This window comes from Setaria viridis, chromosome 4 (assembly GCF_005286985.2).
Source record: "Setaria viridis chromosome 4, Setaria_viridis_v4.0, whole genome shotgun sequence".
Lineage (NCBI taxonomy): Eukaryota > Viridiplantae > Streptophyta > Magnoliopsida > Poales > Poaceae > Setaria > Setaria viridis.
Genome location: NC_048266.2, coordinates 7370100 through 7440160, shown reverse-complemented (window position 1 = coordinate 7440160; position 70061 = coordinate 7370100). Strand labels below are relative to the sequence as shown.

Sequence of the window (70061 nt, the reverse complement as noted above, 5' to 3'; positions counted from 1 at the left end):
GAACACGTCCACGGTCGCAGCACAGGATCACATCACGGCAACACCACTATAAACACGGGCGCATCACAGTTTAAGAAACAATGCAAGAGTGTTCCCACTGTAAGTCTCATACAGCCATATACTCATATCGATAAATTACTTGTAATTGCAAAGTTAAAATGATGCCAAACAAATTTGCAGTATGTGGATTATATCATGGAGATGTATTAAGTACTAGTGGTACACAGCTACTATAGTTGAGGATACGCAGCAAAAATGAAGAATGAGACATGTTTTATTACAGTTAGTATTCATTTTGGGAGCTTTCTGTTTCGAGCTCTGATGGGCCGCCATGTTCCCGTAGGTCGCCTCTCAGAATGTTTCGGCCCGGTCGGAACAAAACAAATCCTTGGACCTTGGTCCTCGTCGTCCACCGTTGGGCCTTGCGTGCCGTCGGGACGGTTTCGATGTTCTTTTTCCTTTTTGCGAGGGAGCATAGAATGGTTTCTTTTACTGAGCACAAAATAATTTTTATTTTTCCTTTTATAAGATGAAGACCACTACGGGCAGAACGGTTGACCGAACGAAGTCGTCGATGTCCCCTTCGAGCTGACGACATGGCGGAAACAATTCACTCGGAGCAATCTCCCACTTAATTATTAGAGGTGTGACCGAGTAGCCCCCGTGTGTACATGCACGTCGCGCTTCGCATACAGCAGGGCGCATGCGTTTTTGACAGAGTCTTGCATTCACCAAAACCTTGCATTAGACTACAACCAAAACCCAAAACGTGAAGTCGAGGCACGCAGGCCGCCCCCCAAAAGAACTTCCGTACCGAGACACCGGGTGAGGTCACGGTTTAAGGTTTTGTTAATGCGAAAATTCCAAGCATTGATTGGGCCCGATGCGTTCACTTGACACGCTTACACATACGTTATCCGGCGGCGGCGCTTCACCCCGGCGACGATCTGGTCGGAGGCGCGGAACCGGTCCACGTCCAACTCCATGCGGTGCCGAGTGCTGACGTCAAAGGTGGAGCCGACAGCAAGGGACGAGCTCCGGTCACCGGGGCCCACCGCCAGGCGCCAGCCACGTGAGCAGCTGAACCGGTCTGGTATGGCCCTGGCCCCGGTCCCACCAGCTCCGCCACCCACCACTCCACCTCATCCCCAAAACGCCAGAGCTTTTTAAGACGCCTTCCCGCCGCCTTCTTCCCCGCCAAGCCGGCGCGGGCACCAACTCGTCTCCCTCGCCTCTCCGGTTCTCTTCTCATCGGCGCGGCGAGGCGGAAGAGACCGGAACGGGATCGGCGGCGAGATGTGGGTGTTCTACATGATATCGCTGCCGCTGACGGTGGGGATGGTGGCGGCGACGCTGCGCTACTTCGCGGGGCCCGCCGTGCCGGCCCGCGTCCTCGCCGTCGTCGGATACGCCTGGCTCTGCTCCCTCTCCTTCGTCGTCCTCGTTCCCACGGACATCTGGATGGTGCGATCCCGCCGCCTCCTTGCTCCCCCTCCGCGCCACGCTGCTAGTTCCACGCCGCCGAGACCTCTGCTACTAGCTGCTTGGCTGCTTCGGTGCTTCCTGCTTGTGCGGCGCTATCAGAGATCATTTGGCGTACAAGTAAATTAAACTGTGTTTAATTTGTTCCTGCAGCACAAAATATGATTTTAGGCGCAGTTTTGGATAATGGACACTGATAAAATGTAGCGTCGAGATTGGAGTTTCGATGAACTAACCGTATGTGAACCCGTTGCTAGTTTGTCGCAGAATGATTTTAGGCTGGTGGATCATTCTGGGTAGGTAATGCCAATGCTAAGGTACGGTAAAAAAGTCGTGAAAACAATCACGAGGGTGACGGGGGTTAGATGGTGAAATCGTCAAATTAGCCGCATTGGACTGGTTCAATGGCTTGTCAACTCCTGCTGCTTAGATTTAAGCAAACACTCGCCATCAACAAACTGATTGGACTTTTGTTAGTTGTCGCAGTTTGTACAGTGTACATACAATATTCTTCGTGTTGTTACTTGTTACGCTATACTCGTGTACAGCGTACTGATCAGCAAGCTACTCTGTTTTTTTTTGAAACGAACCGGGCAGGAATCTGTTGGCTTGACCCATTATGCTATAATCGGATTGCAGGCAATTTCAGGGAATCAGAAGAGTGACGTCGGATTCTTTTGGAGCTGGTCATATTGGAGCACATTTATCCTAGCATGGTATGTCAGTGATCATAAACAATGAACCTTTTAACTGCACAGTTGGTCAATGTCAATGTTTACTTTAATTGTTTACCTCAACTAGATAAATTAGGTCCTTTGACATGGTCTCTTATTTGCCCTGCATTCTACAAGTAGTATACCATGGATAAAACCTTTACCTCTTGGTCGGTATTGCTGTGTCATATTAGAATATTATATTTATCGCCCGAGTTGTGACTTATATAAGAAAAAGTACTTATGGGGCATCCTAATTGCCTAACTTTTTTTATGAATAATTTACCTCCTTGCATGTCTTTATTAGGTTAGCGGTCGGTAGGTTGTTTGTTGCAGTGTACATTTTACAGTATTGTCATTTGAAATTCTATCTATCTACCTGAACAGGTCTATTGTTCCCACTCTTCAGGGCTATGAAGATTCTGGAGATTTCACATTCAAAGAAAGGCTGAAAACTAGCATCCAAAAGAATATGACATATTATGCAACCGTGGGATCCACTGGCCTTTTCGGACTCATTTTGATCATTGTCATGCGTCATGATTGGTATGCTTCAGAAGTCTATTAGGCTTGTATAATCCCCATCTAATATGTTTCTGCATCTGGGCCTCAAGTGTCATTGCTCTGTTTATACTGCAGTGGTCAGTGGAACAAATAGCCACAATTAACTCTCTTGACATGGCAATTTGAAATCTATCCAATTCCAACCACTTCCTTCAATCTCTCTCGACAATCAATTTGTTTCTTGTACCCATTCCTTTTGTCAATCTTTATAGGGTTCGTTTGAATTCTTGCTTCACTGTTTTAACTTGAAATACTGCCTGTTGGCAGGGTTCGCGGTATCTTGGGCTTTGCCATGGCATGCTCAAATACCTTTGGCTTAGTGACTGGTGCCTTCCTGCTGGGTTTTGGCTTGAGTGAAATTCCAAGGAATATATGGAGAAATGCTGATTGGACTCTACGCCTACAGTTTTTATCTCACAAAGTTGCGAAGATGGCTAAAGAGCTTGATCATGCTCAACAAGAATATTGCAGTGCAATATTTGTACGTGCTTTTCTAGTTTCGAAATAGTCATACCATGATCACTGCATTTATCTGAAGAATTTTTCCTTGCCTGATCTAAGGTTGTTCAAGCCACCTCGAACCAAATGTCCAAGCGCGATCCATTAAGACCTTGCATGGATATCATTGATAATATGCTGGCTCGAATGGTATGGATTCTCAGGTACCACATGAAGTTTTATTTTAATATTGAAATTGTTCATAATCATTCATTACCTCACGTACCTTTTCTCCTCAGCTACAAGATGATGCAGCATTCAAGCCTTCTGGTGGGAAATTAGGGGAAAATGATATGGACTATGATACTGATAACAAAACAATGGCTACACTCCGGCGTCAACTTAGGAGAGCTCATGAGGAGTATTATAGGCGTAAAAGGTATGATGTACAGGAAACTATTACTTGTTCATAACTTTTATATCATGCAGTTTTTAATTAAAGAAAGGCACGAATTGAGCTCCTTGAATTACCAGTGCTGTTTAATTTAACCCTGAACCAGGAAATACTTAATATTAACTGTTGGATTGTTTGAACTGGAGAAAACCTAACCCTGATGGTGGTTTTTAGGTGATTTTGTCACAAAATAAGCCATATAAAGCCGGTTGCCACTGTGTACTTCAACCATACTTCGAGCTTGACCCGCTGGCCCCTGCCCATCGCCGGACAGACCCCTTTGCTGGCAATTTCACACCTGTAGAATAGGATTGCGTGCAAAATTGTCCAATGATTATTGTGCTGCCAGTGGCCATGTTAAGACATTTTTCCTTACCAATTTTTCTTTTTGACAAAAAACTACATTTTACCCTTCAACCTATTTTTTTAAAAAAAGAAAACTGGAGAAACTGTCTTGTAACCACTACCAGGATTGGATTTGCACCTGCTTTGATAGTTCAAGGGTATAACATAAATGGAAATAATTCAAGGGTGAAATTACGCAAAGGTGAAACTTATGTGGATAACATAGATGTTTAATGTTTTCCTTTTAGTAAATTCTAGTAGGGTTACTACTGCAGTTTGAAACAAAACCTCATGTAGCCTGTATGTAGTTTCAAACATTTTTTTCCTTGATACCTATTTGTCCATATTGTGCTTAATTGTATACTGTATTTTGCAGTGATTATATGAATTGTGTAATGGAAGCCCTTGAGCTAGAAGACACTATTAGAAACTATGAGCAACGTGATGCCAGTGGATGGTGAGTATTGTTTATGCTTGCACTTGTTCATGAAATTTGTTAAGTATACTTACTTCGTAACATTTCAGCGTTTATGCACTACATTTGTCCAAACTGCCTCAATCCCGAGTGTTGGTTATCATCATGCCAAATGTTTAGAGAGGGCTATTTCAAGCATCTGTGTATCTAATTGTTTACTTTTACAGGAAATATCTATCAAGTTTCAGGGAAAATCGATCAGGAACACTGGGGTCGTTCCTTGACTCCACAGGTATTTTCAAGTCTAGATTTATATGTATATCAATACATCCTAATGACGTACCAAAATTTCCTGCAAGATTCTATTAGCTTGTACGTATACTGATCAAAAACAGTAACTTGACATTTATTCATGACATGAATTTTGTAGCAGAAATGTGCTTAAAGAAATTTTACAGTAAAGATATATCTTTATGCAGACCCTCTCAATTATCATATACGATGCATAGAGGGTTTTGAGGTAACCTCCATGAAATTTTAACAATTCATGGAACTGATTCAAATGCGCATTGACATTTCCAGAGTTTTTTTGGCGCTGTTTACTGAGAAAGCAACTTGTGAGAGTACTTTCTGTTATCCTTGGCTGCACCTCGGCTTCCATACTGTTGGCTGAGGCAACATTGCTGCCAAGTAATGTTGATCTGTCACTTTTCTCCAATCTTATAAATGCTGTAGGAAAGCACGAAGTTCTAGTCCAGGTACGAAATTTGATGATTCTATTGATGCAACTTTGCCTTGTTATCACTGGCTACTAGTTTGGTAAAATACACAGGAACCCCCACTTCCTTTCACACACACATATATGCCTTTCTAAATCGCACAATTTTGCATGGGATTATGTTAATCTTTTGCTTCTCCTTTGAATCGGTCATTTACATAACTATTCCTTCTTTAAAAAAGATATGTACGACTAGTTGTGCTTTAGTTCGTGAACAATGCTTCCTGATGGCTTGTCGGAATTTTTTTTTAGAGGATCAAATACTGTTGTTTCACATGAAAAGAAAACAATTTCCTTATTCTTTTTGCTAATTAAAGTTGCCTCTTAATAGGTTGCTGCATTTGTTCCCTTGATGTACATGTGCATTTGCACATACTATTCTCTGTTTAGGATTGGGATGATGCTCTTCTATTCGTTGACCCCAGGACAAACTAGTTCCGTCAGCTTGCTTATGATCTGCTCGTAAGTTTTCCACCTTTTAGTACTTTGAATGAATAGCATGAAGTGTTAAAAATTCTTCTCTGCAACCTAATATAGCTTTTACATCAAATATTTCCCTGCAGAATGGTTGCAAGATATGCACCTCCCATTTCTTACAACTTTTTGAATCTCATTCACCTTGGTGGTAATGCTAAAACTACTTTTGAAAAGGTGATAATTTTCATATGTTCGTTTTCTGTATTGTTTTTACTACATTCTTGGCACTAAAATAAAATCAAAATGTGGTATTTGAGTAGCCATTCTTCATCCCAATTTTTTATATTTGATGTTGGTTGGTAAGAGAAGAAATGATAAAACCTTTTTTATTTTCTGAGATTTAGGGGAAAATATTTTTTGTGCACACTAGGAAACATAAGTTAAAAAACACTACGTGATTACCAGCTTAGAGTTTGCATGCCAAATACAGGGTCCCAGTTTATGATTTATGGCTCTTCAGATAATCACTGATACAAAGATGATCAAATCCACATATCACCTAATGGTAATTTTGTGAATCCTATAAACAAATATTTAAAACACAGGCCTTACTCGAATTCAGTAGCTTCCCCAATGATGGTCAGATTCTCTAAAGGGAAGGTGTTTGGAGGATACTCTAATGCAATTGCAAAGTGTAGAATTTCTCAGGATGCTATTTTCTTTTTTGAATCAGTTAATTGCTTGGCTGATTATATCTTGTACTAATATGTAGAGGATGGGAAATATTGATGATGTTGTTCCTTTCTTCGGGAGAACCTTCAACAAAATCTACCCACTCATTATGGTTGTTTATACTCTACTGGTTGCCGGTAATTTCTTTGAGCATCTGATGGAATTTTTTGGAAGCCTGAAAAGATTCAAGTGCTGGACTGATCAAGAAGATATGGATGGGTTGGATCCATCAGGAATGTTTATTCTGCAGAAAGGTAGGAACTGCATAATTTATCTTTTCTTGTTGCCCCACACATCCTTTTTTCTTTCACTTCTCTGTTATGTTCTTATGAGGATTTCAATTTTATCAATGAACCTGGAGCTGCATTTCCTTGATAGGATCATGTATCTCAAATTTTCAGGTGTTTCTAACTTTGCCTCGGTATCTAAATTTTTCTTTTTTGCCAACTTATCTTTACAAAATACATATCAAACTCTGCTACAGTTTCGGAACCATCAATCCTTTTTGCTCATTCCTCGTTTTCCTTCTTACTCTTCTTTAGAGAAGTCTGTTTTGCTGTAGCGATGGTCTGTGGCTTGTTCTATCAGATATCACCTGATGTATTTTGCTTTCTTCTGCAGAGAGAAATTCGATGGAACAGGGACGCAAGGTCAGTGAGCATGCAACTCCACTAGCAAGAAATTTCAGCAGTATAGGCAAAGACGTGGAATCGGGAAATGAACCATTGGTGAGAATTGTCACATGTTATTTTGTTTCCTCCAGGAGTCTGCAGTCTTCTTTTGCTGGAATCTGAAATTCTATTTGCATTCAAAAAAAATCTGAAATTCTAAACTCAAATATCAGTCCATGGTGAGGTCTCGCTCTCTGTTCATCTTCGACTTGTTCTGCACAGGGTGAAGCTGAAGCAACAGCGGAGATGAAGTCGGAAAGAACCACCCAAACGAAACGCAGTGGTAAAGTCGCCCACAAATATTCTTCAGTTAGAGAAGATCAGTTCAGCAGTCCGAAATCAGTGGAACAACTGCACAAGGAGCACTCATCGGCCTCCATCTCCATTAATCTTGAGGACGGGAGCTCTGAAGAGCCGGCTTCTGCGAGTATAGCACCAGATTCACCTGCTGGAACGGCCTCAAGATGGGCCTCAATCAGGACGAGCTTTCAGAACTTCAGAGCAAGCCTGGGCTCCAGGAAGTTCCTTCGTTTGAGCCCGTCCTCGAGCCTCGGGACGAATGCGTCCGCTACGGAGTCGCTCGATGAGATCTTCCGGAAATTGAAACGGAGTTCGAGCAACGCGGACGCCGATCACCTCGATGACGATGGGTTGCCTTGACGACGACGGCGGTGGCGACCGGCGACAACACTAAGGAACGCAGCTCTTGAGAGATCATCGAGATCGCTTGACGTGTCTCAAGGTAGGAAACGAGAAAACTCAGGTTGTGAAGGATTCCGTGGGCCTGTTCACTTCAGTTTATTCAGCCGGCTTATCAGCCAACAAGCAGTGTTTTCCTCTCACAATAAACCAGCCATTTTAGCTTTCTGTATGACAGTAGATACAGACAGAAGTGGACACAGGAATACATGATGACAGGACTTGACCAAAGGTACAGGACGTATAGATTTTTGTAGGCTTCTGCGGGCTGGCGCGGGACCCAGGTCACTAGTTCTTTTGGAGAAGTGTAAACAGGAACAGGAACTGGTGTCTGGTAACATGATGCTCTGTCCTGAGCGTAGGAGGCTAGACAGGGCAAGTGTCTCTGTGTCTGGTAACAAACTAACAAAGATGGGGAAACGCAAAAATGTGCTGTGTTTGTGCAAGTTTTATGGGCTGTCACCTGTCAGAGGTGTTTCTTGTCTATTGCATAATCTTGTTGCATTGCATCTGGCATGTTATATGATTGCTTACTCAGAACAGATAACTCCAAACAACATCCACAACGGAGAATGCATAATGAATTCCCTGAAATAAAAAAGAAGAATCCATGCATAATGAAGATTATTGCCAAAGCAGTGTCTTAGTTGTACACTACCTCGTGCGAGAATATTAGTTGCACCTGCCATGCAAGAAAAGAAAAGCACCATGCGTCTTTTCTCAAAAAGAAAGGTAGGAGTGCATGCTGATTGCTGGGAGATGGCCCTGCTTTACGCAGCAGTTATGCCTGCCTGACGACTAGAAAAATGCCTGTCACTACATGCCAATGACAGGCAAACAACTCAGTCGCACGGTTACTAGTGAACGGACCATAAGCCTGACCAGTCAGTGAACACGATTAGCTTCCTGATCATGTCTGCAGAAGAACACGAATGAGCCGAGTGCAAAGCCTTCATTTGGTGATGTTTACAAAATGGGCGAGCCATTAGGCCACATTTTGCTAGTCGGCCAGCAGATCACAGATTCACAGGACAGAAAGAAAAGAAACCGAAGGAATTACGAGATAATCAACGGCGTAAACACAGGAACAGGCGAACAGCACACAACCTCGCCGCTCACGTCGGCCTCCGCCGCCTGCATCAGACCCAAGGCGCTCGCTTGTTTGTCGCGGCGGCGTCGCCATGCTTCTCGGCGGCCTCCGAGCACCCGTCTTTCCTGTGCCAGCCCCCGTGGTGCAGCTGCTGCTGCAGCCGCGCCCAGAAGTTGCTGCCCCTCCTGGCCGTCCTCTCCTCCTGATGCTGCTCCTGCTCCACGCGGCGTCCCGCGGCCAGCGCCGCAGCCTCCCTCCCCTCCTGCCGCAGCAGCAGGCCTAGGTTCCCGCGGCGGGGCCGCGGCGCCTGCGCCGACGACAGCGCGACGGTCTCCTCCCACGACGAGCACGGGGAGGAGGAGCCCGACGACGACGACGCGGACGCGCCGGCTGCGGCGGCCGAGAGGCGCGACAGGCGGTCCCGGAGGCAGAACGGGCACACGCCCGCCTCGTGCCGGTGCTTCGGGTGCCTCCTGCACCGCGCGGGGTCCGCCTCCCTCGACCTGCCGGCGCCCGCCGCCATGGCTGGCTGTGCCGATCGAGCACGGCTGCACGTGCGCACGGACACGAGCGCGGCGCGGCAAAGGAGAAGAGCGAGAAGTGGGTTGGAGGTGGGCGCGCGTGCGGCGTGCTCGTGGTGGTGGCCGTGCGGGTGCGTGGTCCTATATACGGCGCGGGGGCAGGGAGAAGCTTCGCGGACGCGGGGCGGAGCCAGCCAGCCAGTGAGTTGGGTGTCGGGGGAACGTAGCAGTTGGGGGGTTTGGCTTTGGTGGTGGTGGAGTGCGTGCGTCGATGGCGTGGCTGGAGCTGGAGCCTCCCTGGGGGGTTCGGTACCGGCACGGCTGCATGGGTTCGGCCGGCTGACCGGTGGGCGGCGGGAAGCGCGCGCAACCAAGGTCCTGGAGAACCTGACGACCGTGCCTTTTCTTTTGCTTTGATGGGTCCAGTCAGTGCTAGATAAAGCATATTCACAATAATAAAAGATAACGAGTACGAGTAGATAAAAGATTGTTGAACTGAGTCATCACTGATCATTGTTTGTGGAAGGATCATTATAAAGTTGGAAATATTTCCAACATGGTAAATTACTGTGGAGAAAAGAAAAGGAAGTGCACGGTAAAGAACTGTACGAAGCACATGTTTTATTACTGAAGCAAAAGTAGGCATTCAAATTAATTTGTGTCAAAGTGTCGAAAATAACTCAAACTTGGATGATCATGTTCACATCCACCTCACAGTGGTACTGTTTGGACACGGGATGCTAAACTTTAACCTCAAATGGAGTGCTAAAATTTAGCACTTGAGGCTGTTTGGATACTGTGCTAAAGTTTAGCACATTTGGTGAGAAATGACTACATTGCCCCTATTTATTAGTCCTCTCCGTTCCTCTTCATGGCTAGCGGTTACCCTCACCTCCCTTACGCCGATTCTTTTTTCCTCCTTTTCCTTACCCCTCCTCACAGCCAGGGAACTGCTTTCCCCACCACAATCCGATGGCGGCCACCACGCCGCCGCCGCTGCAGGCGGAGGTGTCACCGTCGCGTCGCCGCAGGCGGGGCGCTCGGCCCCGTCCGCGCCGGCCAAGCAAGAACCGACCGCCGCCGCTACTTCAAGCCGCTCGCCGTGTCCTCGCCGCCGTGGGATTTCCTCCGAGCTGCTGCGCCGCCACCCTTCCCTCCCGCCACCGCCGCCGCCGCCTCCCTTCCCGCTCCTCCCTCGCACCCCCGCCAGATCCGCGCACCGCCAGGGGTTGGGGTTGGGTGTGGCGAGGCCAGGTGGCTTGAGCGGTAGCCATCGCGCAGAGAGGCGGCGTCGGAGAGCGGCAACCACCTCCTTTCGCCTACCGAGGGGCGCGGGCCAAGGGTGGGCTCCACGCCGGCGGAGAGGTCGAACGCCCAGCGCCCTCCATCGGGTGGTGGCGGTGGCAGCAACCATGGCTGCCCACGCCAGCGGGGCCAGGCGGAGGAGGATGGCGGCGGGTGTTGTGGCGGGGAGGAGAGAGAGAAGGGCAACGGTGGGAGGTAGAGAGAGGGATCACTTTTAGCAGATTAGCACCCTTTAACACCCCTTGGGTGTGATAAAAAAAAGTAGGATACTAAACTTTAGCACACCACTTTTAGCACACCTGTTTGGATATCCAAAGCCCTAAGACGAATTATGCCTGTGCCAGGTGCTAACCAATGCACTAGCCAGTAAAGTATTATCTTAAAAAAAACCAATGCACTAGTAGCTCCTCCATTCGCAACAAGGGAAACCCACGCGAGAAGGGTGCCCACATCAATCAGTAATTTGACAGAAATCTAACGGCAAGGGAAATCAGTTGACTTTGGCCAACGCGCGCGCCGTGGCATTGGGCACGTGCAAACCGATGCGCCGCCACGCGTTCCCGAGGCTTAGGTGACCGCGCCGCATCACCTACAAATCAAAACATGCCTGCACGCACGGCACCGGCACGGGCAGTCGCGCAGCCCGCAGCACTGCTCTCCGTGCACGCCACGCCGCAGCGCAGCGTCGCACACGCCTCGCAGGTCGCAACCCGCGGCGCCCACCGGGCAGACAAGGCGCCGGCCGCCGGGCGTACGGTGTCCCCTCCGTCCGGGACCGCTCCCAGGCGCGCAGGGGCTACGTGCGGCGCGCGCCTCCATGCCTTGCGCCTCCCTCCACACGTGACTCCGCCGGTCGCAGTCGGGCTGCCCCGATCGACGGTGCACGTACTCCGTTGGTACGCGAGCACGGAGCATGTACGCGCGGATGCTTTTCCGGCGTTGACAGCTGAACAGAGCCGGGCAGGCCTTGCTCATGCCGGCCTGATTGGAACCGGCAGCCTGGCGCGGGCTGCTTTTATCGCTTTCGTGTCGGGTCCGCCGCCAGCCCGGTCCGCGGGGCTCGGGCAGTCGGGCTACGCTGGAGCCTCCTCGGCGCTTTTGCCCGCGCGGCCGCTGGCGTCGCAGCATTGGCATGGCCGCATGGGTGCGCGCGCGTGTTTGGAAAATTGGAAGCCGCCGCGTCCGTTCGTGCCGGCGGCCGCCTATTGGGCAAGTGTAACGGCGTTAAACGGGCATTGGCTTCATGCCTTCATGCAGGGTTAGGTGTGTGGCCTGGCCGGTGGCCGCTGCCCGCTGGGCTCTACGGCTCTGGCTGGTGGCTGCATTCTGCACAGTGTACACGATAGGCTGGACAGGTGCTTTAGAGAGGAGACAAGGCAGGGACTGTCTGGGTGCGGTGGTCGTGCTCGTGCAGTGCTGTGCCTTGCAAAGGGCGTACATGCACGCATGTAACCGCTGGCGCGCGGTGGCGCAGGTACATATTCTTCTGATGGGTAGCATCTGATCTTATGTTTGACATTGGTTTGCAGAAACGGGTAAAGCGTTGGTGGAGGCGTCGACGATGTCCCCGGCCGCCTAGACGATTTTAGTAAAAGTGTCAAACGATGAAACAAATACATACAATTGAATGTTTAAAACTATCAAAGTGGCTCGCACAAATAGCGCGGGTAGCTAGATAATTTTTTAATGATAATTATAATATTTTTTAATTGAAAATATATTATTCAAATATATACATGGACCTAGCGACATTCAAACCAATGTCAATTTTGACTATACACAATATCGACTTAGCAAAATGACGCTCAAAGAACAAGTGAAATGGTTTCATTTTGGTTACATACGTACTAACAATGAAGATTTCCTTTCCAATTTCTTTTGATCAAGTTGTGTTTTAAGATGATTCCTATCCCAATGTACCATAGGAAGATCTTAATTTTAAATGGGCGTTATAATTTCCATAACCATCTAGTTGGGAAGCAGTTAACTTTGTTTATCATGTGTTTATACATCGAATAGACTGAAAATCTGCCATTTGAATGTAAACTCCACGTAAACATGTCTCCCTTATTGAAAATATGTACATGACACAAATGCGCTGCTAGATGATTCCAAGCAATAAGTGGAATTGAGCCTATTATCTCTTCTATAGATGCATTCGTCCTTCTTACAACAGCGAGGGATATTGTTTTTGTAATGGTTGATTACCCAGGCATGTACATTCCAGAAGCGAGTTTGAGTTCCATTATTGACTCTAAATTTACCATATTGTAAATGATTATATATGACTTTCATGATGCCATATCAGAATTGAGAATCTCCTATTTTTTTGCCGCTCGCTTGGGGTGATGGATCTATCATTTAAGTATTTGTTTCTTAGTAACCTTTGCCAAACACCTACACATCAAGCAATTGATAAAGCCACTTACTAAGGATACATTAATTTTTGACTGATAAATCAGAAATTCCCAATCCACCTTGGGATTTTGGTAGGTATAGCACACTCCATTTTGCTAGATGATATTTCTTTTTGTCTTGTACTATTTACATAAAAATAGAAAGAAAATAAATCACAGCTCCCCTGAGCTAGGCGAGCTTGCCATCTCTCTACTTGTGTCAAAAAAATTTCCAAATAATTCTTTTACAAACATATTACTTAATATTTTTCGAGTACTACTTACATAAAAAGAAAATAGGAAAAATAAAACAGAGCGTTATAAGCTCCGGCCAGAGCGCTTCTGCACTCATTGAGCTGCGCTCCTCTGCCACTCTCAATCATCTTCTCTCGGATCCAAACACCATCATGTCCCATCTATAGCTGAAATCTACATAACGCATTGAACTAGCGGTGGATCTTGAAGGGGGTGGTTGTGAGAACTTTAGCCCCTGTCATCAGATGTTTAGACACTAATTAAGAGTATTAAACATATATTAATTACAAAACTAATTGCACAATCCTTAGGCTAAATCGTGAGACGAATCTATTAGTCCATGATTTGATAATGTGGTGCTACAATAACCATTCGCTAATGATGGGTTAATTAGGCTTAATAGTTCGTCTCGCGATTTAGCCTAGGGGTTCTGCTATTAGTTTTGTAATTAGCTCATGTTTAGTCCTCCTAATTAGCATCCGAACATCCGATGTGACAAGGCTAAAGTTTAGACCCCTGTTATCCAAACGAGGCCGAAATATTCTAGAGCCTAGGCGAATATAACGATTGATAAAAAGTCGTGAGTGCATGACACCAGCAGCAAGGGACCTTGCTGGCATCGAGGCTGCTCGCACGTCGGTGCCGCCGAGCCACCGGCCACTCACATGATCAGTGTCCCGGCCTCTTTGTAGCGTTCAATTGCGTGGGCTTGTGCCTGAAGCCCTGAAGAATGAATCGACATCTTCGCTCTATGTGTTGGGTTGCCACTTGTACGAGTGTTTGTTTGAGCTGGCTGCCGTCGTGTGTATTTTTCTACCCATCTGACCTGTGCATGCGCGTCGAGCAGCCCGGGCAGATGCCCTGGCTGGCCGAGCCTTGGGACCGTCCCTTTGAACGATAAAACCATTTACTTAACCTCTTATCTATACTATAAATACTATAAAGAATCGAGAGAATTGATGTCAATTATCACCCAGAGTTATACTTACGTACTCCTCACAGAGGGTCCACCGTTCAGATGTTCCCCTACGGAAGATTACGACGGGGGAGGGGGGATTCATTTCGTCGTAATCAACCGTTCTAAATCCCGCCCGCGCCTTTTTTTTTCCCTACCCGCTAGTCCCACGTATTGCAACTGCATGGTGGTGTTTCCTTTTGGAGCCCCTCGATCACTTCGTTGATTGAAAGTAAATCACTAATTTATTGATTAGTTTCCTAATCAATCAATCAATTGTTTGCTCCGTATATTAGGCAACCGCGTGTTGGTGTTTCCTTTTGGAGCCTCTCAATCACGCACTTTTAAATTTCCCATTTCCTTTTTGACGCCGCGCATCCAATTATGCACGATCAACGCACATTTCTTTTTTTTATCATCATTGTAGCTATAAATCCATTTGATGCCACCTCCTCCTCCCGGGAGTTCTTTTCCAGAGATGGGAGGTTCGGCGAAGTGTGGAGGCGGTAGTAACCCTCGCTGGCGAGAAGGGCGACAGCAATGTGAGCTGGAAGCCGTCGATGAGCATCTTCCGGCTCTTCCTGGCGTGCATGGTCTCCGGCGGCATCCAGTACGGCTGGGCGCTGCAGCTCTCCCTCCTCTCACCATACTCGCAGGTGAGAATGAGATATCATCTGCTACTTGTCGTCGATCTCTTCGTGCTCCCCCGTGTGCTTTGTTTTCTTTTGTCTACTTGATTTGAGTAGGCATTGTTTTCATCTATCTGTGCGCTGCAGACTCTTAGGATCTCCCACAGCTACGTCTCGCTGACATGGATCTGCGGGCCTATGGCCGGATTTGTGGTAAATGCATTTCTTTTACGATTTTGATCTTATCGTTTATTCGGATAAATGCAAAAAAATTATCTTTCTTAATCCTCTCGAAATATCGCGCTCGTATGAAACGGCTCATGTACGATTTTATTTCCATCTTTATGGAGTAGCATTAATTGCCGAGTTTTTACCGGTAGGTACATTTCGGAAGGATAAGATAGGGTAGAAATAAATTACCAAGGGATCCGTTATCGTGCGTCCAGTCATCTCCTTGCTGTTTCTCAATTCCCGGGATTAATGGGCTCATTGATTATGCTGGCAGGTGCAACCCATCGTCGGCTACTACAGCGACCGATGCACGGCGAAGATTGGCCGGCGGCGGCACTTCATCCTTGCCGGATGCATCATCATCTGCCTCTCTGTAAGCGCACACATCACGCCAGTCTTTTCCAAGGCGATTCCTTGTTGGCTTTCTACCGGCAGTAGCGTTTTCCTCGGATCTTTTTTAACTGACTGATGACGCTGGTGCTCTGGCCAGGTCATGATGATCGGCTTCTCGGCGGACATCGGACGCCACCTCGGCGACACCAAGGAGCACTGCAGCACGTCCAAAGGCTCCCGCTGGTCCGCCGCCGCCGTCTACATCGTCGGCTTCTGGTTCCTCGACTTCGCCAACAACACCGTCCAGGTACGTCTGTTCACTCTTCCAAGCACGTATGCAAATCCTTCTGAATTTTACAGAGATGAGCCTGAACCATTTTGCGAATCTTTGTCATTTCAGGGACCGGCTCGCGCGATGATGGCAGACCTTTCCGGTGAGCAATTCCTTCGATCGTGTTCTGATATTTGAACCTGATCACGCTAACATGAAGCATGAGCACGGATGACAAAAATTAGTGATGCTAATGTTGCGACTGTTGTTTCCTGCAGCTGGGCAGCATGGTCCCAACGTTGGCCAGTCGATCTTCTCCTTGTGGATGGCTCTCGGCAGCGTCCTCGGCTACTTGTCCGGCGCCAACGCGAAGTGGCACGAGTACGTCGCCTGATTTCATCTCATAAAGAAACATTCATTTTCGTTTGTTTTTTTCCCAAAGCGTTTGCCCTGGTCGTCGGCTGCTGATGTGTTCTTGACGCTGGTTGACTGATCAGGTGGCTCCCGTGGCTCAAGACCGCGGCGTGCTGCGACGCCTGCGCAAATCTCAAGGGTGCCTTCTTGACTGCCGTGGTGAGCTCTAACTTCTGAATTCCACGTCCTCCGGTCTCGTAGCGTGTTCGTTATTGCTTCTTCTCAACGTGCTTGGATCTTTGGCGTTTTAATTTTGTCTCCTTTTTTTTGGATCAGATCCTCATTATCATCAGCATGTCGGTTACCTTGGCCCTCGCCGGCAAGGAGCAGCTTGCCAAGGACGACGTCGACGTCTCCTCTGGCGGCGCGTGCTCGGCGTTCGCCGATCTCTACAGTACCGAGCTTGCCACACAAAACAAGACAACAGATGTTTGCGACCCACTTGTGTTGTTTTTATAGTCCATCGGATATTACGATAGCAACTACAAACATTATATCATAAATTGGTTGATCGTGACAATGTAGTTTATTAATTGGATGCACCAAATTAGTGTGGATTCTAGAACAAATTCTTTGTCCTTTAGATTTGTACTATCCTATTCCGGTTCTAATACTTCATTTGAGAAATAGAGATTGAACGGAAGTATATACATACATTCACGAACATTGTGTATTCTTGTTCTATGAATGCTTTTCTACTGTTAAAAAATACAATGTGATAATGTGGATGTTTCCATGCAAATACTTCACTCCTGGGAATTCTCGAAATATAAGACAATTTTTGAAAACTATGTGATGCAGGTAGAGGTTTGATGGTTCAATAAAAGAATGTATTTATAGAATCACTCTTCTTGATTTGGTGTTTCAACAAAAGAACTTACTATATAATTGGGAAGATGCAATATAGTTTTCTTAAGATTTGGTACGTGTTATTTTATGGAAAGAAATAAAATGAGAAGGATATGTTTACCATACATTGCTCCTATGATTAGGTGAATTTCTAGAATTGGTGAAAATTTGGTACAATATTCTTATTATTTTAGAGCACTTTTCTTATGATTCGGAACATTTTAATTTTTGGAAAGAAATAAAATGAATGGGACCAAATAAATTGGTAGTTCTGAGTTTTGACTGATTGGCTCTATATTTTCAGGAACTAGAAATGTTGGAAGAGATTCAAAAGAATTCTTTTCTTTATAATTCTTTCTTGCTAATAGATCCGTGTGATCTAAAAATGTTGGTAGTTTGTTTGGGATATCTTTGATATAATAGCTTTCATCAATATGAACATACATGGACCAAACCATAATATTTGTTCAACGGTGACAACAAAGTGAGGTGATCGATGTACTAGCTGTGTGCTTGATCAAGTTTATTTTTATTATTTTTTTAAACCTTTGCGTGTGGCACGGGTATCTCCACTAGTATTTCCAAAACCAGCTCATTTTCACCTTGCGCTCAATTTAAACTAGTTTCGATCGTGTGGACAGTGGATTTGATTATTTTGATGAATCAGATGCCCTGTCATCAACTATTACCCTCACGACACATGCATCTGCTATCCATGTCTTCCTCTTGCTATTGCAGCCCTTGTCCTCAAGCCGCCGGTGCAGCCTGCTGCAACCCTCCACTCACCTCGATATGCTCCCTGCAGCAGCTTAGCCAGGTGCCGGCCCTCATACCTGCTCGGCGCAGCCGCCCACGACATCTCGCCGCTGACAAAGCCTACTGCAACCCATTGCTCGGCTCGCGATCCGCTGCCGCAACAGCTCACCACCTTGCCACGCACTCGCTTTTCATAATCCCGCCACTCACTGTGGCTGAGGCCTCCAGTATCTCTGCAGCACACGCGAGTCAGCGCGGGGCTAGAGTTGGTGGCGTGGCCCTGGCGTGCTGCTGATGTGCTTGCCTGCTCAAGTGGAGGCTATTGAGAGATGCAGGGAGGGATTGAGGCCGCTTTGCTGCGGCTGTTGTTCTTCTACTGGGATTAATGATTGCTTGGTGGTGGCCGATTCAAGTATTGGGGAGTGAAGTAGCACGCCATGGCTTGGGATTTGGCAAAGAGCAGCAGGGGGATTGGGTTGGATTTTCTGGTGCTTGACGTGAGGGGCTGGAGGAACAGATAGTTTCTGGTTGCTGCTTGATTGGTCCTGGCGTGTGCACTTGCTCTACTATACTCCTATCCTATTGGAAGGAAGGGAAGCGGATGAGCTGCAGCTGCCCGCATTTTGTTTGTGGGAGGAGAAGCAAGGAGCGGAGAGTGCAGGAGAGAAGGGTGGCGGCGGCTCTGCCATGGAAGGGAGAGGAGGAAAAGGTAACCACTGCAGTAGGACGAAGAAGCCATCCGCAGATGTGGACAAGGGCATGCACAACCCACTGACGGGAGGCCGTATCCAAGAGCCTCGAATCTGATGTACAGACAGCTAGAGAGATAGACCATACAACCCACAGACAGGGTTCGTCTGCGAACTGTTTAATACTTTGCATGTAGCTAAGATCATTCATGAATATTATTTTGTGTACCATTGTATTGCTATTTAATATGTGCAAGCGTTCAGTTCACTAGAAATAAGACCACAACACGTAATATGTGCAAATATTCAGTTTACTAGATCTGTACATATATTGAATCTTCAATAATTACTAATATCTACAAGTGCTGAAATTACTATATGATAGAACAGCAATGGATGATTCAAGAGCCACTCAATTTGTAGAAAAATATTTTAGGACTGAGAACCGAATGTCATTCAGTTCATCTCTAGTTCATGCAAGACAGGTATATAAACTTTTTGCAAAAGAACATCACTAACAAAATCATTCCACCAACAGATTAGTGCAACTGCCATTCAGTTTTCCATAGATTAGAGCTGAAACTGAATTGCAATCACAAAAACAGAACTGCAGTTTTTTGAAAAATAGATAAGAGGAAACTAAGTTCAATACGAGGGATAGAAAAAAATAAGGTTTCTCACATCTTCTCCAATTTTCTCACTTCTCACAACATTACTTTGTAATATATATGTGCAGAAATGAAGCTATACACACAATTGCAATCAGAACAAATGAACAACCAGGTAAGCTATACACATAATTCTAGCACGGATTCTCCTCCCTTGCTTGCGTTCTCCATTCCCTTCCTAGTTGTGCTGCCACTGGAATCGATCCAAGAGAGCAAGGTGGTTGCATGAAGCCACTAAAGATGAGGAGAAATCGGGCCGGCTACCAGTGCATCCTCGATTGTTGTCGAATGGGGATAAATCGATGGCGCCAGATGAAGGTGTGGAGGAATCCGTCGCCACCAAGCCATTGCTGCCACCCGTGAAGGTTGGGACCCTGCCACCATGACTACGTCCTTGCTCTTCCTTGCCGGTGCCACGCCCTAGCACTCTTCCATCACCGCGCACTCGACTTGCTGGGGGAGAACAGACGCAGATGGAGATGTAGTGGAATATATATGGTGGCGGGGAAGGATTTTGGTGCCATGGATCAGCCACCAGGTGCGGCCGCAACTGGATCCCGAGCACGCGTAGCCTAGAGACGCCGCCCGTACAACGCTGCATCTGCCGTCGCGTGAGCCTGGGAGCACGAGCCGCAGTCGTCGCCTCGTGAGACGACGACCCCGCTCGTCTCCAAGCTTGCAAGAGATATTTTTGCAAAATATATGGTATATAGATGGCGTAATTATTGCCGTTGTACATGCCCTAATGGATGACGATATGGCCATTCCGATCAAAAAAACAAGCGAATTCGGTCAAAATCAGTTTTAGTTAGTTAGGTACCAAAGGTAAAAATTAAATTAGTTTTTAAAAACTAGTAATTAAAAATTAAAGGTTAAATAAATGGTTTTATATTTTAGGAGTTACACGGATGGTTGGAGATAGTAATTTGAACTTTTCCCTTTAAAAAATTATTTAAATCAATTTTTTTTGTTGAACGAAAAAGTTAATATAATATCTGAACTATCATCGTAGTACTATTTACCTACCTTGCAGCTAATATGGCTCCATGTTAAACAAAATCACTCTTGAAACTGCTCGGGGTGAAAATAAAATCTGCAAAATCCTTATTTGACGAACGCGCGTCTGCTAGCAATGAACGGACACGCGTCCAAGGAACATGCACCCCTACATCCACACGAGCGAATATTCAGATCCACACATAAACTCTAGTTCACTCATTTCATTTCTCCCGTGAGGCCTCCATCCACGTCTTTTCTCCTTCCCCCCCTCTCTCTCAGATCCAACATGGAGGCTGACGGGAGAAGCACGGCAGCTCGCCGGTCACAGCCAGAGAAGAAGCGTTAGGGTTTAGGATTGGGTGTGGCGCGGGAATCGGAGAAGGGATGGCCACCGCTAGTAGTTGGCATCACGGGCGGCTCCAAGAAAAACCCCAGTTTCATGCATCCCAACCCCACACCTCTTCTCCTCGCGCTGCCGCCACACAACATGGCACCCCCACATACTCTGTTGTAGGAGAAGATGTCGCTGTCAATCTCCATGGAAGGCATTGAGGTGCTCACATGGGTGGATCTTTCCATCGTCGATCTGGATTCCATCACCGTCCTGGCCGGCGAGGACTTCGACGTCCTCAGGTAGATACAAGCGCTTGCCTCACGGTCTATTCCAATTCGCCGCAAAAATTAGCTCATCATTCAATTTTTAGTATGTGGTGGTCTTGGTTGTACTATTTTTTTTTGCTTCACCGTGCGAGCATCTGCGGTGGGAATTTTTAGATTTCGTGCATTATCAATCTATGTCAGTTTTTCCTCATCGTGATTGGTATGCTTCTGCTGCTGTTCAAAAGTGGTACTCATACATCAAGTTGTGGTTGCAAAATTAATATGTTCAGCATAGTGTTACTTTGTTCAATTATCAGTGCTTTTAGATTTCGGTTATGTGGTGTCAATCTGTTCAGCGTCCACATGACTCATACGTATATACTTAGGTTTGGCTAATGCTAATAGAATCTAATATCAAGTCTAACTATCTAGTGATGGTTTGATGTGTGCATCTACAAACATTTTGTGTTGACTTGCTGGTGTGTGCCTATGTGTTAATGGAGCCTATGAGTTCCTAATTTTTTTTCAAGTGTGGAAGTTTCGAACTTGTAGGTGTTAAGTTTTTTAGCCGATGGGTTTAAACTATAAATATTTGAATTTCTATGCTTAAAGTTCTGAATTTTTGAATGTTGAGATGTAGTTTCGAGCCTATTTTATGTTTGTGCATTCCTGACACCTCTAAATGTTTAGATAAAGTTGATTGGTGTATAAATATTGGATAAAATCTTGGTTGAGTGTCATTTTGTGCATTGAAGTTATGCAACACATACTAAAAGTGCAATTGCAGTGATTTTAATCATCTCTAGTTTAGAGAAAACGACTTTTGGTAAATGGAAACTACTTGCTAGTTACACTTCTTGTTTTATAGGTACCGGAAACATTGAAAATAATACCGGAGGAATATTTTGTATGCAATTTAAAAGTTTTTAGTATCTTAGTAATAAGGTTTCAGCATACAACCTAAGAGTTTTCGGTATATATCTTAAAAGTTTCTATATTCGCAACACAATATTTCCTATCTATCACTTGAAAGTTAGAGAATTACAAAGTTTTCATAAAGTATGAGATCTAATAGTACAAAGTATTAATTATGTGAGTACAAAGCATTAGATTTGTTGTTACAAAGTTTAAAATGTGCTAGTACAAAGTCCCTAAATTTGAAGTTCAAAGTTTAAAATTACTAAGTTTGGGATCTGAAGTGCAAAGTTTATAATATGCTAGTAGAAAATTCCCATATTCCGAGTGCAAAGTTTTGGATCTAGAAGTAAAATGCTTGAATGTGCAGATAACGAGATGTAGAAACAATTGTGAATTTTAACCTTTAAAATTGTAATATATAGTTTTCAATACGTTGATTGAAAGACAGGATGTAGAAAGAATCATGTACGGGATTCGAAAGTTTTTAAAATTTGAGTGTGAAGTTCTAAATATGTAAATTGGAAGCTATGGATGTAGAAAGTTGAGTATATGCAGTTTGTAAGTTTCTGATATCTAATTATGAAGTTTGGAATATTTGAATTGAAAGTTAGAAGGTAGAAAGTTTTGGATATGTGATATAAAAGATTTCCTAATATAATTATAACCTTTATTATTTGTTAATTGGAAGTTTTTGAAACATAATACAAAGTTTAGGATATGAGATTCCAAAGATTTATAAATCTAGGTATAAATTTTTAGACATGTTGGTTAAAATGTGTAAACAATGAAGATGAGCTATAAACTATTGCCCATAAATGGAGTAACTTTGTTCATGCTGCTGACAGTGGGGATATATGCATGTTCAGTCAACTATTTGGTAGTGTAGCTGTAGAGCTTTATGACTAGTCAGCTCACATACCATGTGCATATCTCTGTGCTTGTAATAGATTGCTTGTAAACAAGGAAAAAATAATTTTTGCAAGATGGTATTGATAAGCAGAAAAGTAGGTTTCCTACCTATATGCTCACCTTATTTATTATTAATTAATTCTTACTATCTGTTGACTCATCCATTTAATGAGAAGTATGATACTCTTGTAGATAAAAAAGAATACTAAACATGTATGTAATTTTTTTTAGTTCCCCTTTTTGGATCTAAGAGTATGAAGTATTGAATCTTAGAGTACAAAATATTAGATATGAGATGAAAAAGTTGGAAACTTGCCGTTACAAAATTTCAGATTTTTGGAGTGCAAAGTTTCAAATTACAAAGTTTAGAATATGAGAGTACATAGTTTATATGACATTCTAATAAAGTTCCTAAATTAATGGCACAAAGTTTGGGGTTTGTTTGAGTAGAAGTTTATGGCATGCCAATATAGAGTTTTGTAGCTGAGAATACAAATTTTAAAATATGCCAGTATAAAGCTGCTGATTTTTCAGTGCTAATGTATTTTTTGATGTACCTGATATATATTTATTTGGATTTCTCATTTCTTTTCCCCTGATTACGCAGAGTTTTAGCAGCAGTCCCAAGCTCCAAGGTCTATATCTGTTTGGCTTGCAAAGAGACTTGATGTGGACAAAAGGTTAGTTAATCTACATAATGGATATCAGAGATGTTTGATATACAAAGTTATATATAGGTAGGGTCAATGTTTTTATACACCAATTAGAAAGTTTTGTTAATTCTTATTGAAAGTTTTAACTACACTCACATGATTTAAAAGTTTTAAAAGATCAAATAGGAAGTTCTTGATCTGCAGGTTAAAATTTTAGATGTATATAGTGTTGAAACTAAGAATAAGGTAGATAAAAGTTTGGATAGGAAGTTCTTGATATACAAATTCTTTTGAAATCCATGTATTTTTACCATTGAGTCACACTTCTTTCTTCCTTTTTTTCAGAATATCATTGAGGAATGGACTTTCTCTCTACGTGTCTGCTGAAATCATGCTCGTCTTTCATACAGAAAATGGACAAGCAGCTTGTCTTTATGTTTAACATAGCGATAATCTTATTTTTCTTTTTATTTCCTTACTCTTTATTTTTATGATATTCAATTTTAATATAAAAGGGTTTCGCATGGTTTCTGTTGGTAGCATGCGGCATTTATCCTGTTCGAATAGCTTTTTTTTCCTAAACACAAATGGTAAATGATTAACCTATAAACTTATAAAAATATCATTTAAAATAGCAGTTTCTACATTCATATGTATGTCAAATTCATTCACTCACACACCCGTTGTCCCGAAAGAGAAATCACGAGTACAATAGAACTGAGGGAATAGATATAAGCTTGAGGCACATATTGCACAGATTGAAGCCTGACAAGGGAACCAGGAACGGATCATAAACTTGACCGAGGGAAAGAGACAGACAGCTGGTTACAGAAGCGACTAGTAGTAGCGAACGTATGCACAGAGAATAGTATTCGTTGCAGCTGCTGCATATGCACGCGCGCTGCTGGCTACTAACGACGATCGTTCGTCGCAACCATGCAGCAGCGAATGATCGCCCGATAATGGCCCCCAAAATCTAAGAAGTTGTATATGGCCTGCCACCCAAGTAAGATGGCAATCTTCAATCTTTGCCGTGGCGCGTCGGTTGGCGAGAAGGATAAGTCGAAAGAGGCCGGTCCGTTTGGTTTGTGGGCCGAATTCGGATCCGTTTCGAGATTCAAGGTCTAGGTAAAAACTAAACAGGCGCGGCCCCCCCTCCCGCCGCGCGCACACACGCACAGACCTTCCGCGCCTCCCCTCTACGGACGTGCGCCCACCTCCTTCACCGGCTCCCATCCATCTCCCGCCGGTTCGCCGCCTCCCTGCCGTCCGTGCCAGATCCCGGCCGTCCGTCCTCCTGCAGACGCTGCGACCGGTCCAAGGAGGCGGCGCCCGTACAGCCTCCTGCTCATTGGAAGGCCACGCCCTGCTCCTCCAAGGTGACGCCCTCCCTGGCAAGGTAAAATTCCTATCACTGGGTACGTTCAATTAAGGAAGGTAAAGAGATGATTCTTCTTTTACGAAACATATTCTGTCCATTTCAAATTGTAGGTCGTTTTAGTTTTTCTAGGTTCATAGATATTATTATTACGTATCTGGATATAGTGTATTTTTAGATATAGTGTATTTTTAGATGCATAATAATATTTATGAATAAAAAATTAAAATGACATGTAATTTGAAATGAAGGGAGTATAAAGAATGTAAATCATCTCGGTTTACAAGGACCGTCTCGTTCCTGTTCTGGTTCGGGTTCGGTTGCTCGATTTCCTCTATAAGGTTCAACAAGGCCTCTGCTTCAGATTAGGCTTCCATCTGACGGACAGCCGCCTCGCCGAGATCGAGGAGATGGCATCGACTTGGTCGACGGGTCCTTACGCGCCGCAGACCTCACCGTCGGTGCTCGACCTACTGTCGGAGCTGTCCGCTGAGGAGAAGGCACGATTTCCGCCGCAGGGCCGCATACCCGAGCGCCAGGACGTCACGACAGCTTCTCTGCCAACGCCTATAGGGCCGTCTACCGGGTACGCCCCCCTTCTCCCTACTTGGTTACAATACAGTATATATGTTGAAAACTAACTTACCAATCAAACTAACTTGTTTACGTATATATGTTGAAAACTACTAACTCAGTGGATGCATGAGTAGCGAAGCCTCTCGCATGCGCACCGTCCGTGATGCTCTCCATCGTTACAATGCTGAACACCCGCGCTACCAGAGAACTGATCTTCCATCCCGGTACTTTTGTCCGGGTTGACTTTAGACCCGGAACCAAAGTGTCTTTAGTTTTGGGTAAAAAATGAGGCACCGAAGGGAAGCTTTAGTTCCTGTTGGAAAAATCAACTAGGACTAAAGCCCCCCATTAGTTCCGGTTGTAACAGTTAGTGGGACGAGGGGGAGTTTTGTCCCGGTTGGTAATAACTAAATCTTTAATCCCGATTGGTAATTCCAACCGGAACTAGGGGGACCTTTAGTCCCGTTGGAAACACCAATCGGGACAAAACGCCGCTCGTCCCACGCGCGCATGCAGGCGCCTCCCATCCTTAATCCTCCCTCATCCTTATCCTCTCGTGCAGAGCCTCCTACCCTTCCTTATCCTCTCCCTCCACCACTGAAGCCTCCTCTCCTCCCTCTCCTCCTCTCTAGCTGCAGCCCCTCCCCTTCCTCCTCTGCTCGCCCCTCACTGGCAGTGAGCGGCAGTGGGGTGAGGGCAGGGTGAGCGGCGGGCGCGGGCGGGCGAGTGGCGGCCGGTGTGGGCGGAGGCGGCGGGCGGGTGGCATGAGCGGGCGGGCGGCACAGGCGCGGGTGGGGTTTTTTTTTCTTGAAATTTTTTAGTCCCGGTTGGTAACACTAACCGGGACTAAAAGGGGTCTTCGCCCCTTTTGTCTCGAAAATTTAGTCATGGATGAATTTTTGGGATCTTTGACCCCTACTAACCGGGACTAATGCCACGTTTTCCAGTAGTGCCGGTACGTGCGGCTTAGGGCAGTCCCAACCCATAGTGTCAATGGTTAGTGTCTATACTGCCACATAAGCAAGATATCACTTTAGAAATTACATTCTACAACCCATAATTTCTTAGTTTGGGTCCTTAATAAATTTATCATCTCTCCTCTCCACCAATCATATTTGTTCCTCGTCATTTATGAAGATTCCATCTTCTCCCAATGCACATTTTGACAATATCTAGTGTATAGGTTCTTGTGTTGACACTGGATCTTGCATTGCATGAGACCCAGTTTCTTGATCTCCCCATTCTCTCTCTCATTTAATACAGTGCCACATAAGCTAAAAGACCTATGTGGCAATACAATTAATGCTATAGAAACTATCCTAGTTGGAGGATTGGGACTACCCTTAGACCATTCTCAATAGCAGTTTCACGAATAATAAATGAGGTGCCATATAGGCAATTGTAAAGACATGGCACGCTATTTATGAGGTGAGAGAAGAAATTGATTTCACGGGGATGAAACCGTGTGTACATAGTTTCCAAAATACTTATATCTTTACATGTAATCTTGAAAACAACAATAAATGAAACAATACATTATGTGAGGTATTTCATTCATGAACTAAATATACTTTTGTTTATGTAGCACTCTTGTAAATATAAACATGAAAACTTCACATTGACAACGCACACAGTACAGTTCCTGTTGCGTTTTGCATGACGATATAGTTTGTGCAGGGTGCTGAGTTCGATGCTGTTAAGCCTGTGATGGAAGACAGCGCGCATTTCAGGGGCAAACCGTGGTTCCACATCAACTTCTGGGCTCGCAGCCGCAGCAGCAAAAATATAAAGCGCTTCTTTGCTGAGGTGCACTACGAGGCACGCACAGATGGGCAGTCGTTCCTGTGGTTGAAGCATGCACAATCATCGGTATGTATGTAACTTTGTTTTCCTCGTAACTGGATGGCTTTTGATTGAATCATTAATGTTAACCTGCATATGCGTGCAGATGAGTTCTTCAGCCAGTACGTGAGCAGCTGTGCACTCTGTCGAAGCCACCTGGAGATTTAGCATCCGGCAGATGATACTCCGTTGAAACTATGCCCAATGAACTGGAGTAGAAGAATGGTTTGGGATGCGATTCATTCGCCGCCGGGATCTGCCCTCCCCAACAGTAAGGGCACGTTCAACAATTTAAACGGTTGTCTGCAAGTATATGCCATGTCACATGTAGACGATAAAACCGACAGTTTGTACAGTGATCAGTCTATTAGCATGTCTGCAAGCTATTACTTCGTTTATGAATCCATATAACCATGATGATCAAGTATAAATTGATCTTTGTATATTATTTTGTTGCTTCTTTGAGATAATGTATGTCAAATACAATTTGAATAAATATATGACATGTATTTGCTAGTTTCACTCATTATTTATATATAAAATAGCTTATTGTGTTTGTGTCTCTTACGTGTGGGACTTATGGTCTACGTGGTCAATGTATTTTTTCACATGAAAATTGAGAAACCAAAGCACTGCCCAACCTTATCCCGTGAGTTCCTGCACCCATCGTTCCCATCCAGTCCTTCCCATCCTCCTCTCTCTCTCTAGCTTTCTTCCCCTCTCCAATCACCAAAAAAAATCAAGGTGGAGTAGAATGGCGAGTAGAATGAATCAAGTCACAGCTTCTTGCCGAGCTTGTGCCACTACATAAAAAAAGCATTCGTTCCAAGACTCAATACCGGTTGCATTTTAGCTCGATATTAATATGAGCATTAGTACTAGGTCTAACGGATAGTCCTCGAGGAGTCCCCTGTGACCCCCTTTAGTACCGGGTGGAGGCACGTTAGTACCTGATCCGCTTCTTTAATTTATCCGTCTCCACTTGCCCCCTCCTCTATCTCTCCTCTCTCCTCTCTCCTCTCTCACTCTCTCCTCTTCCTTCCCGGCCTCCTCCTCTTCCTTAGCTTCCTCCTCCTCCTCTTCCTCCTCCTCACCCGGCACCCTTACCCTCACGGCGGAGGTGGAGGCGGAGCGGGCGGGCGGCGGCCGGGGGGAGGGGGTCGGCGGGGGATTTTTTTTCTTTTTAATTTTTTAATACCCTCAACCGGTACCAAAGGCCCCCCTTAGTACCGAACTACTAAGTATCGGTTGCGAAACCGGTACTAAAGAGGGGTTTCCAACCGGTACTATTGGCATTTTCCCTAGCAGTATGAAAGGCGTCAGGTCCAGACCTGCACGCAGCAGCGTGGGGGCAGCCTAGCCCTACCAGAGCGACGGCAGCGGTGCTGGGCAGCCCGGGGCAACGCCGCAGCAGCCCAACGCCGGCGCGGGGGCAGCCTGACGGCATTGGTGCACGGCAGCGAAATCATAGATTGAACTGACGAATTGGCAAAATTGGTGCTATCATAGTATCCGCTAAGTTCACGGGCTGGAGATAAGCGGACTCGAACCGCTGACATCCGCCACAGGGTAAACCACCGCCTCTCAGGCCTCCCCGACGGGTTCTACCATAGAGGACAACAATAGGCAATAACTCCCCCCCGAACACAGCTTACAACTTTCATCGTACTGTGCTCTCCAAAGAGCAACTCTTCTCAAAATCTCAAAACAAAAGGTGCTGAGTTGGAATCCCATTCTAAGGATTCTTGTGGTTCCGGGAAATCCAGCTACAGGAGAACCAAGAACGGGGAGCTCTCCCCTTTTTCTGCCCGACTCTTTGATCTTAACTTAAGAATGCTGGTTTTAAGAACGAGTGATTGCCCTTCTCCGACCCTTACTGCCCAACTGGAGAGCGGACGGCTAATGTGTTCCACTTATTGAACAGGGTCTATGGTCGGTCCGTGACCCCTGGACGCCGAAGGCGTCCTTGGGGTGATCTCGTAGAAAATGCAATTCCTTGTTTAGCATCTAGTTGAGTGGGTGCTTGCCAATGGATGGTTCTTCTTTCCCTTCCGATACATAAAAACGATTTCTTTGCCTTCTCACTAGTGGTCTCAATCCTTGACTCGTATCTCATATTAGGTGCCCTACTTCTTTTTATATCTAGGAACAAGCGTCGGAGTCAATATCCAAGTAGCAGCGGAAGCTGTCCAGCCGAAAGACAGATCTGACAAAGCCGGTGAGGGGGGCAAGTGTTCTTCGGACTCATTCCAATTGAGTGCCAAGATGCGCCTGGAGCATAGCGCTGGGGTGCGAGAACGAGTAGTTCTGGTCCCACCCAGAAGAGTGCAGCTAATAAGCCCGTGGATATTGAGGTTCCCCAAGCAGTGCTTCCTGATACTGTATTTGAAGCAGTTCTTCGAATCCCTTATGATATGCAGCTGAAACAAGTTCTTGCTAATGGTAAAAAGGGAGGGTTGAATGTGGGTGCTGTTCCCTCGAAAGCCAGTCTTTTGTTTGATTTAGTTACAGATGGACAATCAAAGATATTGGCAAGAGGTGAAGATGCTGGGGGAAGGTGCGGGGAATGGCAATAACACTGATTTCTGGCATGATCAATGGGGCTCAGGATAGAGCTTTTAATATCCTTACAATTTCTGATTTTCTATGAACAGAAGATTCCTGTTAATCAAGTGTTGCAAGCAAGATCATAGAGAAATGACGCTAGGGACGATAAAAGGATTAATACTCGGCTCCTTTTTCCCCTCGGACCATGGGATGCTTTGTGAACAGCCCCCTCTGTTCAATACCGATACCTGTCAGATTCCATAGCTGATGAATCTCTTTCTTTTTCCACTCTTTCGCCGTCACGCAAGACGCTTTTCTGGCACAAACGCTTTTTGATCAGAGGTTAAATCGATCATCAGAAGAAGAATTAGGCCAAAAATTAGGATACATTCTGGGAAAATGAAACTTCCATTGAAGAGAAGCAAATGAAAAGCTTTCATAAAAATTCTCGTAGAATCGAGAATGAAGTTTTCATTCTGTACATGCCAGATCATGAATTAGTAACTGCAGCCAATCTCCGAAAAGTCCCGATTGTTTCGATTTTTGGAATGGGATATTTACGGAATCCCCTTTCGGCGTAGAGAACGAATCCTCTGTTGCAAGAAGAAGGGCAATGCCGATTGTAAGGTTAAGTATTACGTACGTCAAAACCAGTCAGTGACTCATTTAAGTGTTGTGCGAAAAGGTAGCCTTTTGGCAACTGCAACCATCCATAGCGGGCGACGGAAGATCAATAGGCTGTTTTTTCCAATTCTGCCTTTCATTGCGAAAAAAAGCTGTCCAAGTATAAGTATCTGTCTTTGCTGCAGCACCTTTCCTCCTTCCATGGATCTCTTCTTCGGGTATCTATGTCTTTCTTTGAGTCAGGCGACAAAGGAAGGTACAACTAAACTGTAGCGGTAGGAATAGACCTTGAATCTGCGATCAGAACATTGCTATTTGACTCGGACCTGTTCTGAAAAAGTCGAGGTATTTCGAATTGTTTGTTGACACGGACAAAGTAAGGGAAAACCTCTGAAAGAATTTCCATATTGACCTTGGACATATAAGAGTTCCGAATCGAATCTCTTTAGAAAGAAGATCTTTTGTCTCATGGTAGCCTGCTCCAGTCCCCTTACGAAACTTTCGTTATTGGGTTAGCCATACACTTCACATGTTTCTAGCGATTCACATGGCATCATCAAATGATACAAGTCTTGGATAAGAATCTACAACGCACTAGAACGCCCTTGTTGACGATTCTTTACTGCGACAGCATCTAGGGTTCCTCGAATAATGCGATATCTCACACCGACCCGCTCCAATACCCATAGGAAAATCCCCAGTCATATTCAGCGTACCTATCCCTGCAATCAAATAGATTGTCCCAAGGGCCCCATATTCTAGGAGCCCAAGTTATGCTATTGAAAATTCGTTCCTCTAGCAGTTCCGGTTTGACCAGCTGCTTACCTGGTTAAAGAAAATAGTTGGGCGGCTAGTGCTAGTTTCAGTAAGCCTGTCTCTTCTAGAGGAAAGCAAAGCAGGCCCGGGATTAAGAAGAGCTCCTATTTTCATACTCTAAGCTTGGATAATCTCGCGCAGACAGCTGACTCCTTTTCAATAGAAAGGAATAGCCAAACCTACCCAGCTGGCTGGTCAATCTCAGTGATCTTATCGGCCGGCAAAGCGGAGACGGACGACCACGGTCCCGACCTTACCAGCACCGTAGGTTTACTAATCAATGAAGCCGCCTCCAATCCGCTTAGTTAGACCAGACTCTCAGACATATGATTGTTGAGTTAGCCAAGTGAGGGGTTCGTTCAGCCCATCAATAAAGCGATTTTTTATCCCTAAAAATAAATGATAATCTGCCTTTCCATAAGAAAAACTCTTTTCTTTATAAGATAAAGAATCAGAGAGATATGGATTAAGAAAAAATTTCCCCATTTCTCTTTATCCTTTATTTCTATGGATCAGACATTTTTTTTCTTCCATACAAAATAATGGATTTAGTTCATATTCACGAAGCACTAGATTTTTGGGCCGAGCTGGATTTGAACCAGCGTAGATATATCGTCAATGAATTTACAGTCCGTCCCCATTAACCGCTCGGGCATCGACCCAGGAAGAATTTTTTCTAGGCTTTTTGATAATCTATGATTAACCTCTTTTTATAATACTCCCTACCCCCAGGGGAAGTTGAATCCCCGCTGTCGAAAGGCACCGGCTCCCAATGGTGAAATTCTTGCTGAAAGCACAGCTACGTGCTGGCACTCAATCAAGTAGTAGCGCTGGCACGTCACTCGGCTCCTCGGCTATTTCTCCTTAGGCGCATGTCTCAGCAACACAAAACGAGGGTTTCGAAAAATAGAAGCAGCGGAAATGCTCGCTTCTAAAAGGCTTAAAGGCTCTGATCAAGGCAATGAACATTTTTCACTTGGAAACTAATAAGAAAGGAATTCAAATCATAGTTCAATACAGACTTTTTATCCTTTAAGAAGGGTTAAACTTTCCTTCCAATACTTGTGCGCTTTACCCATCTCTACTGAACAAACCCACTACACATCGCTGGCAAAACCTACATCGAGTGGCAGGGTATGTGTGTAGGCCTTTTCAAGGACATTTGAAACAACATGTCGATAAATAGCTATAGAAAGTGGGGCTAGATCGAGAGTTCTGACCTTTTCTTTTCGTCGTTCAATTGATTCACTATCGCCGAATCTCGAAAGGAGAATTGAGGATTGGAATGAACGTATACCAAGAATTCTTGGGGTTCCCTGGGGATTCTTGATTGGAGCTGAGCTAACCGTAGCCCGGCTCACTCTCGTATGGCTCGCCCTCGAGCCCTGGGCGAGTCGGCCGGGTCTTTCCCTTTTGTTCTGTTTCCGCCACGATAAAGACGCACGGAAGAACTATGGTATGCCCAGCGCGTGGAGGATCCGTTGAGAGTGTCCCTTGTCTGGCAACGCTGCACCAACCTGGCACAGGCGTGTGGGCAGCCTGACGGCAGCGCCGCAGCAGCCTGACGGAGCACTAGCAGGGGCGCAGGGGGAAGCCCGACGGCGGCGGCGCGGGAGAATTCCGACGGTGTCGCCAGAGCAGCGCGGCTGCCGAATCCCGACGTCCTCGACTCTACGATGGTTGATGGGCATTCGATTTCAGCATGAAATTGCATAGAGGATCGGAGAGGTTTTGCTATGCGTGCAGTGGTTGCGAGGCCGTCGTTTTGGTCTGGGAGATACGAGCCAACACCGTCGTTTCGTGAAGCGACGACACAGTTCTCTCACCTCATTAACTATTTGCCAGGTAGGAAAAGGATGCTGATGTGGCAACTCGCAGATGGCATAATAATTGCCGTTGTACGTGCCCTAAAGAGGGAGGAGAGATGGAAACCTAAGCCTGTGGATGCCTCGTCGCCTACTGGTGCTCACTACTGTAGTTGTCTTTAATTCCAGACCACATCAATTAAGGGGGTGTTTGGATACGAGTGCTAAACTTTAGCAGGGTCACATCGAATATTCGGATGCTAATTAGGAGAACTAAACATAAGCTCATTACAAAACTAATTGCACAGATGGAGTCTAATTCGCGAGACGAATCTATTAAGGCTAATTAATCCATCATTAGCAAATAGTTATTGCAGCACCACATTGTCAAATCATGGACTAATTAGGCTTAATAGATTCGTCTCGCGAATTAGACTCCATCTGTGCAATTAGTTTTATAATTAGACTATGTTTAATATTTCTAATTAGTATCCAAACATCCGATATGACAGGTGCTAAAGTTTAGTAGGGGGTATCCAAACACCCCCTAAGTCAGGTGATAGTAGACGTCAAAGGAATATTGGTAGTAGTTGGGCAGCCATTGTATGTGTTGGATGTTGTTTCTGTTTGCTTGATGGATATTTGTATGTGGTTACGTTGTTCTGTTGTATTACAAATGTAATAATGGTTGTCCCATGTTTTAACCGTGAGTTCCCTAGCGTCGAGCTGTGCGCATTTCTTATGCATATTTACAGTGTTTCAGTAGAGATTATGTGCATGTTTCTCATTTAATTTTACTTGATTCAAATAGGGTAATGATCTATTTACACCTTTGTCGATTTGTGAAATTCGATGTGGTACTAAATAGTATAGGGACACAAACACCTTCTCAAACCTGCATTAGTCCTCGTCCCCATTTTTGACACCTCTTTTATTTTACTCTATGGATGTGGCAATATATAAGCTGTAGCATCCCAAAAACTCAAAACCTGAAATTACTCGAATTCAAATTTTTTTTCAAAACCTACTTTCAAAACCCTCAACTTAAGCTCATTCTCCGTCTAGATCCCAGGCTCCCAGCTCAATCCATCTCCATTTCCCATCGGCCTGGCCTAATCTGGTCCAACCCACCTCACCTCTCCCCCTTCTCTCCTCGTCTCTACACGCAGTGTCTAGATAACTACTGCTGTCACTCATGGCATAGTTTAATTTTTTCTTATTATTGTTTTCTCCTTTCCTTCACTTGTTTTCATTTTTTCCTCCCTTCCTCTTTCTTCCTTATCCATTCCTCCTTCCCACGACCCACGCAACCACCCACCCCAACCCATCAAACTAGAGTGGAGCTCCGCTCCAGCAATTGTCGTGCTGCTACAACATTTATTTGCCGCTCCCCCGTTGCTCCGCCGCTGGTGGATGGCCACACGCTCTATTGTCGCCATTGTGCCATGTGCTCATGCTCACACCCAAGTCTTGGAGGGCAAGCTAGGTTCCAAACGTTAGCGCTAGACGAGACAATGATCGGTAGAGGAGGAGCTGGTGGGCCACAGGCTCATGCTGGAAAGCTGCCACCGCTACTCCAGGCCAACCACCACCGCCGGGAGCCGATGCACCTCTGAGTTTGCAGAGACTTATGTGGCAATTTGGGTGTAGTTTTGGTGAAGTTTAAGGGCAATCTAATTCATTTAGTAATTTTATGTAGTTTTATTTGATCCACGCTTCTACATGAGTAATCTTATGTCATATAGACAAGTTATATTTGTCATCTTTTTTAGACATGTCATTTTTATTCATCTTAATATCGTGTGGACAAATTTGTGATAGTCAACTTTTGTATTTGGACATGTCATTTTTATTCAACTCGTGTGGACAAATTTGTGATGGTCAATTTGTTGCCATTTTTATTCATCTTACGTTGTCATTTAGACATGTCATTTTTATTCTTGCAGCTATCTAGTGATGATTCTAGTGATGAGAATGAGGATTTTTTCAAAACTGTGCTAGGAGGTGCTATGCTTACTCAAATTTATGTTGATATGTCCCTTACTAAAAATCCGACAAGGACATCTACCACCAGTGGAATGGGTTTTATGTTGGAGACTTTGCAAACTCCGGGCGAATGCCATAGCGTATGAGCACAAAAATCTTCTTTGACCTTCATGGTTTATTGGTACAGAGGTATGGGCTACAACCATCGTTGCACGTGTCTACCGAAGAGGAATTTTCTTATTTATCTATGCGGGAAATGAGTCTAATAGAAAATGTCAAAATCAATTCAAGCACTCCGGTGAAACTATTAGTCGGAAATTTAAGGATGTTCTGAACTGTTTGATGGCCATGGCAAAGGATTTCATTAGGTCAAAAGATTCAAATTTTCATAATGTTCATAGGAGAATAAAGGATGATAGGCGAGCATAACCACATTTCAAAGATTGCATTGGAGCAACTTGATGGCACCCACATTCGTGTTTCCCTTCTACCGGACGATCAAGTGAGGTATATTGGGAAAAGGGGATAGCCACCCAAAATGTTTTAGCAGTTTGTGATTTCGACATGCAGTTCACATTTGGTCAACCGGGAGCTATGCATGACACAAGTGTGTTATACAATGCATTGAGTGTGGACGTGAAATTCTTCCCACATACACCACAAGGTAACATTTATTTGAATAGTTACTTTACCATTAGATATGACTACAAATAAAATTATTTTTTGTCATCATTTGTAGGTAAATACTACGGTTGTCGACGCGGGTATCCCAATCGTCCAGATTACCTAGCTCCATATAAGGGTGAGAGGTATCATATGCCTGAGTGGTATAGAGGTATGGAACCAAAAACCCCAAAGGAAAAATTCAATCGCATTCATTCTTCTATTCGAAATGTGATTGAGCGATCTTTTGGCATATTGAAAATGAAGTGGCTACAAAATGCCGAACTACCCGATGTGGAAGCAAAAAATGGTAGTTATTGCTCGTATGGTTCTTCACAATTTCATTCGTGAGCATAATAGTGAGGATTCAGACTTTGCTCGGTTTGATCGTGATCCTAATTTTATCCCTACAATACCGCAACGGTACAATCGATTTGTGGTTCCATCGGATGGATCTACTTCAGAAGGCAGTGTCACTACAATGGATATTTTTCGCGATGAGCTGGCCACCTTGGAGGTAGAATGTAATGGAGTAGTGAATTTTCAAATTTATTTTCTATGTATGGAGAATTAATTTATGTACGAACAAGGTTAATTTATGTCATGTGACAACAATGGTTAAATTATATTGCTCGGAACAAAGTTGTATTGATAAAACACCACGTACAACGAAAATCTCTGTTTCTAGGAAAACACCACGTGAAGAGAAAAAAATTAAGAAAAAAAAGGAAAACACCAAGGGCATTAGTGGACAATCCAACCAAAAACTCTGTTTCCGGATCTGGAGCCGTTGTCTCAACTAAACACTTTTGCTCAGCTCCATGGTGAGAGTATAGATCCACACGCTGGAGCTGCTCTGTGGTGGAGCTGCTGTTTTTAAGGATCTGAAGCTGTGTGGAGCTCTGCCAAACAAATCCTAAGATACCACATGCTTTTGATAAATGCTCTACTGTACTCTATCAACCAAGCTGTAATACTTAGTAGACTAGCTGCTGCTGCTACTACTACAGGACCGCTATATTAAAGGTGTGTTTGTTCAAAGGATGGGATAGGTACGTCTCAATTTTTCACACGTTTAGTTGGAGAAACAGTAAGGACGAGATAACATCATTGATATTATTCCGTGTAAACGAGGGATGGCTCGGTGCCTCCGTCTTCCATCTCCTCTTCGCGCAGCTCTGCCCGTTCACACCCCTCCGGCCTCGCGCTGTCGCGCCCCGCCCCTCGCCGGCGTATTTCCGTTCCTTTGCAAACGGCCCCTCCTGGCCTCCCCGCGGGCGCGCGCGAGGCCGAGCGGCGGCGGCGGCGGCGGAGGGCAAGGCAGGCAGGCACAGGGCCACAGTGGCGGCGGTCAGGCAAGGCAGACGGCCATGGGGAAGAGTTGCTCCGTGAGGCAGCCACGGCGAGTTGCTCCGATTGAATAAAAAAACGATAGTAAATTGGCAATTGCTTGCTGTGCGGGAGTTCAATTTGATGTGCTCCTGAGAGAAAACAAATTCGATTTGCTTTTCTTCCTGGCACTTGCGTCCGTGCGGCCGCCCCAATCCGCGAGCCCACCTTGCTTCCGCCACGGCCTCGACAGATGGGGACGAATCAGGCTTGGGCGGAGGCGCAGAGCAAGCCAGGGCAGGAGAGCGGCGGAGCAGGCCAAGGCGAGCAGCAGAGCTGGCCGGGGCGGGTGGCGCAGAGCACGCCGGGTTGCCGCCATGGCCGTCCTCTGTTCCGAGCAGCTGACAGCTGGGCTCCGCAACTTTGAGTGAATGACAAACGGGATCCACAGCTAACGGCACGGAAACGCCATCCGTCTCATTCCTCGTCCATCACTCCAATCAAACACCAAAATAGGACCATCCAGACCCTGTCACGTTCCACATTGACTCCCAGCCAAACCCACGCTAAGACAACTACTCCCTCCATATCGTTTTATCTGATGCTCGCAAGTCAAAAGAGAAGGAGTCGAAATATTTGACGCTGGAGTTTATCCCGTATCCAGTTTTCCATTTTTGCCCTTTCACGCATAACAACAGGCGACGCTGGCTTCCGATGCCTCCGCCCAGCTCCACGGCTACCCCGTTCAGGGAATTCCCCCCGTCAGCCTCGCCGCACTGCTTGTCTCTGCCCGTCGCCCTTGTTGCTAACCTCCTGATTGTACTCCGATTTGATTCAACACGTCTTATCTATAATTGGATCTCATCTAACCAGGCTGCCTCTGAGCACCCGCCGTTTCGATTTATCGCACTGGAAGGAAGAACGCAGGTGGCCTTGGTGTTCTCCAGGTGATTGGACTTGGCCTAGTTGTTCGCCTATTGGATCTTCTCGGCCTCAGTGTGCTCCACCGTTGCTAGGCTCACGGAGGTGGGGGCGGGGGCGGGGGTGGCGGCGGCGAGCTCGTCGATGGCGCTTCTCGTGGTCCGTGGAACCCACTGTAGCCGCCGCCTGCATCGTCGCGCCTATGACCTGCCGTCACCGGCAAAAAGGGCGTGCAGCGAATGGAGATGGAAAGACGAGCAGTGGTAATGGAAGGAGGGGCAAAACGGTCAATGCATGCATTCCTTAATTTTGACAAACATGTCTGAAATGTCAAATAAAATGATATGGAGGAAGTACTTCGATATCAGTTGAGACAACATACTGAAGTCTAATATGGAGAGGAAAGAAAAGAGATACAGTATAGACTTGTATGGGAATGCGAGGCAACGGAAAGCATTTGACCACTAAAGCTTAAACTCTGCTTCTTTACTAGAGGATGATAGCAGCGTGCGAGCCTGAAAGGAAATTAACATCTGCATTCAGCAGCGGAGTTTTGTTACAAGCAGTGCAGATGCCGTGGGAGCCTAGTACGTACTCCGACATCGCTAGTTATGGTCTTATACATCGGTTTCTCGTCTGCTCGTCCGACATCGCGCGTCGTCCTCTCAAGATTATGACGAGCAGTTCAGGGGATCCAAAGAGGGAGTGCCAACCGGGTGTGACTCCGGACCACCGGTAACAGCAAGCCAAAACGGGTTTGTGCCATCGCTGATAGTTTAGAGTTTGATCTGTCATTTTTTTTCTTCCATCCTACTTCCTCCGTTCTAAATTGAAGGTCATTTTAACTTTTCAGATCTATAGATATTATTATGCATCTCCAATTTGGAACGGAGGGAGTAAAAGATAGCTGCCAAGTTCTAATACTTTTATAAAAATAAACAGAGATGAACATAACTTTTGTTTAGTGCTCCGGTTATCATGCGTCGCATCCCAAACAACATCTTTACATGGCTCTTCATCTCTATTTGTAGAGAACAAGAGCAAAAAAACAGTTTCCAAAATGGTCGGTATCATTTTCCACTTGTGGAGATCCTTCTTGACTCGACTCCCCGGCAGCCATACCGATTGCCGCCTTCCCGCGAGCTGCTGGCGTCATTCCAGCCTCTTCCTATACGCATACAGGATTACGACTGTAATTTACGATTAGGAGAGCGAGGTTTGCTTCTCCCGTGGTGAAATTAAATTGGACAGGGCTGAGGTAGGACCAATTGTGGTTGTTTGTGAACATCAGTATACTTTAAGATAGCATCCTTGCGCGAGCTCGGGACTTCTAGTAGGTGGTTAAGAGGGTACTTGAGAACGCTCCACTTCAAGTTTTTCAGCTTCAGTTCGAAATCATTTAGCTAAACATTCCTTGTTCTAATAACTCCAACTTCAGAAAAAAAATCTCGCCCCGCGTCGCTCGACCTGAACGACCCGAGGGCGACATGATATGTGCGGTCATAGCCACCCTTCAACCCTAGCTGGCCGCCGCTGGCAGCAGCCTGCGACGGCATCGAAGTCGGCGGCCGCACGCAGCCCCTCACCCATCCACCTCTTTCCCCTTACCCCCACGCAACAACCATGGTTGGAGCTCTTGCTCGCTGGTGAGGGCCACCCCCGGTCCACCTATCACTAGATCTGCCCTTAGCATCCGTGCACTTCAGGTCTTAGGGTGGTGGTTTCCCGTGCTATCGGGGTTTTCATCATCCGGCATCCATGACCTCAGTGCGGGCTGCTACAGAGTCACAGTGGTCGGATCTGTTCGTTCTTGGTCGCCATCTCGTGCTTGGTTGTCATCTTGTGGTGGTCGCCACCACTGCCACTTCTGCTTGGTGGTATGACCTCCTCCTTTATTTTCCCCACAACCTATGCCATTGGTCTGCTTCGACGACAGTGAGATATTGGTCGCTTCTGCTTGTGGAGTGAAGCCCTCGGTCGGCCCTGCTTTGTCGACAATGAGATATATAGGGACCTTGGTCGTTTGTGCCCTATCTGTTTCCGTCGTCTAAGTGGCATGCCCATCCCATCATTGCCGTCTTGCAACCATTATCGTAGCTTGGTTGGTCTCCATGAGTTGGTGTTTGGAGTTGGGTTAGGGTGATGCGAGCGAAAGCTCTGCCCTGCTTCTACCGGTGTTGAGCAATACTGAAAAATAGTAAATGGTATTAAATGACCTTGGATCCACCGTTCCATCAATCACACAAACCCCTTATTTATAGGTAGGTAACCGCCTTAATGTACAATACGCTCCAGTATTATACAATAGATAGATTACTAAAATATTCTAGGGTACAACAGAGATTACGCCACCAGTACAACTTCGCTTTTAACCACTCTTGCTTCGACTATCCTTCCTTCGTCTGGACTTCGGTTGCTCTCATCCAGACCATGTTTTGTTGACTCCATCTGAAGGTACATTTGGTAACCTGCATCAGAAATCTACGAGACAGGGATATGAAGCCCGCAAACTACCTTTTCGCCCTTTTAGGTTTTTTTTGCTACTGAAGGCTGGTGAGCCCTCGGTGAGGCGCTTCCGAAGGTGGTTCCCGAACACTTCGCACGACTGCTCAAGTTCATCACTACGGTTCATCTCCTTCTGCATCGATTTTCGCCCGTGCTTCGTCGTCTTCTTGGGAACACATCTGCACCAGCCATGTCTTCCTCATTTGTATAACCAGTCAGTACATGCGAATTGTTCTGATCTAATCTTTAATTATATTTTCTAATATCTATTCTTACTGCCTATTATATTAGAGAATTACATGATAGAGTTTGTTTTAGTCATGATTTATATTTAATAATATTGTAACGTATAAGTTCGAACACTAATCTCTCACCAGGTTTTCTCAAGTTGTATAATTTTATTGCTTGAGGACCTTAAGTTTGAGGTCTTCACTCTCGTGGTGATTTTGCAAAAACGTCCCTCAAGTTTTTGGTAATCAAACCGCAGTCCATATTCTAAAGAGAGGGGGGTTCGGGTGGAAAAAGGAGAGAAGGGAGGGGGTTAAGGGGAAAAAGCTTATCAAAACAGAGAGGAACAGAGAGGCGACGGGGGATTGGGCGCGGGCGGCGGCCGGAGCAGGGCGCCCAGCCGCTGCCCTCCCTCATCAGCGAGCACGAGGTTTGGGAATAGGCGGACGAGTCGGAGCACGGCAGGGTGGTCCTGTGCGTCAATGGTAGCTGCGAGCCTCCGTCGTGCCAGCCCCTCGAGGCGGTGCTTGATGTCCAGAAGGTCCTCCTCGCTCTCTCGACTCCTCCCGTGCCATCGACCTTCACCTCCAGCTCTCCAATCCCCGGAACCTTATCCTCATCCCCATCTCGGGTGTCATGGCCGCCGCGCTCTTCTCCACCTCCCTCTCGCCCCACTTCCTCACCCTATCCTCCCCGAAGCCCGCTGTGACCGTGGCCTCCGCCTTCCTCCCCTTCAGGCTGCCGCTGCGCGTGGTGTCGGCACCGGGGCGGCGGGTGTTTGAGCCCGTGGCCGTCGCGGTGTCGTCCGAGTACGAGACCGAGGGCGTGGAGCAGCAGGAGGAGGAGGGAACCGAGGAGTTGTCCGAGGACTTGAAGCTGTTCATCGGGAATCTGCCCTTCAACGTCGACAGCGCGCAGCTCACCGGGCTCTTCGAGCAGGCCGGCTCCGTCGAGATGGTCGAGGTATATACGAGTTAATTGTGCCACCCCGTCTATGTAATTAGTGTCAGAAATTGTCATTTTGCTAAAATAGAAAATATATTATTCTTTTAAAAAAGTCTTGCTCACTGTCATATGGTCACCTGGAATGGAACTGGAGTACTGGACAACTTGACCGAATTTAGTCAGGAGTAATTGAGTAAAGTTGCATATTGTTACACTATTTGAAACACTGATATGGTTATGTACTTGTGGTAAATTATGACCAGAAATCGAAACAATATTCAAATTGTGAACTCATATGCATTGAGTGAACCTTCTGCGTTTCACTATTTCGCCTTCACTATTCTAAGTTTCTAACAGTTCATAACTGCTTTGCAGGTTGTATATGATAGAATGACTGGACGAGGCCTAGGATTTGGATTCGTGAAAATGTCTTCAGCTGAAGAAGCCGGAGCTGCTGTTGAGCAATTCAACGGTTATGTGAGTATACTTCCATGGTTTAAGCTACCTTTCTCTTGGTATGCTTCTGGAGAAGATTAACTATCCAGTTGAAGGAAAAATATAAAGATATAGCAACACTAAACAGACAAAGATCAGATGCATTTCTATAAAAGGTTGAAATGTGAATCGTAGCATAACTGAAAACTTTAGGAACAACTTCATCATAGCTTTTGGAACTGAATTACTTCTCTTGAGTGCATAGTGCGTTGTAGCAGATTGAGCTCCTGACTAATTAGCCTTGCCTCTCAAACAAACATTTCAAGGCAGACCACTAAGGGTGACCTCTGGGCCACCATCGCCTAGGGATGACTCTGCACCAAGAGCACCAAGGGGCGGTGGAGGTGGTGGAAACTTTGTGGATTCAGGAAACAAGATATACGTAGGGAACCTCGCATGGGGTGTCGACAACTCGGCGCTTGAGAACCTGTTCAGCGAGCAAGGGCGGGTGCTTGATGCTAAGGTCATCTATGACAGGGAGAGTGGCAGGTCAAGAGGATTTGGTTTTGTCACCTATGGCTCTGCTGAGGAGGTCAACAATGCCATATCAAACCTTGATGGCATCGTAAGTTCTACATCCTGTTTTTTTTTGTGTATCTTCTGCATTGTCATTTCAATTAGAAAATGCGTTGTAATGCACGACTTGGATGTCAGGTAGATCCGAGTCACGGTTGCGGAATCAAAGCCAAGGCGTGAATTTTGAATTATGGCGATTTAGAGGTTAATAGTGTGTTTTGCCAAGTGTTAGTTTCTAGCTTCTATTCTAATACGGACTATGTAATAACCATTGTAACGCACGGACATTGTGCTAGTCATTCCAAAAGTCGGGGGGGGGGCGAGAGAGGGAGAGTATTTTGACTAAACACTATAAATTGTGGCAATATCGGGTTCATATATAAATACCTTTCTTGATAATAATTAAATTTTCAAAAGCAATAAGATATAGGAAGAAAATAAAAAAATAGTTTGGAGATCAAACCAAGTCATCAAACCTTAAACTTTACCAAATAAAGGAGCAACCTCTCTGGCGCTTGATGATCATCAAGAAATTTTAATTACGTACTCCGTATAAAACTGGCTGGGTAAATGACAAATAAAGCCCAAGCAACAGTGCATATTTATCAAAGTCTTGAGCCCACATAACTTATGGCCCACAGGCCACAGTCTGTTTCGGCAAAGGACCTCGTATATTTTCGCAAGCCCACTATAGAGCCCTCTCTCTTGCAGAGAAAAAAAAATCAGGGGAAAGAGAAAAATTGAGCCGCTCAATATCCTGAGTCCTGACCATCATCGCCGCCTCCACTCCGCCGTTTCCCGCCCAAATCCCCGCCGCCGCCCAAATGTCGTCGTCGGAGAAGAAGAAGAAGGAGGATGAAGCCCAGGTGGGTGCGCTTGCGGGCTTCCTCCAAGACTCCTACTCCGACAACATTCACAGCATCCTCCTCGACGACGACCCATCGAAGCTCCATTTCCCGCTCGTTATTGAGTGCGTCCTCCTCCGGACCAGCTCCTCCTGTCCTCTTCTCCAAACCCTAACCTCATCTCCTCTCGCAGATTCGCGGAGCTTATGGACTTCGACCCCAAGTTCGCCGGGAAACTCTACTCCTATCCCGACAAGTACCTCTCCTTACTCGACAAGGCCGCTCGATGTGTGAAGGTCAGCGAACCAGCCGGGCTAAGGGCCGCCTCCTGCATTCCCATTCCCCACTCTTTTCTGAAACCTCAGTATTGCCTTGCAGGGTGATATGATCGAGGAATTGGGTGATTTGAAACACGCAGCATCGAAGAAGTTAGTGCACGTACGTATCGACGTCTCTGGATCACCGCTAGAATTCCCTGGTGCGTGCTTGTGCAACTCTTGTGTTCGTTCGAATGCCTGTGTGGTGATTTGGTCACGATTTGGCGGTCCATTTCATCCGATTCGTGACTTGGTGGTGATGGACGTGTTTTGCAGAGGCGTCCCCGAGTATTGGAAAGGTGAGGGCGAATCACATGAAGAAATTGATTACCCTGAAGGGAACTGTGATCAGATCGGGTGGCGTCAAGATGATTGAGCGAGAGAGGTATTACATGTGCAAGAAGTGTCAGCACAGGTTTGTGATGCATATTTCAGGACCTTTTGTACACTAATATGGGCTGGTGAAGCATCACCATGAATTTCGTATTAGTGCAGTTCTGTTATTTCTGATGGCGGTCTACTGATTAAGCTGGTTAGGTAGAAGCCTCTTAAAAAAGAGAGGGAAAGACTTCCTAAAACTAAAGTAGAGTTTCATATTTCTAGTTGAGCTGGCGAGATTAGACCATCTTCTGTTACATTGTTGCTAACACTAGCCTATTTGGGTTACTTAAACCTGTAAGCCAAAAGTTCCCTGAGCAAGTTGTCTCTCTCTGTATTCTTCATAACTTAAGCATCTCCCTCAAGGGCATACAGTGTAACTATTTGAGAAGCATGCCATCTTTAAAGCATTATGCAGGCTTAACACTATTCGGTGAGATTCACTCAGAGTTCAAAACAGTTTGTTGATTGCCCTGAAAGTTCAGACGAACTTCCATATAATTTTCTGAGTTGACATATAACGGAAAAGATTATTGACCTCATCATTTCTCCTAAGAAGTATTGTTGAACATTATGATCATACATTCATACACTTGACAGATGATATCTAGCTTTCTGTACCTTGAACAGATTCCTGCTTTATCCTGAGCTGGAGGCTGGGAATCGTATAAACCTTCCTGCATTGTGTCCATCGGAGGTATTTGACTTTCTTAGTAGATGCTTTTGGTGTTGTTGTTCCCCTTGTTCTACACATATTTTTCAACATGTGGTGAACACTTGCCTGTGATAGATGTACTCTTGCCTTTTACGTTTTGCAGTTGGTTGAACTTTTGCTTGAACTGCTGTGGAAATTGTTACTGATAATTCTACTGTCCATATAGAGTTCAAGAGGATGTGGAAGTGCTTCTTTCCAGTTCATAGAAGGTACTACCGTCTGCCGTGATTACCAAGAAATCAAAATTCAAGAAAATGTACAACTTCTGGGTGTTGGATCTATACCCCGTTCGATGCCTGTAATTTTGATGGATGACCTTGTCGATAACATTAAAGCTGGAGGTAAGCAGCATTTTTGTGCTTCATCCACATGATTATGTGGAACTACTAATGGTATTCTTTTGTCCCACATGTCCTGTGTTGTTATCCTGCATTCCCTTTTTTTTAACCTTCTGAAATTCCCAGTTATGTTCTGAGCTCGAAAAGTCAGAACCCTTGATATTTCTGAGGGCAGCTTGACCAGTTAACTTTATAACATTTTAATATTGATTTCTTGATATTTCCATGATGAAAAGTCAAAGCGGAATATATTCTATTCATTTGCATGAGTTGCGTATTAATGGTCATCCATTGTTGCCTTGTTGGTTTAACTTGCTATTTCATTATATTTAGCCGTGTTTGTTCTTTCTTCAGATGATGTCATTATTACGGGTATATTATCTGCCAAATGGTCTCCTGATATTAAGGATGTGCGATCCAATCTTGATCCTATGCTGCTTGCCAATTATGTGAGGTAATTTGATAATTTACAATTTGGTCATTCAGCAAGCTTCGGTTCAACTAATTTGAACCTTTTGATCATTAGAGTTGTAATCACCTTTTCAGCTATGCGATACTAATTTCCTTGTTCTTTAAAGTATTTTATTGCATAGTAATATAGTATACTCGCTAAGAATTGGGAGCCTGTTCATGCATCCAGATCAATCCTGTGACACCAACAAAGTTTTATCACGTTCATAATAGTTGAAATTTTATTCTTGTTTTCCATGTCTAGCCTGTATGCAGCCAACTAAGCAGAAGCCTTTGTCTACTGTCTATAACCTGACTCATTCACTAGGCTTCGGTGACTGCACTGTAGTTTTCTTTATCATGCACGGAAGTAGTCAGATCAGATGTCATTAGAGGTAGACTATGTTTAGACTGTAGAAGCTGGAAGCTATTTTTAGGGCATGTTTGATAGAGCTCCATCTGATTCTAATTCTCTATGGGAGCTGATTCTTTGAGACAAGTGATTTTGTGGCTGAAAGTGATTCTCTTTGATTCTGTAGCATAAACTCTTAAAATCAGGATGGAGAATCACTTCACAGAATCAGGAGAAGCTACTTTTTTCAGCTCCCAGCCTCTTAGTTCATTTTAGAGAATGTGGGGAACTCCCCCACAGTTTGCCCTTCAAAAAAAGTTCATTTTAGAGAATCACTTCACAGAATCAGCAGAGAATCACTTCTCTCTGAAAAACTGTTTGGCAAGTAGGCCTGGGCAAAAATAACCGAAACTGAAAAACCGAACCGAAAGAACCGGAACCGAAACCGAAAGATTCGGTTCCTTATTCGGTTCCTGATATTGAGGAACTGAAATAACCGAAGAAAATTCGGTTCCTACTCTCGGTTAACCGAATTAACCGAAAGAACCGAATTACATGAATTATACTTCACTTACTTGTATTTTGTAAGATTATGTTTGGTTTATGTGTGGTGTTTCATATTTGAACTACTATATATTTGTGTTACTATATTGCTATTGTTCCCCTATAAATTATTACTATTGAAAATGGATATAGTGTTGCATAAATTTGCCTTAGAACACATATTTATTGTTGCCTTGACCTCTTTTGAAAAATTTCGGTTAGTTCGGTTAGAATCAGAACCGAACCGAAATAACCGAAAACCGAAATGGTAGGTTCCGAGAATTTTTGAGAACCGATCGGTTCCTATTTTATAAGAACTGAATTTCTTCAAAAACCGAGGAACCGAACCGAACCGAAAACCGAATGCCCAGCCCTATTGGCAAGGCTCCTGTTGAATTCAGCAGAGAACCAGCTCTCAGAGCTTTGCCAAACAGGGCCTTATTTGTCCAATGGTTTGTTGTTTCTGGATTTTCAAGTTTGAACAATGTAAGTTACTCTCATTCATTGTTCTTATGTTTATGAATGACTATGTGCATACAGGAGAACAAATGAGCTGAAATCTGATATAGACATTCCTGCGGAAACTGAAGAGGAGTTTAAGCATTTCTGGAAAAAATACAGGCTTACTCCACTAAAAGGTGCTTAAATTCTCATTCTTAGTATGTGCCTGGGTGTTTCCTGGACTGGCCTAAACCACCGATGTTCTACCCTTTAAGCATATATAATGCATTGCATTTTTCCAATTAGTCGTGTGACATTGGGACAATTAGAAAGTTTGGGTGCAAAAAGAAAAAATCATTCTTTGCTTAATGATAACAGCCAACCAGCTACTTCTCATTTCATAGATGGGTTTGTCTCCGAACTATCACTAAATCAATATGCCTATTTTCTTTACCTAATGTGAACATTAATATACGTTGCTGAGCAGCAGCCAAGTAAAAACCAGTAAACATGTGCTGCAACAGTACCCCAAGGGTAATGCTCAGGTCAACAGTACTGCTGCATGTAACAACTTCTCTTCATTCACCTTTCAAGTTTCAAGACAGCTCATGCTTGACCTGTGTGATGGTGGCCATGGTTCCCACCCTTGGCACCCCCACGTTGCTGAGATGGCATGTGCGTCACACATGTGATCAGCTGCACTCCTGCAATATGGCAGCAAACTCTCAATGCAGCTCAGTGCTGAGGATGATGTTGACGGCACACGATATCTTATTCTGTTTCTGTTATATACAGGAAGAAACTTTATCTTGGAAGGCATCTGTCCTCAAATTTTTGGGCTATTCACTGTAAAGCTTGCAGGTATGCAACTCTGAGCTTTATAGTTGTACTAACTATTAACCGTAATTAGTAAAGTAGCTTTACAATTGTGCAGCTAACCTTGATATATGCTCTCAGGACTTAAAATGCACAAAAATTTAAAGCAGTAGCAAGTAGTATGAGCCAATTGTCTAGCCAACATTTTTTTTCATTTCCTATAGGAGCACGAAAGTATTTTTCACTTTACTTATTTCATTCATATATAGTTCTGTATGACTTCTAAAAGTAATTTAGCATCAAGATCAAGCTGAGCCTGCCGAGCTGTAATTAGACAACATGAATTGCATTACACAATGGTTATTCAACATAACACTGAAAAGTTTATACCTAAAACCTGTCATAAACTCATAATTCATTCTTAGTTCTTCATCCTGTCTGGTGCTTTATGTGCACCATATTTCCAACCTCAAGTGATTGCCAAGCCTCAAAACATCACAGCGGATTGCATGATGTTGCTCAATTTTCAATATTCATAATGACCTGGTTGAGTTTATATCAAACGGCTGAGAACCCCCCAAAAAACTTGTACTCTATATTAAAGTTCAGTCCAAAGAAGAATGAGAGAGCCATATCATATTAAATGCTTCGTAGTGTCTGATAGTGATTTCAGGCTCCATAATATTTCATTAATTTATATTATAAATCTCACTATAAGCTTATAAGGAATTCTTGTTTCGAATCTAGATTTTTCTCTCTAAACATACTCACTAACTTATTATTTTTGGACTAGTTATTGTAAAATTAAGTTAGCAAAACATCGCAATGTTTCATGATTGCAGTTGCTCTTACATTAATTGGTGGAGTGCAGCATGTTGATGCTTCTGGAACAAAGGTTCGTGGAGAACCCCATATGCTTCTTGTTGGTGATCCAGGTACAGTATTCATGACATGTATAGACAAGTAGCAATTTCTCCACGGGGTGCTGCAAAGATGAGCTTTTGAGAGAAAAGCGCAGGAGCTCTGCCTGCAAAGGCACCTAGAGACTATATTGCATGGACATGAGCATGGGTATGAGCATGGGTGGCGGAGTCCAATTTGGACTCCAGCCCCTTCAGCCATAAGAGTTTGTAGTTGCCACATATCATTTGGAACTCGACTAGGGTGTCGATAGACTGACTCAGAAAAAAATTAGTTGGGTGTCCTGGTAACAATGCTAAAGAGGCATCAGAAGAAAAAAAAAAGTAACTGCTAGTTAAAACAATTAAGCACTGTCATGTTCAGCATGTGGATTGGATCAGAGAGGGTAGTCGTGAGAGGTTTCTGGACCTTGTCAGTGGAGCTGGGGACCCGTGGTTGGTGACTTCATCAGCGAGACAGGGTATAGAGAAGGAAAAATAAGATAGTAGATTGATCTATCGCTTAATTCCAAGAGTGCTAGTTGCTAATTATATAGGCAGACCACCCTAACTATTCCTGAAAATGAGGGAAAACTTTTATTTAGAAAATGAAAGTCAAAATTGCAACTATATTTTGTTCCATTGAATTTCAGGTACTGGTAAATCTCAGTTTTTAAAGTTTGCTGCTAAATTGAGCAGCCGCTCTGTGATCACAACTGGCCTTGGAAGCACCAGTGCTGGTTTAACTGTTACAGCTGTCAAGGATGGAGGTACTTATTATGTCTCACATAGCGTTATTCTTTGTATGTTAGGTTTTTTTTGTTTCATCTGAAGCTAATAACGATTTTATTTCGGGGGTGTTGCTCTGATATCAGGAGAGTGGATGCTTGAGGCTGGTGCTCTTGTTCTGGCTGATGGTGGTTTATGCTGCATTGATGAATTCGACAGGTTAACAATCAGCAACTGATTTTTGACTTAATACCATTGGCTAGTGCCATCGTAGTGCTCTTTGATTATCTGAAATTCAACACATTCCAATTCCTAAACTATATTAGACATCATCTGACAGTGTAAAAAATATTAATAATACTAGCTCGTAGTTCTGATATCCAATAACAGGGCTGTGTACGAGATGCATACACATGCCTGGTATAGATGTCCAATAATTGCAGTTATTTTTTTGTACACACATGTATGAGATGTATACACATGCATGTAACAAACCACCCTCTTTAATGGAGTAAACTCTGCCAAGGTTAGGGGCCCCTTTCCCTTATGCCCCTTGGAGGTGCCCTTGTGCCCTGCTCCAGGGCTGGGTCTGATGAGTGATGACCACTAATGTCCCTGGACATACATGAGATCTCAGATAATCTGCATATATAGTTTTTACCTGATTTATTTTCCATGATAAATGGAGAGCTTTTTCTTTTGCTGGACATGAATGGATAATTCATATATTTCCATGATAGTGATGGCCACTCATTTCTTTGCTCGTCCTATCAGAGTGCTGTTCATACTTTTTATAAGCCATGATGTGTTATGCAATACTTTTGGATTCTTGCTAAAATTAATGCAAAGATTGTTTTATAATCTAATTATTGTGGAGGTCTATGCCACCTTAATTTGACATTCTTCTCAATAGCATGCGAGAGCACGACAGAACAACAATACATGAAGCCATGGAGCAACAGACAATAAGTATTGCAAAGGCACTGCTTCTTTGAAAATTTACCAGTTTCTGCATCATTCACAATACTAGTGTACACTTTGACTCAGCATTGTTTCTTCTGTCTTCCAGGCTGGATTAGTCACAACACTCAGTTCAAGGACTACTGTCTTTGGTGCCACGAATCCAAAAGGGCAATATGACCCTGATGAAAGTAGTGCTTTTACACATCAAGCAATTATATAGCATAGTTACTTAAGTTAAACATCGTTTCTGGATTCCATTACGATAGTGTTATTGGGCTATTGGACAATAATATTACAAGGCTAGTTAATTTCTTAAGATTTATTTGGAGGACTTCCATAACCTGTAAATTGGTCCAAACCCTTTTCAATCTGCTTAACAATAATAATTTAGCAAGGCATTAAAAAGCAAATGATTGCTTCTAAGCTTTTATCGTCCCTTGCTAGTTCTTAGGTAATTGTTGTTTCAATACAAAGTTCTTTTTTGGAGTTTTGGGAAGATACTATGGTTTTGTTAAACACTTTTGTTTTGGAAAGCTAAGAGGTGTTCGGGTGTAGTGAATTATATAGTTTTGAAAACCATGGTATTGCTAAAACTGCCTTTTTTGGGTTTTGGGCCTTTTTGGGCACTAATTTCTTTTTTGAAGTTTTAGAAAAAAAATACTACGGTTTTGGAAAGCTAAGAGTGCTTTCAATGCAAAAAAAAAAACTGTACTTTTGAGAACCATGGTATTTCTAAGGTAGTCTTTTTGGAGTTTTAGAAGCCCCACTTTTTTTTTTGATGTAAATACAGCGAGGGAGGCCCCCGCTGTGTAGGATTTTATTGAAACCAAAAGAACTAAAAAGGAAACTGTACAAATTAGAAGCCCCACTTGGGACTTCTTTTTTCCAAACCGTGGTTTTCCACGTCTCTGGTCTCTGAAACTCGAGTTCCTTTCCTTGATACCATGTTTTTCAAAACTGAAACATCCAAACAGGCCGTTAGTAACTGCACTCCGTACCTCTTTTTTCTAAACCATGGTTTTTTTTTTTTGAGGGTCAAGGCGGGGGGTGGGGGTGGGGGGATGCCCCACCTGAATTTCATTAATGGGGCCCTTTGCAGGCCAAACAGCATTGTACAGGAATTTTAAGCATGAACAGGGGTTTGGGGGGGTTCTGAGTAAACCATGGTTTTGCACATCTCTGGTCTCTGAAACTACAGTTTCTTGAAGCCATGTTCTTTTAAAACTATAACATCCGAGAAGGCCTTATCCATTCTGATCACTGTATCTTTGCTTTTCCCTTTCAGGCTTATCTGTGAATACAACACTTTCAGGACCACTGTTGAGTAGATTTGATATAGTTCTTGTTCTCTTGGATACACAAAATTCTGATTGGGATAAAATAGTTTCATCTCATATATTGAAGGAGGTATGTTTTGTTGTTATTAAGTTGGACTTAACTCTACTATCTGCATCTTGAATATTCTTAATCTATAAGCATGAAAATAACCCAGTGGGTTGTCAGTCAACATGAAAAGTTTCTATTAAGAAGTGAATTTTTAAAATGTGCAGAATTTTGATGAAAAGAAAGACAAGACAAATGCTTCTGATGTAAAATGGACGCTCCCCAAGTTGAGAAGGTGGAGACCCTTGATGTACTATTTACCTCCCATGTTGATAAGGCTGAGCTTAGAGGCTGGTTTACAGCAATACAAACAAAATTATTTTGTTATGTTTTATTTGATATCCTCACCTCATTTGTCAGCTTCTGAAAATGCTCTTTGTCAGAGCGTAAATAATGACCAGCAGAAAGTTCCCAAGTGCATTTAGCTGAATGTGCTGTTCAGCACCGAAATTTTCCTGTCTTTCGCTGTCAATACCGTACAATGATACCTGAGTATTTCGAAATTCCAGGTACATCAATTATGTAAAGCGGTTTAAACCAGTTTTGACAAAGGAGGCAGAAAGAGTTATCTCGAGCTATTATCAGCTTCAGAGAAGATCAGGAACACATAATGCAGGTTAGCCAAACAATATTAATCCCTAGCCTTAAGAGTTTCCTGCCTCTCAATAATTGGCTTCTGTTGCAGCAAGAACAACGGTACGCATGCTTGAAAGTTTGATAAGGCTTGCACAAGGCATGTTCTGTTATCTCCTGGGATTCTTTCCTCCTTTTCACAATTGATATTCTTACCCTGTTCTTACAGTTTATTTTGTCTGCTGTAGCACATGCAAGGCTAATGTTCAGAAATGAGGTTGAACAACTAGACGCCATTGCTGCCATATTGTGCATTGAATCCTCCACGACAACATCTCCAATAGTGGACATTGTTGGAAATGCTCTGCACTCAAATTTTACAGATAACCCTGACGAAGAATGTATCCTAACATGTGATTTTGTAGCTTACTTATTTGGATTCAAGTCATTTCATCAGCGAAAACTTCAAACTGAATCTCTTTGCTGTTTTTTGTTTTGTTTTGCTGAATCTACAAAAATTATTTGTCTATTTCTTTGGCATGCCCGTGGAAGCAAGGATAGACATAGAGGCATCTAGGGCACGTTTGGATATTGGCCAGAGCCTGCCCTGCCAAATCAGATTGGCTGGCCAAATTCTGGTGATGAAATTGGCCGCCGCGATTTGGCCGTGCATGGCCTGAAAAATGAACTGCGCGTTGGCTGCCTGTACAGTGGCCTGCCAAATCACGGCAGCCATCCAAACACCACCTTCGGTCACGGTCAACGGCCAAATATTGGCTTGGCTCGCGCTGGCCTCAATCCGAACGCGCTCCTATTCTCCCCCGTAAATGTTAATTTTATGTTGCACAATGTATGTCCTGCTGATTACTGGATCCTTGCCACTTGAGATACTTCAATCATGAACACACCTGGATTCTGTAAATCAACAAGCAACTTTCCTGTGTCTTTGTTTTTCTTGACATCTTGTAGATAAAACACAGGAGAAGGAGATCCTTAAGAAGCTTGGACTAATTGAAGGTTCCCCATAATTCAGTACAAATCATCAGCTGCTGCATCCTGTGCTATTCTGCACGATGAATCAGTGATATGCTAAGGTGAACTTGCTACATGTGTGTATTGGCAGTTTGGCACACCATTTAAAATTGCTTAGATAATTAGATTGCTATTCAGCATGCCATGAATGAACTACTAAATCAAGTATTGCAGATACATAATTCCTTAAGAACGATGTCAGTAATGAAACCATGTTTGCAATTTTATGTCCTGCAGTGGGTTGCCTATATTCGAAGCTTGTGGATCATCTAAAAGACTTGGAAAAACTGCTTCTGAAATTCTAGAAGGGCCGGAAACTGAAGCATGATGTTCTTGCGTTCCTACCTTGCCTAGTTGATGCTTCACCATTCACTGGTTTATATGTGACTGTGAGATTCAATTACTTGCTATTGAGTTTATGTCCGATCGACTTCATATGCAGGGTCTTGGTTGGATGAAGTCTTGCAGTTCACGGTGTATATACTTATGGGCTTCGTAACGTGTGCCAATTTTCTTTTTGCAGTTCATGGTTGGATGGGTTCTACCTTTACAGGCTCATGGTTGGGTGGGCTTTATAACATTTGCGGTTCATGGTGTATATACTTCATATACAATATTGCAATCTGTATCAGATATGCTATGTAGCGTGTAGCATTTATTTTCTGCTACTCAGGACTATACCTCATGACATCTACAGTATCTGTTTAAATTGAAATAAGGAACTCACTGAATGAGTTTGTCCTTTGTCAATCGTCGTGTGGGGTTGTTTGGTGAGACATTTTGACGATGTGGACAAGACGCGAGGATCTGGATTTTTCAATGATGTGGAGCGAATAGCCGTGGGAAATGTCAGTGTACGTATGTGGGTTTCGGTTGGCATGCTGGCGGTGACGGCATAGATGGGAGCAGGGCTGCAAACCTGCTGCGTGTGCGTGGTCACCCAATCATGTCTCAAGTCTTTCTGGCGGTCAGGCAGTCGCTGACTTCGATTGAGGTCTGTTTTCTGTCACTCGTTCTGCTAACAGAAAGCTCAGGCTTGTAGAGAACTTCGTAGGTTGATTTTTGAAGCCCATGAGTCCACGAGTCCAGTTAGGCTCAAGCCCAGTCGCGTCCCTGAGCCCGATTGCTTTACTGGCGGCACACGGGCACAGCAAGCTCTGTGCCTCTGCGCGCTGCTGCAGACTCCGCGGGTTGCTCGAGGAGCTGGAGGCGTACTCCGCCGCGGCTCACCTCGTCTAGACGTCAAACGTGTGAGCCCCGGGCTGGGCTTGTAGAGTCCTACGTCTTGTTTAGTTGGTAAAGTTTGGAGGTGCTAAATTACTGTTACAGCACTGTAGTACACTGTAGCGTTTCGTTTGTATTTGTGAATTATTGTCCAAACATTGACTAATTAGGCTCAAAAGATTCGTCTCGCAAAGTACAACAAAACCGTGCAATTAGTTTTTAATTTCGTCTACATTTAGTACTCTATGCATGTATCGCAAGTTTGATGTGATGAGGAATCTTCTTTTTGCATAGTGCTAAAGTTGGGAGTTGGGGGTAAACTTTGCGTAGTTAAACACTGATTTTTTGCAGCGCTTTCGGCTGCAGCTGCGGGCCCAAGCAGCCAAGCTACAGCTAGCCGAACGGCTGTGCCCGTAAGCTTTGCCAAGCTCGTTCGGCTGGCTGCTTCGGCTTTGCAGCGAGCAAGCAGCTGCAGCACGGCTCTCCGCCGCCGCAGCAGCTGGCTGCTTTGCAATTATTAATGGCTGGCTGCAGCTGTTTACTGTGCAGCTGCAGCACATCCCGCAGCCATCTCTACCAAAACAATGTTGCGGTGTCCATATGAGCGTAGCCGGTGCTTGCATTAGTGAGGTACTAATGTGTAGAGGTGTAGTGTTGCAATTCAGCACAGTATTCTTCAGTTAAGTGTAGTATATTTTGAAGGGAAGCATCAATGCACGTGACCGTAGACGCAAGCAAGTCCAGTAATTTTTTTAAAGCTACAATTGGAGATCGGCGCAGCTCTGATACGGAATTTTTGAGCCCTACTCATTCTATTAAGTCGTTTTAACTTCTACTTATGCTTCTAGACATAATCTCTAACGATCGAAATCAGCACCATAGCCTCTGGTCTCATTCGTCCATGTCGCCTTTTTTTCCCGTTGGATGCACCAGCAGGCACATCCCCGCTTTCCTTCCACAGACCTCGAGACCGAAGCACACCTCCGCCGCCTCTGCCAGCTCTGGTCGCCAGGGGCCGGGGCTCGAGTCGAGCATGCCATCTCCCATGCCGTCCGATGCGCTGCCTCCCACTCCACCTCTCCCCCTCGCTCGCCTGTCCTTAGCCGCAGCCTCGCCAATCCGCCCCCGGCACTACTCCACCGACGTCTGATTGGTTGGTTCGTGCTCGCCTAGCCAGGTTAACACGGACATTGTCGGTTCCTGAGTCCGGACTGTCCGTGAGCAAGTTACGCCATCGGCCACCACCAGCAGCTTTCGGCTACCCCCTCGCATGACGTCCAATCACGACTCCGTCCATCTGTCCGCGGGGACTCTTATCCATAACATGGAAGATGGAACACTATCCATCGCACGGCCCAATAGCCGTCTTTCTCCTCCCAAAGCACTGCCCACCTCGCCGGTTCTTCTTTCTCTCCGGCGAAACTCCCCCGCCCCGCCGGCCTACCGCTCGCGGCTGCCACCGCCGGATCCGCCTCCGCTGCCCTGACCACGCTAACCGAGCCGCAACGTGACACCCCCACCGTCATCTTCCACCGCCCACGGCCGCCGGCGTCCTCGCCACCACGCCGTGTTGCCCGGCGCCCACCACTGTGGTTGACTGACCACCAAGACGCCACGTCACCCCGCCGCCGACCTCACCGTCGTTTCGTCTGCCTCCATCACCGGACCAGCCAGTCATCCCGAGCTTCCTTCTAATCCGGCAACCACCGGAGAGGCCCCACCCCCAGAACCCAAAACCTAAGCCCCCATGGCGGCAGCCCTGGCGTGCATGATGGCGGTGGCACGCTCAGGAGCGGAGAGAAGACGCGTGGAGGAGGAAGGAAGAAGCGGATCGCACGGTCCACAACCTATGCATGAATCTCAAAATTTGGAAGATGAGTGGGCTTCCTACCTTCCGGGAAGATGTGTAGGATCTCCGTCCGTCCGTCCGCCCCCTTCAATCTAGGCCTCACTGAGGTAAGTCTTCTTTGTTGCGTCGTGCGCTCCTACTGGGCTACTGCTTGCCTGCTTGAGCAATTCTGATCGTGCTGCTAGATTAGTAGTCAGAAAACTTAAGAAAGTGAAGCTTACCTTAAAAAGGACAATTACCATGAGTGTATATAAGAAATTATCTAAGCAAAGGTTTGTAAGGTACTCTGAAGGAATTGGATTCGATATTGATACCTGTTAACCACATGTCATGCAGTTATGTTAAAAAAGCTCAAATATGAACAATGGCGAGAGGCACATATAAGCGGAAAAATAAGTATTGTATTGTCTTTGATCCCTTGCCTCTAGGTCAGTGGTTAGAGTGCTTGAGTAGCACCCAGTAGATCTAAGTTCGACTCCCAGTGGAAGCGAATTAAATGAGGCTGGATTAAAAAAGTCACTCGCTGGTTCCCCTGGTCGGCATGGGTGAACCGACCTGTGGTGCACTACTGGGGATTCCGCTTTCAGTACCGGTTCCAAACCCACCTTTAGTACCGGTTGTACAATCGGTATTGCTATGTTGGTACTAAAGGGGACCTTTTAGTACCGGTTGTACAACAGGTATTGCTATGTTGGTACTAAAGGGGACCTTTCGTTGCTATGTTGGTACTAAAGGTGACCTTTAGTAACGGGTCAAATAATCGGTACTAAAGGGTAAATGGATCCCTTTAGTCGCGTCGTGCGCGGTCTATGGGATTCGAACCAACGACATCAAGCCTCGTGCGAGCCTTCCTTGCCATCCCACCTACGTAGCGTATGTGATGGAGGTAGATATATTTTCCTTTTGAAGTAACCCGTGGAGAGTCTTTAGTACCGGGTCATAACACCACCCGGTACTAAAAGTGCTCCTTTAGTACCGGGCGGTGTTATGACCCGGTACCAAAAGTTTTATACCTTTTAGTACCACTTTAGTACCGGGTGGTGTTACGACCTGGTACTAAAAGACCTTCGGGGGTCCTAAATTTAGACCCGATACTAATGCTAACATTAGTACCGGGTCAAAATGTGATCGGTACTAAGGGAGTGGAAGAAAGGTCTTTTTTCTAGTAGTGGTGGGCGAGCCACGTGTAAGGGGATGGTCGTAGGTTGGGCCTCAAAGCACGGGTAAAGGCCCAAACCACAGGGGGTGGCATCTCCATGTATGAGGGGGGTCAGCTTTCGTGACCTTTGTCGGATGGGCTACGGTTAAGTCCTTCTTATGTAACCGTATGGAGGCAGTCTTTCCCTCACCGGTCGAGATTTTAATATCGTTGACCCTCTTTTTTTTTCCCCTCATTTGCATTCCCCCGTGAATAGATATCATCTTCCCAGCAACGTTGGTGGTTCAGTGTGTGACCAAGACCAATATGGCAACAGAAGAACAAGGCAATCACACATCTGCACAAGTCGCCTTTAGATTCTCCATTGAAACTTCGTCCATGGATCTCTCATTTTCAGGAACTTGCCTTACTGGATGCTTTGCAAGTGATCAAGAGCAACTCCAAAAAGCTCCCTTTTATTATTCCCAAGACCTTAATTAGGGAGAAAAACATTAAAATTGAGCCTCCAATAGCTCCCCTGTGCTCCCCGCAAAAATTCAGCGACGCGAATAACTCCTCCGACGCCCCGCAAATTTCCGTGACTCCGCTCTTCCCCAATCGCTCCCCCATGTACTCCTTTCCCACAACGGAGAAGAAGAATCCGTCATTATCATCATTATCTGATGATAAATTCAGCACCCGTTTAATGGAAAAGCTTTATCGACTCATAACGAATCCATTTTACCTATCTCCAATTATGATTGTAGAACGCAGCAGCAAATTTGCAGGGATGGAAGGGTGGATGAGTGGTGGCGGCGCTAGAAGGGGCGACAGGAGAAACAGATCGTGAGGTGGAAGGTGAGGCCAGCCCTGATGGGCCCAATCGTGCTGACGTGGCCTGTTTTGAAATATTAGGAAGGTTATTGTTGGAGATCTGCGGTGGGATAACATGATTTTAGGGAAAAAAATTAGAAAAGCTCCCAATACATAATTTTGAGGAAAAAAATTTAGAGAAACTCTTGGAGTTGCTCTAAAATCTCTAGAGTTCAGAATGAGGCAGCTCATCAATTAGCAGTTTCAGCTAGAAGTCTTTCTTCTGATTGGCCACTTAGATTCTGTGTGTACCAATCTTCACTGAATGTGTGCTGTTCTTGCAGCGATCCAATCTGTAACTTGGGGTCATCTGACCTTTCTCCATGTACATTGCTTTTAAGCTTGAATGAAGTCTTTTATCAAAACAAAAAAAAATATGGCAACAGAAGAAAAGCTGGCTTCTACGTCTATTTAATGCACATCAATTGGTGTGTAAATCTGTTTCCCTTGGATTCTTACAATACACAGTGCTCATATGTCTGAATATGCCAAAAACATGCTATTTTACAATACATCTAAGTGAATAACCATCTACATAGCATGAAAAATTCAGATCAAGTCCACGGTCTCGATGTTATAATCTTGCAACGCAGGAGGATATGTTTTCTTTTTTCAGGCACACGAACCAGAAGCGTTCCATTTCTCTAGCTAGGTCATTCAGGTTTATCAAAGTTTGAATTATGAATTTTTGACAAGGCAAGCAAAAGTTCTTCCAAAGCCCAATCCCCAAAAGGCGTGGCTTTGCTATTTCTAGTATCCATCTCAAAATCATGTACGCTACCATGAGTATATCTAAATGATATGCTACTACAAGCACATCCAAACATTCTCTCTACCATGAATATATCCAAATAGTATGCTACTACAAGCACATCCAAACACCCTACCGCGAGCATTTCAGTAACACTTAAGCACATATGCATATCACCCTTATATTATTATTGTGCTAATTACTCTACAATACCAATTTCAATACATGTAAGATCGTGTATAATGCGTGGGATGTATTGCTTGAGCTCCTTGGGCTGATTATATAGGAGTACATGGCTTGGAGGGCATGTAGCATCTCCTAGAGATAAGGAAGGTTATCATGGGATTACAATCAATCCTAAACTAACCATATCCGGAGTTGCCTAATATACTCTAACATTGCCCCGCAGTCACAATGGAAACGCGCAGACGATGAGACTGAAGAATAAGCCAAAGAGATGACATCCCCCCGCAGTCGCAACCGTCGATGCGCCGTAGATGTTGTGGCTGGAATGGGAGCCGAAGAGGCTTGTCAAGCAGATGGTAGCCCCTTAGTGCCAAAGTAGCCGAGGTCGAGGTGGACATGATCGAAGCCGTGGAGGAGGACACGGGTCCGAAGCGTCAGCAAAGGCGCCTGAATATACAAATCAGCAGCTTCTTGCCAACAAGTTTAGCAGGACGATGAGCCGACTGCGATGGCAGATGGTGCAGCTAAAGAGCGCAAGTGTATCTTCCTTTAGCAACACCGAGGGTGGTGTCCGCGAGCGTGCGGCAATAGGCGCGGACTCGGACCGTGAGCCAGCGTTACGAGGACCAGTAGCATGGGTAACTGTCGGGCATACATCCCAGGCCCACGAGTAGGCCCTGTGCGGCCCACTAAGGGGCATACTCGGACGTAATCAAGGCTCGGGGGCTACGCGGCAAAGGAACATAGCCCACTCGGACTCCCAAAGACTAGTCAACATACATATGGAAACTACTCTGTATACACCGAGTGGAATTCTATAACTGTATCCGACTAGGATTCTAGCCTGTAACCCTGCTCCCCCGATCATATAAGGGCGGGCAACGACCCCCTCAAAGACAACTCATCTAAGTTCAATACAATTAACACACAGGACGTAGGGTATTACGCCATCTAGCGGCCCGAACCTGTCTAAATCGTGTTCCTTGCGTCACCATTGACTCCTTGATTCTCGAATACACCCACCGCACAAAAGACCACCTAGGGTACCCCCTAGGTGGGTTGCTGGTCTAAAACACCGACAGCTGGCGTGCTAGGTAGGGGCAGTCGCCGAGTTTCTCCGCGCGAGTTTGATGGCATCTGTCATTATCAAGCCTGTTTTCACCTTCGAGGCAGGCGCAACTTTTGTTTTCGGATCTTGGCTCTGCATCGCCGACGGCGCTGGATCGTTTCACATCCAGGAGAAGAAACCTCTCGACGGAAGCTTTCCTCAGCAAAAAACGGGGGATTTTTTCAAGAAAAGCCAAATTTTCAAAGTCAGCGACACCGAGTTCGACTACGCTTCGGACTCGACCCCAGCTCGGATTAGTCGACACAAGCCGAAGCCCCAGTCACTTCACAAGTCAACTTCAACTCAAAAACGATTCCCATACGGACTCCGCAATACAGCCGAAGTCTACCAATGTCTCCTCACTCGAACTCAACTCGAACACGGGGAAGACAAGGACTGTGACTCCAACTCGGACTACGTCCAAGAAATTCCATTATCAGGGCCAGCCTAAGGTTTGGTAGTAACTTCAACGCCGCAGGGCAGATTCGTTCACTGGCCAAGAATGAGGCCATCTCTCCTTACCCGCGACTACGAGTCGTGCCTTGTCGCTCACATAGACAACCTCCCGTACGAAGAAGGCATCCTGCTCACTTCAAGCCGCGAGGAGAGCACTACAGAAATTGCAACATCAAGCTCCAGAAGCTACTACCGAGATAGAGAATTCTTTGTCATCACTCAAAATAATAATGTGGGCACTAGCCAACAGAGAACCCCTTGACGGATAGCGCAGCTCTATAACGTTTCAGAGGATGAGTCATCGGCTAACGCTTCGCAGGACGAAACTTCCGATCAATGAAACCAAAGAAGGATACGAAACATTACTCGAGCTAAACGTCGACAGTTGCTAGCCACAAACATTCCCATCACAAACCTTGAAAGAGCATTTGACGCAGTATAAGCTCAAGAGCACAACACCCCACTCCCAGCAATTGCCTCAATCAACCTTATATTAATTCTCATACCTCAAGACAGAGATAACGAAATAACAGCTCAACTTGCGCAGCGAGGCAATGGACTAATTGCACAACTCGCAGAACAAGCTTACAAGCTACTCGATAAAGAATCACCAATCCCATATGTTCCTCGCAACTCAGCCCATCGAGAGGGCAGTAGGGGTGCCGCAGTCAACAATGGCTTCCACGAAGCACAACGAAACAACAACGAGGTGGTCAACCAACCAAGGCAACATAGCCAAGGACTGAGCAAATGCGAAGCCCCAGTACGACAAAGGATGTTGGAGAGGCCAGCTGCACTAATGCCGCAAAAAGTCCTCGCCATATCAGGAAAAATCATGAAGTATCAAATTTCAGCGATCTATGGGAAATAATCAATAGTCACCGCGAACGTGAAATCGACAACTACAACCATTTTCACGCCTTCACAACACGGGTAATGAGAACAAGACTACCCGAAAAATTCAAGCCAACAGGAATCACCAAGTATGATGGCAAGCAAGACCCAATTCAATGGCTCCGATGCTACTCGTTGGTAGTCCAAGCAGCCGGAGGCAATAATGACACAAAAGTCATCCATTTTCCCATATGCATGGAACCCACGCGCCTAACATGGCTTGAATCACTCAAACCTAAAACAATTGACTCTTGGGAAGATCTGACAAAAGCCTTCACCAACAACTACATGGGCTCCATGACTAGACCAGGCAACAAGATCAACCTAAGTCAAGTAAAACAAAAGGAAGGCGAAACACTGCGCGACTACCTATGGCGATTCTTTGAAAAGAAGGCCACTATAGTCGACATTTCAGAAATAGACGTTATCGAGAGCTTTTAAAATGGCCTCTATGATCGTCGAACATACCAGGATTTTGGCAGACGATGACCAGTCACCGTCAAAGACCTCAAAATCATCGTGCAACAATGGGCAGATGAAGAAGATAAAGAATGCAAGCGATTTGGCCGAAACAATGATACTCGAAAGAACTATTCGAGTAACCAAAATTGCAAACGCAAACCTAACAACACCGTTGCTTCCATGACCAACTCAGGAAAGAAGGGATCCCACAAACACGATGATGGACCAAGCTTCACCGAACTACTCAAAAAATAATGCCCATGGCACCCAAATAGCAAACACTCAGCAATAGACTGCTATAACATGCGCCGAGTAATGCAAGATTTACCTGCACCACCACCTCCCGAAGAGTACAACCAGAAAAAGGATAAGGGCAAAAACAAAATCCATAAGGATGAAGAAGGAGAAGGAGACTTCCAGACCGCCTCCAAAATAGTCAACGCAATTTTTGGCAGAATCCCAGGTTCCGCATCCAAGCGATCTAGCAAATTGGTACTCAGAGAGATTATGGCCATCAAATCAACAGATCCAACAACGCTAAAATAGTCTCCGGTACCCATAACCTTCAGCAGAAGGGACCAATGGACAAACTTCTCAGAACCAGGCCGATTTCCCCTAGTACTCGACCTTGTTGTTGCAGGATCAAGACTAACAAAAGTACTTATTGATGGCGGAAGCAGACTCAACGTCATTTTTGCCAAAACACTAAGAAAGATGTGTCTTGACATCACAGACATGCTCACTCCAATAGACTCCCCCTTTTACGGGATTGTAGCAGGAAACGCAGTCATACCGCTAGGACAAGTCATCCTACCAGTAACTTTCGGCACCAAGGAACATTACCAAACCGAGTACATCAGATTTGAAGTCGTCGACTTCGAGACCTCTTACCATGCCATACTCGGGAGACCAACTTTGGCTAAATTCATGGCTGTACCACATTATGTTTACTTGGTACTCAAGATGCCAGGACCCAAGGGAGAATTAACACTACGAGGAGACCTAAGGTGATCTTATGAATGCGACACCGAAGCCGTGGAAATTGCAGCAACTTCTTAAGGACCTAGCCCTATGCAACAAGTTTTTTTAGTTTCAAAGAAACTTTATCCAATAGAACTTGAAATCCCAGAAAACAAGTCGGGGCCAGCAAAAGTAAAGCCAACAAATGAGACAAACTTCAAAATGGTTGATCTCCAGAATGGTGACCCTTCTAAGACAGCTCTAATTGGGACAAGACTAGATCCTAAATAGGAAACCGCGCTCATAAGTTTTCTTCGGGCTAACCACAATATCTTTGCCTGGAAGCCAGCCGACATGCCTGGTGTGCCCAAGGAACTGATTGAGCATTCTCTAAATGTTGATCCTAGAGCTACCCCAAAATGACAGCACCTTCGAAGGTTCGCCCAAGACAAATGAGAAGCAATAAAAAAAGAGCTAGCCAAACTACTCGCAGCAGGGTTCATCAAAGAAGTTTTTCACCCTGATTGGCTAGCCAACCCTGTACTCATTCGCAAGAAAAACAATGAATGGAGAATGTGCGTCGATTACACGGATCTCAACAAACATTGTCCAAAGGACCCTTTTGGACTACCCAGGATCGACCAGGTAGTCGACTCTACTGCCAGGTGCGATTTACTATGCTTTCTTGACTGTTACTCAGGTTACCACCAGATAAGCCTCAAAGAAGAAGATCAAGCCAAAACAGCCTTCATCACTCCATTTGGGGCTTTTTGCTACGAAACAATGTCATTTGGATTAAAAAACACGGGTGCAACATACCAGCGCGCTATATAGATGTGCTTCGAGAAATAATTGCACTGCAACATAGAAGCTTACGTGGACGACGTAGTCGTCAAAACAAGAAAACAGGAGGACCTAATCATCTATTTGGAGGAAACCTTCTTAAACCTATGAGCTTTCCGCTGGAAACTTAACCCTACCAAATGCGTTCTTGGCGTACCTTCCGGCAAACTACTCGGGTTCATCATTAGCCATCACGGCATTGAGGCCAACCTAGAGAAAATATCTGCCATCATAAATATGTAAGCACCAGCTAGCATCAAGGATGTGCAGAAAATCACAGGCTGCATGGCAGCCCTTAATCGATTCATCTTGAGACTTGGAGAACGAGGACTACCCTTCTTCAAGCTTCTCAAAAGACAGGACAAGTTTAAATGGACAGAAGAGGCAGACAAAGCATTGACACAACTCAAAGACTTTCTGTCAAAACCACCAATCCTCACCGCTCCATGCCCAAATGAGGACTTGCTCCTATACATAGCGGCTACTACTCACGTCATCAGCACTGCAGTAGTAGTTGAACGGTCTGAACCAGGCCACGTTTACAAAGTTCAGAGACCCGTTTACTTCATCAGCGAAGTACTATCAGACTCCAAAACTCGGTACCCGCCAATCCAAAAGTTGTTCTACGCAATTCTGCTCACCTCACGGAACCTGCGATATTATTTTCAAGAACACAGCATTTCAATCATCACCGACTTCCCGCTCGGCAAAATCCTTCACAACAGAGATGCCACGGGTAGAATTTCCAAATGGGCAGTAGAGCTTGGAGCTCTTTAAACCAAGAATAGCTATCAAATCTCAGGCTTTGGTCGACTTCATGGCTGAATGGACAGAAAACCAAGTACCAACACCAGTCGAGAGGCCAGAGCACTGGGTTATGTACTTCGATGGTTCCCTCAAGCTCGAAGGAGCTGGCGCAGGAGTACTCTTAATTTCTCCAAAAGGAGACCAACTCAAATACGTACTTCAAATCTTTTGGGAAGTCTCAAACAACGAAGCCGAGTATGAAGCATTGCTACACGGTCTTCGTCTCGAGATCTTCCTCGGAATCAAACAACTAATAGTAACAAGTCGGCTTCATAGGCAAGATTTTGTGACACGTCATACTCACGGTGCACGGCAATAACATGATCTTGCTGGAGTTGGGAGCTGGCTGCTTTGCACTCTTTGAGGTCTCTCTTAAGGCTCTCTTCTTTCTTCTGGGCATCTGCAAAGCAATAAGATTCAAGAATAGGCACTAGTTGCATCTAGAGGATCTGGACTCATAACAAGGATCGAAGCCGTTACCATTCAACATGGTGTCGAGGTCGCTCTGGACATCCTTGGTTATCTATTTTTGGTCCGCAATCTCCTGATCTTTTTGTCATATCTGCTTTGCGGCATTCCTCCTTGGCCTTCCTTAGCTCAGCCTTGAGTCGATACTCCTCGGCGCAATAGATGGCATCCCCCTATTGTGCGCGTGCTCGGCCAGGTTCCGGGCAAGAATAATCCCAACTAATCAGAGAAGGAAACCCGAAACAATGATCAACATCAAATCAGGTTGGCTAACTTACATATAACAACTCCGCGACCTTGCCGAAAGCGTGCTTCAGCTCGGCAAGGTCTCTCCTATCCTCAGCAGCCTCCTACGCCAGAACCATCCCGAAGAAGTCCAGTGTGGAAGGATCGTCTTCTTCGTTGGTGCCTCCCTAGGGTCTTCCTCCATCTGGACCTCAACGTTGGCATCCGTGTCACCGGGCACGGCAACTACAGCATCTTCAGCAACGTCTTGGAGTAGGTGTGACTGCTGCTTGGGCCTCTCAAGCTCCATCACTAGGCCACTTTCACCGCTGGCCTAAGTAGCAAATGCTAATGCAACCCCTAGGGTGCATCAGATGTCCGACCCTCTGCATGGGTCTCAATGCCAGCATCCTGCGGGTTTGGCTCGTCCTCCATCACAGCCTTCCTGCTCAGATGGCAGGACACAAAGATAAAGCAATGCAGCATACAAACAAGCTTTCAACAACAAACGACATTTTGAAGACACTCACATCATGCTCTTCTTCACTCGAAACTTTGGGCGGAGAGGCACTGTCGGTGGTAGGGTCGGCTCCTTCTGCTTTCCTCTGCGGATTTCCGTCTTCCATCGCTCCATGACCTTTTCCATGTCGGCGGCTATTGTCTTAAGGAGCCCAGCCTTCTTCTTTTTCACGGCAGGGCTAGAAGAGTCGGAGTCGTCGCTCACCAGCCTAGACGAGGCCTTAATCGCGGAGGCAAATGCTGTAGTCGGGGCCTCGGTCCTTGCGGCCACCTTCTTGTTCTGCTTCTTCTTCTCCGCCTCCGACGCCTTGGACTCTATCACCTTCTGCATGGTCTGGCGCATCCGCCATCCAACAGGAGCCATCAAAGGAGGAGTCCGACTCCTAGTCAAGGGCAGCAGGCGGTTGGTCAGCCTCGGCGGATGGACGGAGCTTGGGCCGTTGTTGCTCAGTGCTTCCAAGGAGTGGTGTTGGATAGAGGAATTAAGACTCGCGGCTCTGCTCAATCAACAGGATCAGGTCGGGTAAGCGCAACACAAACTAAGGGGGTGTTTGGATCCATGGACTAATTTTTAGTTTGGGTCATATCGAATGTTTGGATACCAACTAGAAGGACTAAGCGTGAACTAATTATAAAAATAATTGTATAAGCTGTGGCTAATTCGTGAGACGAATCTATTAAGCCTAATTAATCCATGATTAGCACATATTTACTGTAACACCACATGGTCAAATCATGGACTGAATAGATTTAATAGATTCATCTCGCAAATTAGCCTTCATTTTGTGACATCCCAAGTAATTAGGAGCCAAATCAAGAGAAATTGAGATTAAATCAAGAGAAATTGAGATTAAACACCTTTGTAGTGTTGCACTTGGGAAGCAAATAAAAACAAATTTTATATAAGAACTCAAATTTTGGCCAATATAAAAAGGATAGATCTTTTCAAATAGAGCAACTTTCATAATTTGCACTTTTCTTGATTTTGAGTGGAATGTGTTCAAAAATTGAGTAGAAATTTGGCTGAAAATCAAATTATTTTCAAATCCAGTTTTGGCCGACGTTCCACCAAACTTCTCCCAAGTTTATCTCCAAATCCATCAAGTTTTTCATATGTCGGCTTTTATAAAAGTTATAGCATATACTTTGAACTCCAACTTTTATTTTTGGAAATTCAAACGCGTAGTTCAAATTTGTGAGAAAATTCGCGTTGAAGATGGCACCTTTGCACGCCGCGCATCACGAGCATCATTTGTGCATAATTGAGAATCATGAGCTTCATTTGTGCATAATTGAGTATCATGAGCGTCATTTGTGAATAATTAAGCATCTTGGCCATGCATTGTTTAAGTTCATATAATTGTTGTTTATTGTTAAAATTCAAACTTGTGAAGCAACTCCAATTTTTGCTATGCAAATGTGCCTCCTATTATTTTATTTAAATACTAGATGCAATTTGATAACTTTATAATATTTTTACTTAATTTTTCAATGATTTTTCCTTGTGTTAAAATTCCTTTAAATTTTAGTTTTGGCTATTTTCTTTTGACAATTGTGTGAAAACTTGAGAAGTTCTTCAAATGATTCCTGTGGCATTGTGTTCTTTGTGACTTTATCTTTCAAATGAGTATTTTTGGGAGATTTTTAGGTGCCTGTAGCTAGGTCGTTTGAGTCGGGAAAGTTGAACAGTTTAAAATTTGCTGGGCCCACTTGTTAGTGGTTCCTTCCTCCTCTCTCCCACGCCTGCAAGCTCGTTAGTTGGGTAGAGCCGGCCGCGCCGCCCGTGCCTATCTATGTGTGGATGTGTGTGCTGTGTGGGAGAAGAAGAAGAAAGAGAGGGGGGTTATGGGAAATTTTAGGGTCCTATATGCGAGAATCTTTAGATTTGAGGTTTGTTTGGCAAGTTGACCTCGGTTTTGATTTATTTCCTAGATTTAAATTGCTGCGAAATTGGAAAATACCTAGAAAATTGTAGAAAAATGATAAATATGTGAATATTCTTTTGTTGAGTTCCTAATCATATCTAGTTTATTTCAAAAATGTTTGAGTGCATGTTACTATTCTGTATTATTTATTTTGTCTAAAAGTCAATAAATGCTTTATAAATCATATGGTGGTCCAAAATGGTGAAACTAATTATGTTAGCTTCCATTTATCATTTATGTTTCAGACATGCAACTTGTGTTTGTGGAATCTTTGTTTTTCATGCTGTTTTAAATATAATGCTTGTTTGTTGTCTTAATTTTGTTATTTGCATGATAAATAGTGGAAAATTGATAAAATGTTGAAATCACTTCTATTAGCCATTGTTTTCCGCATAAAATCTAGAAAAAATGATGTTGATACTTTTCTGGTTGTTTTACAAGCCTTTTGGATTTAATGTGCTTAATGGTAGTTTATTTTGTTTATTTTATATCTCCGTATTAAAATTGATTCTAATGCTAGGCTAAATAAGGACATGGTAAAAGTCGTGTGATTTCCTATCACTCGCCAACTATAAGAGTTTCCTGTTTACTTATGTTGGAATCATAAGGATGATGGGCGGGGCTTTGTGCGATGTTCCTGAAATGGTTGATGCCCCGTCTGTGTAGAGGAAATTGCTAAGGTCGAACCGTGTCGGTGTTCGTGGTCATGTCTTTGAACGTACTAAACACATACTGAGAAGATGGTAATCAGGAAGCCTAGTACCTAATTGAACCGGGACGTGAACCTTTACCCCACTCTCTCTAGAAATGGTTTCCCTTGGTGCATCATGTGGGTATAAGTACGGCCATAGCACGACGTCGTTCCGGGACCGACGGGGCCTTGTATCCAAGGGAAGTGGGCTCTGGACCTGCGCTGGGGATCGATGGGAACCGTTGATAATGTGTGAACCCGTCGCGGTACGCACATGTCATGTGTTTAGGTCCACCTTGCAAGGTTAAGAAATTCGATTCGAATCGTCTATTTCTCGCAGATATTGAGACTGCTTGATCGCTATGCTGCACTGAGTAAGAAGATGAACAATGATGATGCTTAATATTAAGGCTTGATTAAATTGCTTGTTCTACCATGCTTGCTTAGAATAGGTGCTTACCTAGATTGGTTAATTAATTAGAATTTGATGCTAAAACTTGAAAGCAATGACCCACTTTAGAAGCTTTGAGGAAAAACAAACCCCTCAGCCAAAAAGCCTTGCATGTCTAGGAGTCGGTGGATTAGATACCACCTAACGGGTATGTCTTGTAGAGTATTAGTATACTCAGCCTTGCTTGTGCCTATATTTTCAGGTAATGACATTGATGATGTGGTTGCTAGTGTGACTTGGCCATAGCAGCTCCCTCCAGGATGGACGGTTGAGTGGGACTCGTCCTCGGTGGGCGAGGACCATGGTGAGTGATGTCATGGATGGCTTCACCATGATATCATGTATCGTTGTTTGCCTACCGTTTTTTTCCGCTGCTTTTGAACTCTGAACTTCTTTATGATTTGAACTCGGTTTGTAATAATTAAACTGGGACCTCTGTAATATTTTCATCTAGATTGTTGTATTCTCTGGGCTCATCTTCGTACAAGTATTGTATGCGTGTTTCGATTGCAAATACATGGTTGTATAGGGTGAAACCCGACAGACTACCATTTTGATCCGATTAAAATGTCTGTTCGCATTTGAGGCGATGTTTAGCACACTTTAGCTGGGTTAATTTGGATGATTCTGCCACACACTTATGCAATTGGTTTTGTAATTAACCTATATTTAATACTCCTAATTAGTATCTAAACATTCGATGTGAACTTTAGTCCCTAGAACCAAACACCCCTAAACTAGGACTGTCAACAACTGAAACAAGAACTTACCGGATTGGCCGACATCACTAGGGAGTACGCCTTGGGGCAGCTCTTATTCTTGATGACACCACCAAAGAACTCGCAAACCTGGCCAGCAACCTCTTCCCGAGAAACCTTTTGCTGTACTTCTCGGGTCAGATCCAGCGGACCCGAGTATTCATACGCTGGATGGACCCTGTCCTTGATCGACTGTGTCAACCTTCTACGAAAATTGATGCTAACAGCTTCTGCTATGAGCCCACGTCTTTTCAGGTCGGTGATCTCCTTCTGCAGCTGGTTGACCTGGACCATCTCCTCAGAGGTCGGTTGGTTCAACCATTCCAGCCTTGTCACAGGTGCATACCTGACGTGAGGTGGCAGCTCGGGTTTTT

At 44.7% G+C, this 70061-nt stretch overlaps 5 protein-coding genes and 1 long non-coding RNA gene across 8 annotated transcripts; 5 read left to right on the top strand and 1 right to left on the bottom strand.

Annotated features, from left to right (window-relative positions):
- The first annotated feature begins 1000 nt into the window (after positions 1 to 1000).
- On the top strand, positions 1001 to 8154 carry LOC117851697 (uncharacterized). Of its 2 annotated transcripts, none has more exons than XM_034733567.2 (14): positions 1001 to 1464; positions 2122 to 2198; positions 2583 to 2741; positions 3027 to 3240; positions 3321 to 3407; positions 3497 to 3636; positions 4373 to 4453; positions 4639 to 4703; positions 4994 to 5169; positions 5521 to 5651; positions 5753 to 5840; positions 6379 to 6592; positions 6960 to 7066; positions 7232 to 8154. In XM_034733567.2, exons 1-14 carry the CDS (start codon positions 1297 to 1299, stop codon positions 7667 to 7669), a joined length of 2145 nt encoding a protein of 714 aa, XP_034589458.1. In that variant the 5' UTR covers positions 1001 to 1296; the 3' UTR covers positions 7670 to 8154. The 2 variants fall into 2 exon arrangements, with proteins under 2 accessions (XP_034589458.1, XP_034589459.1); XM_034733568.2 differs by having other exon boundaries at positions 1404 to 1464; positions 2605 to 2741.
- Positions 8155 to 8641: 487 nt separating this feature from the next.
- On the bottom strand, positions 8642 to 9715 carry LOC117851698 (uncharacterized). Its single transcript, XM_034733569.2, has one exon. The coding sequence runs from the start codon at positions 9319 to 9321 to the stop codon at positions 8848 to 8850; it is 474 nt and encodes a 157-aa protein (XP_034589460.1). The 5' UTR covers positions 9322 to 9715; the 3' UTR covers positions 8642 to 8847.
- Positions 9716 to 12062: 2347 nt separating this feature from the next.
- On the top strand, positions 12063 to 16683 carry LOC117853878 (sucrose transport protein SUT5). Its single transcript, XM_034736157.2, has 9 exons — positions 12063 to 12098; positions 14707 to 14886; positions 15007 to 15072; positions 15365 to 15463; positions 15581 to 15730; positions 15824 to 15857; positions 15973 to 16075; positions 16192 to 16267; positions 16385 to 16683. Exons 1-9 carry the CDS (start codon positions 12063 to 12065, stop codon positions 16565 to 16567), a joined length of 927 nt encoding a protein of 308 aa, XP_034592048.2. The 3' UTR covers positions 16568 to 16683.
- Positions 16684 to 40733: 24050 nt separating this feature from the next.
- On the top strand, positions 40734 to 41601 carry LOC117853937 (RNA-binding protein CP29B, chloroplastic). The gene has a single exon (XM_072293513.1). The coding sequence runs from the start codon at positions 41006 to 41008 to the stop codon at positions 41345 to 41347; it is 342 nt and encodes a 113-aa protein (XP_072149614.1). The 5' UTR covers positions 40734 to 41005; the 3' UTR covers positions 41348 to 41601.
- A 1431-nt stretch (positions 41602 to 43032) lies between these two features.
- Positions 43033 to 53849, top strand: LOC117854277 (probable DNA helicase MCM9). 2 transcript variants are annotated; one of them, XM_034736587.2, is made up of 22 exons: positions 43033 to 43295; positions 43364 to 43466; positions 43549 to 43648; positions 43764 to 43902; positions 44496 to 44562; positions 44747 to 44921; positions 45273 to 45372; positions 46804 to 46901; positions 47500 to 47565; positions 48363 to 48455; positions 49073 to 49189; positions 49295 to 49367; positions 50062 to 50128; positions 50218 to 50299; positions 51397 to 51518; positions 51662 to 51729; positions 52004 to 52110; positions 52180 to 52227; positions 52316 to 52468; positions 53037 to 53161; positions 53337 to 53488; positions 53623 to 53849. In XM_034736587.2, the coding sequence occupies exons 1-20, from the start codon at positions 43150 to 43152 to the stop codon at positions 53093 to 53095; spliced, it is 1983 nt and encodes a 660-aa protein (XP_034592478.1). In that variant the 5' UTR covers positions 43033 to 43149; the 3' UTR covers positions 53096 to 53161; positions 53337 to 53488; positions 53623 to 53849. The 2 variants fall into 2 exon arrangements, with proteins under 2 accessions (XP_034592478.1, XP_034592477.1); XM_034736586.2 differs by having other exon boundaries at positions 53337 to 53849.
- A 1470-nt stretch (positions 53850 to 55319) lies between these two features.
- Positions 55320 to 69528, top strand: LOC140222454 (uncharacterized). Its single transcript, XR_011898000.1, has 2 exons — positions 55320 to 56279; positions 69132 to 69528. It is a non-coding gene; the product is annotated as an uncharacterized lncRNA (long non-coding RNA).
- The last annotated feature ends 533 nt before the right edge of the window (positions 69529 to 70061 follow it).

Bases quoted from the DNA above. Each gene is read 5' to 3' on its own strand.
- LOC117853878 (XM_034736157.2), top strand. From the start codon at position 12,063: ATGCACGCATGTAACCGCTGGCGCGCGGTGGCGCAG. The intron at 14,887-15,006 runs GTGAGAATGAGA...TGTGCGCTGCAG, and splicing joins TCCTCTCACCATACTCGCAG to ACTCTTAGGATCTCCCACAG. The intron at 15,731-15,823 runs GTACGTCTGTTC...TTGTCATTTCAG, and splicing joins TCGCCAACAACACCGTCCAG to GGACCGGCTCGCGCGATGAT.
- LOC117851698 (XM_034733569.2), bottom strand. From the start codon at position 9,321: ATGGCGGCGGGCGCCGGCAGGTCGAGGGAGGCGGACCCCGCGCGGTGC.
- LOC117851697 (XM_034733567.2), top strand. From the start codon at position 1,297: ATGTGGGTGTTCTACATGATATCGCTGCCGCTGACGGTGGGGATGGTG. The intron at 3,241-3,320 runs GTACGTGCTTTT...GCCTGATCTAAG, and splicing joins AATATTGCAGTGCAATATTT to GTTGTTCAAGCCACCTCGAA. The intron at 3,637-4,372 runs GTATGATGTACA...TGTATTTTGCAG, and splicing joins GAGTATTATAGGCGTAAAAG to TGATTATATGAATTGTGTAA.
- LOC117853937 (XM_072293513.1), top strand. From the start codon at position 41,006: ATGGCCGCCGCGCTCTTCTCCACCTCCCTCTCGCCCCACTTCCTCACC.
- LOC117854277 (XM_034736587.2), top strand. From the start codon at position 43,150: ATGTCGTCGTCGGAGAAGAAGAAGAAGGAGGATGAAGCCCAGGTGGGT. The intron at 43,296-43,363 runs GTGCGTCCTCCT...CTCCTCTCGCAG, and splicing joins CATTTCCCGCTCGTTATTGA to ATTCGCGGAGCTTATGGACT. The intron at 46,902-47,499 runs GTGCTTAAATTC...TGTTATATACAG, and splicing joins CAGGCTTACTCCACTAAAAG to GAAGAAACTTTATCTTGGAA.